Below are 71,290 nucleotides of genomic sequence, written 5' to 3'. Positions count from 1 at the left end.
TTTGCAACTTAAAGATTCATTTTTGAACTTTATGTGAGTGTTTGTTTGTTCTTGAGAATTTCATGAAGTTAATTTCGATGTTGATGAGGATCTGATGTGCTAAATTTCTGAATTTCAGGATATTAATTTTGTATCGATCGATCTTTGTCATCGAATATGAATTCGAAATCATTAAAAATGAGCAGATCGTCTCTGTCGTCAACTTCTGATGTATCTGAAGCAAACAAGCCTCCTTTACCTCCAACTGTAACATTTGGCCGAAGAACTTCCTCGGGTCGATACACTAGTTACTCCAGAGATGATCTTGACAGTGAGCTAGGAAGTCACGATTTCATGAATTATACGGTGCATTTACCACCAACTCCTGATAATCAACCTATGGATCCGACAAAGATCTCACAGAAAGTTGAGGAGCAGTATGTGTCGAGTTCTCTCTTCACGGGAGGATTCAACAGTATTACTCGAGCTCATCTAATGGATAAAGTCACCGAATCTGAAGTGAACCATCCACAGATGGCTGGCGCAAAAGGGTCTTCTTGCGGCGTTCCTGGTTGTGATTCTAAGGTGATGAGTGATGAACGTGGCGTGGATATTCTTCCTTGTGAGTGTGATTATAAGATATGTAGAGATTGCTATATAGATGCAGTGAAAGCAGGAGAGGGAATGTGCCCGGGATGCAAAGAACCGTATAAGAACACAGAACTCGATGAAGTGGCTGTGGATGATGGAATGCCACTTCCACTTCCTCCTCCAGTTGGTGGGTCTAAAATGGAGAGGAGATTGTCCTTAATGAAGTCGACAAAATCTGCGCTAATGAGAAGTCAAACTGGAGATTTTGATCACAATCGGTGGCTCTTTGAAACAAAGGGTACCTATGGTTATGGCAATGCTATCTGGCCAAAGGAAGGAGATTTTGGAAATGGAAAAGATGATGTTTCTGAGCCAACCGAGTTGATGAGCAGACCATGGAGGCCACTCACCCGGAAATTGAAGATACCCGCTGCTGTTCTCAGCCCATATCGGTAAAAATCCTTCATTTTTTTTTCCGCGTAAGATGTCTTTGTTTTTGTTTTTTAATATTGATAGATGCATTTTATGTTTCAATATTTTTTCTAGTGATTATAATTATTTGCATTTTACTCTAATGATTCATATTTGGCTTCACTATAACTGACCTATTTGAATGCAATCTGGTTTTACAGTCTCATCATTTTTATTCGTATGGCGGCTCTTGTACTGTTTCTGCATTGGAGGATCACACACAAAAATACTGATGCAGTCTGGTTATGGGGCATGTCTATAGTTTGTGAAATATGGTTTGCTTTCTCTTGGCTTCTTGATCAATTGCCCAAGCTATGCCCAGTAAATCGTTCTACAGATCTTAATGTTCTGAGGGAAAAATTTGAAGTAGTAAGTCCTGAGAATCCTACAGGAAAGTCTGATCTGCCAGGCATAGATGTCTTTGTCTCAACAGCTGATCCTGAGAAAGAACCGCCTCTTGTCACGGCAAACACCATCTTGTCTATTTTAGCTGCTGATTATCCCGTTGAGAAGCTTTCTTGCTATGTTTCTGATGATGGAGGCGCACTTTTAACTTTCGAGGCAATGGCTGAAGCTGCTAGCTTTGCTAATGTATGGGTTCCATTCTGCCGCAAGCATGATATAGAGCCTAGGAATCCGGAGTCATACTTCAGCTTAAAGAGAGATCCTTACAAAAACAAAGTGAAACCTGATTTTGTGAAGGATCGTAGAAGGCTAAAGCGTGAGTATGATGAGTTCAAGGTCAGAATCAATGGTTTGCCCGAGTCTATCCGTCGTAGGTCAGATGCTTTTCATGCAAGAGAGGAAATCAAGGCCATGAAAGTTCTGAGACAAAACAGGGGAGATGAACCTGTTGAGCCTATGAAGATTCCAAAAGCAACATGGATGGCTGATGGATCTCATTGGCCTGGGACTTGGTTAAGTACTTCATCTGAGCACTCAAAGGGTGACCATGCTGGCATAATTCAGGTATAATTTGCAAGCTTTTGAAATTGCTGCTGCAATATATTATAAATAATTGCCGTCAAATGCGGCTCATTCAATCCCTTGTGGCCACAGTCGCAGAGACATAAAAAACATTGATGTCGCAGCCCGGATTGCAATTGCAGTTTTTTTTATAAACCATGCTAAGTAGGTGCTAGAAGTTAAGTTTATTCTCTGCGAGATGAGAATGAATAATTAACGTTTGATAAATGATATTTGCAGGTGATGTTGAAACCTCCAAGTGATGAACCTCTTATTGGAAATGCTGATGATGCAAAGCTTATTGACCTGACTGATGTTGATATCCGTCTTCCCCTTCTTGTTTATGTTTCTAGAGAGAAACGCCCTGGTTATGATCACAACAAAAAAGCTGGAGCCATGAATGCATTGGTCAGAGCCTCGGCCGTCATGTCCAATGGTCCTTTTATACTCAATCTTGACTGTGATCACTATATCTACAACTCCAAGGCAATGAGGGAAGGTATGTGCTTTATGATGGATCGTGGTGGTGACCGCCTCTGCTATGTCCAGTTCCCTCAAAGGTTTGAGGGGATTGATCCCTCTGATAGATATGCTAATCACAACACCGTCTTCTTTGATGTTAATATGAGAGCCCTTGATGGACTTCAAGGGCCAGTGTATGTCGGAACTGGTTGTCTGTTTAGAAGGGTTGCTCTCTATGGTTTTGATCCTCCACGCGCCAAAGAAGACCATGCAACTTTCTGTAGTTGTTGCTTTGGGCGTAATAAGAAGAAGCATGCCAACACCTCGGAAGAGAACCGGGCGCTAAAGATGGGTGACTCTGATGATGAAGAGATGAATCTTTCATCCTTCCCTAAGAAATTTGGGAACTCAAGTTTCCTTATTGACTCAATTCCAGTGGCGGAGTTCCAAGGTAGGCCACTTGCTGATCACCCTGCTGTGAAAAATGGACGGCGTCCTGGTGCTCTCACAATACCGCGAGAGCTTCTCGATGCATCAACTGTGGCAGAAGCCATCAGTGTGATCTCATGTTGGTATGAGGACAAGACTGAATGGGGACAGCGTGTTGGATGGATCTATGGGTCGGTTACTGAGGATGTGGTCACTGGTTATAGGATGCATAACAGAGGATGGAAATCGGTTTACTGCGTGACCAAACGCGATGCCTTCCGCGGAACTGCTCCCATCAATCTCACTGATAGGCTGCATCAGGTTCTTAGATGGGCTACTGGCTCAGTTGAGATATTCTTCTCGAGAAACAATGCAATTATGGCCAGCACAAGAATGAAATTTCTTCAGAGGATTGCATACCTTAATGTCGGAATTTATCCATTCACCTCTTTTTTCCTTATTGTCTATTGCTTCCTTCCCGCACTCTCCCTCTTCTCAGGACAGTTCATCGTTCAAAATCTCAACGTCACTTTTCTTGCCTACCTCTTGGCTATCACTGTGACTCTCTGCATTCTCGCTGTGCTTGAGATTAAATGGTCAGGAATCGAGCTCGAAGAATGGTGGAGAAACGAGCAGTTTTGGTTAATCGGAGGAACCAGTGCCCATCTAGCAGCCGTTCTCCAAGGTTTACTCAAAGTTGTAGCAGGCATTGAAATCTCATTCACACTGACTTCAAAATCAGGCGGTGATGACGTGGACGACGAGTTCGCCGATCTTTATATCGTCAAATGGTCATCCCTTATGATACCACCAATAACAATCATGATGGTAAACTTAATAGCAATAGCTGTTGGAGTTAGCAGGACTATATACAGTACGATACCGCAGTGGAGCCGATTACTAGGCGGCGTTTTCTTCAGCTTTTGGGTATTGGCTCATCTCTACCCTTTCGCAAAAGGTTTGATGGGAAGAAGAGGGAAGACACCTACCATTGTTTTTGTATGGTCAGGTCTAATAGCAATCATAATATCACTCCTTTGGGTGGCTATCAATCCACCAGCCGGTACCGACCAAATCGGAGGGTCCTTCCAGTTTCCATGATCATAGCTCATTTTTTGTCACATTATTACAATTTTCCTTGAGAGTTTAAAATTCTTTTACTCTTGATTCTACAACTCAGTGATAACAGTGAATGGACTTGAATTACTATGTTTAGTTTGCTTGTGAATTTTATTCCAGAAAGTTGTTTTCAGGACACAAATGTTTTAGGATTTTTTTTTTTTTGAAAATATTTTATCATATGATTCTATTTATTCTACTAATTCTCTTAATCGAATGTATATTAGTCTCAATATTTTTCTTATGAATCGTAAATATAACAGCTTTTTTAAGTAAGCAACAAGCTTTCCTTATAAATGGCAAATCTTCCTTCAAATTCTATGAAATCACTTATGTAACATGTAATCCAATAATGAAAGGAATGATGTCAATCCACTTGCTTAATATTATGGGATCCAGGAGAGTGAGCGATCAAAAATTGTTATCGTAAGTTTGGAAATAGAAGAAGACATAAATCTATATTGAAGTAACCCAAATAAGGAGATTTTTACATGGCATCCTTACATTTAACCTGCCACCGCCACCCCACATGCTCTGCTTTTAATACATTACATTATCAATTAAGAATTCATTTTATTATTTATTTGGAACATTTTAGTTTTATACCGAATTTTTTTGTAAAAAAAAAGTAAAGTATTTTATTGGCATTTTTTAAATGTTTGTTACAAACTCGTGTTTTTCATACATTTTTACAGAAGTTTTTGAAAATTTCGATAATGATGCATGTGTTTTATCGAATATTTTAAAAAATTCAACGTAATTGCATGTATTTTTACAAGTTATTTTAAAAAATTTAATAAAAACGCATACAAGCATATCAAAATTTTTGAAAAAACTGATTGAAGAAAATTTTGACATGGTTAATCGAATATTTCGAAAAATCTTGGAAAACCATGTTGATTTTCGGATTTTAAAAAATAATCGATAGTTCATATTTCAACGTTTTTTTTACAATGAGGACCAAAGGACCAGGCGGGAAGATTGTAAAAAGGTGACTCCTCTAGCGTATACGAGGTCTACTGCTCCAACGGATACAAAGGTGCTTGCTATGGATGATATGAAGGTTACTCCTCCGGTTGATACGGAGGCGACTGCTCCGACTGATACAGAGTCGTCTGTACACAGTGATGTAAGGTTTTGTGGAGGGCCCAATGACTGTTCTATGCTAACCGAATTTGTTGATCACGTGACATTGAGATTATGACAGAGAGAGGTATATTTATGTTATGTTGAACTTGATTTCATTTATTATTGATAAATTGAAAATAACTTATGCTTTTTACTTTGTTGGTTACAGAACCGAATGCCGCTGAAGGTGGTCCCCCGCGGTACGAAGCTGAAGAAATTCTTAGATGCCTCAATGCCTCGGGATGTCAAGGAAATAGTCGATGATTACAGTCTCCTTTCATTGGTGGACTGTTCGCTGATTATGCTCGACGATGCACTATTGTCAATCTTTGTTGAGCGATGGCATAAGGCTATGTCCTTCTCTTATCTTTCATTTGGAGAGTTGATTATTACTTTGGATGATGTCTCCTCCTTGTTCCACCTCCCCTTGCCAGGTATTTTCTTCACCGCTCCTCTCATTAACCAGGAGCTTGCTTGTATTATGGCTATACAAGACTTAGGGGTTACTGGGGCGCATGTGAGATATGAGTTTAAGGCTAACAGGGGTGCCCATTTTCTTCTATCTTGGCTCTGGGATAGATATACGGATCTGGTGCAACAATCTATGTATGAGGCATCCGCTAGAGTATACAGTTACATTTTGTAGGATATATTGTCTTAGCGGATAAGTCTCATGTATATATCGATGCGAGGTACATGTGACTATTTAATATCCATGACCATGTTAGTTGGGCATGAGTGTGTGTTGCGTCGACCAGGAACTTTAACCAGGAATTTGGTGGTCAAACTTCTGTTGGGTAATTATATTGAATTTCTCCTTTGACATTTGAACATGTAGCGAACAATTCCATAAATCTAATTGCCTTGAAAATTTTGTGTTAGCTGCCACATAGGTACTACATCTTATTTTAGGGGCTGATGACAATTTTCCCTACTAGAAAGTAGCACATGGGTTACAAGGTGATGCACAACACAACAACTTGCTTTCATGAATTTCATCTTGAGAGGAAGTTTCTTTTCTTTCATTGGGTTGATAAGGAAACTTAAAATCACAACAACATGATCAAAATGGATAACATCGTCAGGAACATTAACATTGTAGGTTTTTCCATAAGCGGGTATCTTACACATAACCCCAAATCCCTCCATGGCAAAACTGATCTTGGTTTCGCTAATTCTTGATATAACAAACATGCTTTCATACTTGAGATTTCCATAAAAAAAATTGGACAAACCTTGGATATATTGAATTTAGTTTTTCAATGAAGAATTATATGAGCAACCCATGACAAATATTTTCATAAGGAGAAAAATCTTTGACAATTTTCTCATCCATGTAGAAGGACTTAAGCACATGGTGGTTGGAAAAATCTTTTTCTTCTTGAACATTTGATAAGGAAGCATTTGAAGGAAAGTCTTTTGAAAAAGAAAATTGATTTGGCCTTTAAGACATTTTATTTTCAAAAATTTCCAAAACAATCTCCCTAATCGATTAAGATCTTGGTTAATGATTATATCTTATGAAAATTTGATTTTTCAACATTTCTGAATTGGAGATGATATAATCTTTCGTCTAATTGTTCTCCTCTTAATTTATTAAATATTTGAGAGATAGAAAAGAATGAATTGATTAAGCCCTCAGGGATAATCAATTAGGTGGCCCGAATTTTGTATTTCTGTCGTGCCTTATTGAATAACTCATTAGAGTTTATCGATTATATAATCCTTTTTCATATTTCTTAGTCTTTTGGGTCTTGGATGATATTGGACTAGAATCCTTCTTCTTTCTGCACCCTTTCATTACAAAGATTGTACCTCTTTACTTAATTTCCCATTTTGGTTTGGCAACCATTCCTTAAACTCAAATTTATCTCAAACTAAAATGTTAGTGACAATGAAATAAATTAACTAATCACATATAAGACCATGTGCTAGAGGTTTTAATTAGTGTTTTTCGATTTAATCTCTATCAAGTATTTTACCTAAAAATGTCTCAAGATATCTTGAGAATTTTTCCCATTAAAGGGAACAACATCAAACTGTTGAATCATGACAGTTTGCTTAAACTTCTCAAAGCTGATAAGACCATTAAAATAATCTTTCACCCTTAAATTTCAAAAAATTCCAGGATCATCAAAGCCACTAGAGATATTATCTTGATCAAATACCATGAAGACCACCAAGCACCATCTTGATCAAAAATCATTAATTTCGTCTTTCTTTGGTATACTAATCCTTTTCATAACTTCTTTACATTTACAATCACGCTACTACGTAAAATTCATTTCACAATGGTTGGAGAATGGATACCACAACACCTGACCAACCGTTGTGAGGTTATGGGTGGTTGTATGTATGATGCTTTCTACCACGGTCGTGCGATCGTGATTATAAGTTAAGTAGCACGCTACCTATCACAATGGTTATCTTAAATAACTGTTGTGATATATATTTAGGTCATGGTTTCGACACCTAGTGACAACAATTTATCATGAATAAAATTAGCATTTCACCACTATTACAAAAGATAATCGTTGCGGTATGTATACTAAGTTTATTATATAATATGCAGATTGCTTGTTTTTCCTACACCACACTAAACATATACAACCATTAAAATTGACGTAGAAGATAATAATTAAAAAATTAAATTATTCTTGGAAAACAACTTAAATGAATCTTTGTTTTTTGAATTGCACGCATCTCACAATTCATATCTTGCTATTCAACACATAGAATTTGGTTCAATGCCCCTAGTTCTTCAAAGCAACGGTTCATTCTCTTCTAGTTTATTTTGCAAAGTATCAATATGTTGACTAATTCAGAATCATCGTCATCGGTATCATCATTATTTTAATCGATGATGATGATTATTATTATGATGAGTTGATGACAACGATGAAGATGATTCGGATTTTTCAACAAATTTGATGCTTTAGAAAATAAACTAGTAGAGAATGAACTGTTGCTTTGAAGAATTTGGGGCATTGAGTCAAGTTATACGTGTTAAAGAGCGATAGATGAATTACGGGATGCAAGAAATTCGAAAAACATTGAATGATCTAAGTTAATCTTCAAATATAACTTAATTTTTAAATTTTTATTTTCTAAATAAATTTAAATGAATGCATGTTGAGTGAAGGGTTGGTGAAACAAGCAATCTGCATATGATATAATAAACTTAATTAGATGTTCTGAGAAACATTTATCAATAACAATAACATGCATCAACATTTATCAACAAACAATAACAACATACCTTTTTATTGAAAAGATTCGTTGAATGATTTGAAGTTGATATACTTTGTGTTACTATGAAGAAAAAATACAGGGCGGATGAAGCTTGTAAAATAACTTCATGCTTCTTGTATTGTTTCTCCATAGCAACACAAACCATTTATGAACCACACCCACAATATGCACTTTTTGAGTTAATTTGTTTCATTCACTTTCCTATAAGTCAAAAAATATCATGCCAAATGTAGACAGGTTTGAAAACATAAACTCAGTCAGATTTGGAAACATAAACCATTGAACCTGATTTCGAAATATAAAAAGCTTTAAGAATGATAACCTGGTTTGAAAAAAATAACTAGCATTAACGATATTTTAACATAAACGAAAATATAACCCAAAAAAGAAGTAAATTATGCCAAATGAAAAACCCTTTTTAAGAAGAACTAGTTTCATACATGGAACATATATAGAAAATGGAAGAAAGCTAATGGAGAAGAAATAAAAAGATTACCTTTTTGTTTGAATAAGGTTATCAAGACGAGTTCGTTGCGTTGGAAGAAATAGATGTTAGGGTTTTGTTTTGAGAAAAAAGAAAGAAAACATATGAATAACATGGAAGAAAGCTTATGAAGAAGAAGACGAAAGAGAACGCGAATGAACTTGATTATCTTTAAGTTTGAAGATGCTTATGAGGACGAGTTCGCTGCATGTGAAAGAGAGCGTTGTTAGGTATTTAATATTTGGCTAAATTACCTTCAGGGTTTTTTAAATTATTTAATCGTAACAAGTTAGTCCTTTATGTTTTTTTTGCTACGTGTGGGTCCTTTATGTTAACTAATGCCTGCACCGTTGATCTTTTTCCCAAATCCTTTCCAAAAACGATGAACTAACACTAATGGTAATGATATGTCACTTAACATATGTCAGAGACCATCATAGGATCATATAATAAAATTTTCAAAATTTTTTAGTGCATAAAAGTATTTTTAAACTAATTAAAATGCACGCAAAAGAAGAAATTAAAGAAAAATAGTAAAACAGAAAATAAAATTCTCATAAAATTACACGAAGTGTAAAATGAGAAGAAACATTTTTAGGAATTTTTTCATAATTTTTGGACAAAAATCGGATTCAATATGAATTTTAGAAGTTAAAATAAAATTAGTAGAACAAAATAAAGCATAAAAAATGTCAACAGTGCAGACGTTAGTTAACATAAAAGACCCACATGTAGCGAAAAAATATAAAGGACTAACTTGTTACAATTAAAATAACTTAAAGGACCCAAGAGGTAATTTAGCCTTAATATTTTAATATATTTTTAAGAGTATAATGACAACCCCTTTTAGTAACGAAAAGAATAAAAAATTGTTGATGTTGGGAATCGAAGCAAGTAACCTTTAATATATCACAAGATTGTGTTTAAGGACCGTGATAAAATGTATTTTAATAAAATATTAGAAAATTTAGGCGAGTAAAAAATCATCTATTACTACGGTTATTTAGATGGCCGTAGTAATATGGTGTTACCAAAAATATATTTTATAGTAGTCTAATCCCCTTTAAAGCTGCACAGCATTCAGGCAAATCAGATTAATTTTTCACCTTCGGTACCCAAATCTTTTTGGGTCCTAACGCGTTAGTGACTTTAAGAGGTCTAGAGTTATTTTCTTTCAAGCATCTTAATTCATTTAATTTTTCATGACAATAAGGTTTCAAATGAGAGAACTTATTTAAAAAGTTACATTTGAAAACAAGATACCTAACTTTCTTCCTAGCAAGAAAGATATTACTAAATGATCTATTAGGTTCATAATCTAAACCCTTTTTATTGAATGAATCTTTTTGACTAGATAGGATCAATTCTAAGTTTTATTTACCCTTAGTAAAATTTTTTTAGGGTTTCATACAAACTGATTACTTATTTTTTTTACAGATTCAAAGGTTTCACATTTATTTGATTTTAAAAATTGATTTTTTTTTTTTTGGTAAAAAAAATTGTTTTCTAATATAGGTTATTTCTCTCCCTATAATTTTGTCATTATTTTCAAGAAATTCAATATATCCTAAGTCTTTAATGTCATTTTCTAGTTTTTTATTCTCTTTACTAAGATTAATGCTCAACTTAAATATTTGATCATACGTTAGAGATGTTACCTCAATGTTATCATTTTCATTGATGACTTTGAAGCAGCCATATTTTTCCTTTGTTGTATTTTTGGAAGACTCTTTATGCGAATTTTAGGATGAACAATCAGAGATATTATTGAGGATGTTTTTGTATGAGTCTTTCAAGGTTATATTTTCTTCATATGATGATGAATCTCCAAATTTTCTTTTTGAGGTTGACATTTCAAAGATCCTTCTGGAAGAAGTTTCTTCAAATATTCTAAGTAGAAATAAATAGACCATTAATTACAATGTCCCACAATTCAAAGTTATTAGCTTTCATGAATATTTTTATTTTCCTTGTTCATATATTAAACCTTTCGCCATGAAAAGATAGATATGTATTTAAGTAAGTCTTTAAATTAAAATAATTGTTTGAATTAATCATTCTATCATTTGAGACGATTAGTCTTATAACAAAAGTTAGACTCTGATGTCATTTGTTGGACAAGTGACTCCAAACACAAAAGAATGGTGCATTATGGAGTTTTGAAAAGCAATTTCAAATTAAAAATTCTTTGATTATTGAAAGCATTTAAAACAATTTTGTAAAATAAACAAATAATATGTAGCAGAATAAATAAATAAACAAAAATTAGAGTAAATTTTTTAAATATATAAATAGATAAGGGTTAAGATAATTGGACTTGGATTTATACAGGTATAATTTAACCACTTGTCCTACTAGTGTCCTCAAGAATTTCATCTTGAGAGTTTCCATTATATCATAATTTAGCTTTTCACTAATTATGCTCATGAACTTTCTTACAATCAAATATGAGTTTACAATGGTTATTCTCTAAAATAAACACAAGATTTTACATCATGAAAATTCTGGAATCAAATAGAGTTTTTACACCGGGCTGAGCTCAAGAACCAAACATAGATTTTAATGAACAATCTTTCAAAACAAACAAGAGTTTTTACACCAGACTAAACTCATAAACCAAACAGAGATTTTGATTGACTGATCTCTTAAACCAAACATAAGTTTTTAACAGTTTAACTCAAGAATAAAAAAACTTCTTACAAGAGATATTACACAAGAAACAAAATTTTCTTGACTAAATTACAAGAATATGCCCAACACCGTAACAAACAAAAATCTTACTGATATTTTTACTCTCAAAGCAGTAAGACAATTTAGTGATAAATAAATGAATGAAAAGGAGAGAGTAGAAAGTGAGAATGTAAGTCGAAATATGTTTTTTGGTATGTTTTGAAAGTGAGGAGAACCTCTCTATTTATTGGAGAAAATTTTGGCTCCAAAAAGAAAAAGATCCATGGATCCTTTAAGTGAGATAATAGATTAAACAGTAGGGTTAATTTTCAAAATGTGGAAACCCTAATTCCCAAAAAGGAAATCTGACAAGAGCTACATATCTTAATCAATCAGGAGTGTTATTAATGGATTATAAAGATTTATGACTTGCTCTAATTGATTGGTTAAGGTCCCTTAACGATTAGGCAATGTATACAAGCTTCTTAAATGATTAGGAGCATCTTTGGATGATTCCACAAGCATATTGATAGTTGCTCTAGAGGTTTTAAGGTGTTTTAGCAATTTTAAAGAGGTTTAAATCAATTTATAGGTGATTGTGTGCATTGCCTTAGTAATTTAATAATTACTCTAATAGCTTCACAATATTCAATGTCATGTCCGAGACGATTTTCTTTTCTTCTGGCATAACGCGACATGCAATTGAATGCCCGACTAACTTGTCACACATGTCATGGTTACGTAAACCACAAATCACATTAAATCTCCATTTGTTATTTGACAAAAGATAACCATGCAACTTAAATCACATTTAATCTGGCACTTTCTTGAACCAGTGTTATCTCATTTGAATTTCCGAGAGGAGTTATATTCTTCCCTCTTCTTCCGTATCTCATTGTGACAAATGCAACTCTTCTATCTAAACCATTATCAGACCTTCCGATTACAACACCAACCCCTAATTTGAATACCTCCGCGCGAATCCATTGAAGCATATGATCACGAAACTCAAACTCTTATCCCTTTATAAATTGGCTGTCAATATCTACCTCCTTCACACCAACACACTTGACATTCGTAGGCACAATAGGTTTGGGAAAAACATCAGTGTGCACCATATCTAATGCAAAGAATAACACAAAATATTCAAAAACATATTGAAATGAACACAATGAATCCGGAGAAGCATCTCCTAAAGAATACATTTAGAATCCGAAAATGCATTTTTCAGACACAACACAACTTTTTCACCTTGAAAACAAGATTAATATGAGCAATGAGGAATGAAATAATTTATCTTTACCTTGAATTTAGTCTTCTTTTGATGTAATAAAACACAAGATTGAAATTTTGGAGTGCAAATCGTTATTGAGAATGAAAGGGTTTTTTTATGGGTTTTGAGAAAAAATAGTGATGATGTTTGATCATGCATGGTGTTGTTTTATTAAAAATCACGTTTGATAGTTTGGGAAATGCACTTAGTTAAATTAGGAATAGATTGAGAGGGTGAATATGGAGATGCATCTCCAGATTAAATTTTTTGAAAAATATGAGGCTAGACTTAATTGAGGCGGGTTTCATTGAGATGCAAGGCGCGTCTGAAGATGTATTTTTGAAATCAGATGGACATTTTCGAATTTTCATGAAGTGTTTTTCCACCACAGGATTAGCAATTCCTTAAAAATAAACCCAAGAACATAAGCCAAGAAAACACTACATTTTAGTTCCCAATAAATTCAATATTGAATCTATATAACCACTTTGAACAAAGAAATAAATCTTGTCCTTCAATCACATATCCAAATTCTTCTCAAAATTTCAATCACATAACCAAATTCTTCTCAAAATTTGTTAACAAATGACTGCTTCTGGTTGACACATACATGTGCTGATATAGAATTAATCCATTATAGTATGTCCTTTTGATTACATTAGAATGCTTCTTAAACAATGGCGACATATATTACTTGAAAGGTCAATTACCTGTCCTATGTGGAGGCAAGCTTGTGCTTAGAAGGATCGCTTACTATAAGTGTTTTTTGGACTTCTAGTTTCTGGGTTATTCATAAGTTAATAAAAAATGTGCAGACTAGAGTTTTTTGGTAACTTAATATTAAGACAAAAATGTTTTTCATTCCCTTAAAGTTTAGAAGTCGACCAATGCCTGAGATCTTTTCGAAGGATCTTTCCAGTCGGAGACCTAGGTATCTTGTCGGTGAAGAACACTTTCCGAACCTTCTTGTATGGAGAAACCTGCCATAAAAAATAGGTTAAATGTGAAAAGCATTTCAATAATAATATAGACACTATGACATTGATTCAAGTAGCAATATCAATTCAAATATCATAAAACTTATGTCTGTTCTATCAGAAGAAGAACCTGCTCGGCGACGTAATCGATAACATGCTTTGGTGAAAGTACACTTCCGACCTTCTTGACCACAAATGCTACTGGAATCTCCCCAGCTTCTTCATCTTTGGCACTGATATGGAAAAATGATGCAACAGTTGAGGTTATATTTAAAAATGTCCAACGAGGCACTTTAGAAGACTACGGATGGCTGCATTTTCAATAGTTTGCATAAAGGAAGACATGAATGAAGTGTTCATACTTCGTATACTTACGCAGTAACAGCAACATCAACTATTTCAGGATGCGAAAGTAACACTGTTTCTAAGTCCGCCGGAGCGATCTGTAACAGATCATGTGTCATAATACATAAGAACAATTCGTTGAAGTAGAATAAAATTAAATCGTATTATAATAACACCTAGTAAATGAAGATCATGCAATAAAAATGAAAATTAGATACCTGAAACCCTTTGTATTTGATAATGTCTTTCAAGCGGTCAGACAAATGTAAATATCCATCCTGATCAAAATAAACAATATCTCCGGTACGTAGCCAACCATCTTTATCAATTGTTGACATTGTAGCTTCCTTGTTGTTCAAGTATCCTGAGAAATAAAGGAAAGAGTTTGATTAATAAATTTCAATTGGAATAGCAATACGACAGGCGAAAAATGTACAAGTAAGCTGAGGAGTAAGATAGACACAAAAGTTATAGCGAACAGATTCAAGGCACTGAATCAATCTCATCATTCTCATGTAAAAGTAAGGTAAGATTGCCTAAAATAGACAAGATCTTTACATATATATGATTGTGTGTTCCCTTTTTGATATTGTATCTATATCTATTCGGAAAAATACAGAGTTTTTACCTCTCATAATCGAAGGCCCTCTCAACCAAAGCTCGCCGCTGCTGCCTGGGGGCAATAAGGCACCATTATTCCAGTCTACAACTTTTGCCTCCATGTTTGGAGCTAACAACCCTATTGAAGAATACTCGTGAGATTTTTCAGTATTGAAGCCACGTGTTCCTACTGCGGTCGACTCGGTCATTCCATACCCCTAACAAAGAAACAGTCTTACAGCTACAGATTCTTACAAAATCTAGGAAAGTAACACCATTATCATAAACAAATAAAGTTCCACATTGATGGTCAAGAATATGTTGTGGGTGTAAACATTAATGGCACAAAAAGAGTATCTATTAGCATGGTTGTCTTTGAGGGCGTGCAAGGCGAGCTACCACACAGGGTCCAAAATTTTTCACGGTTAATCGGTGGTTTAATAGGGCCTCTGATTATTTTATCATGATTGAATCGTGACTAACCTACACATGGCCTCCAAAAACTTAAGATGACTCTGTCTATCAATCGCTATTAAATTTTCAAAGCTCGCATGTTCGCTCATAAGTAAATGTAATCAGCATTTAACTACTAACATTAATAACAAAGAAAACTAACTCAAGCAATCATATAAATCATGGAGCATTACTTCAAAGAAAAATAAACTCAAGCAATCATATAAATGATGGAGCATTACTTGCATTCTGTAATTAAGACAATTCTATTCCAAGGTTCTTTACCTGTATTAAATCAATGTTAGGGAAAGCACGGACAAAACCACTACTAACTTCTGTGCTCAAAGGCGCTGCACCACAGGAAACCTGTCTCAAACTCTGCAACTTACTTCCATTAACACCCTTTGCTTTCATTGTCAACGCGGACAACATCGGTGGAACAACAGGATAGTGTGTAACATTATACTTGTCAATCAGTCTAATAACCTCGTCAATATCAAATTTCCTCATTACAACAATTGTAGAACCCAACGACAACAATCCAACAGCAAACAGCGATAAACCATATATATGGAACATTGGCAAAACAGCTAGATACACATTCTTGGAACTAGAGGATTCATATTGAGAAGCTTCAAATCTCACAAAATGCTCAACCATAGAAATTAGATTTCTATGAGTTAAAACAACTCCTTTGCTCACACCTGTGGTCCCAGAAGAATACAATACACCAGCAGTATCTTCTTGCTTAATAATTGGCCTTTGAGTCAAATCAAAGTTACCATAAATAAGACTAAAAAAACTAGAGAAACAATCATTCTTCACATCCTTGTCATTTTCTGGTACAGCAATAACGGGAAAAGCTAATAGCTCTAGTTTTTTGATATTTTCAGGAACAGTAAAAACAAAACTAACACCACACTCATTAACCTGCTTGTGAATTTCAGAAACACTACTAAGAGGATTCAATGGTGTAAAAACAGCACCTAAATAAAGAACAGCCAATAGTATAACAGGATAGTAAATTGAATTTGGAAGTAAAAGCAAAACAACATCACCTTGTTTAACACCCATTTTGCTTAAACCAGAAGCCATAGTTTTAACTAAAGGTAACAACTTTGAATAAGAAACAGAAGACCCAGATGAGGAATCAATAAGGGCCAAAACCCCATCATGAGAATGAGAAAAAATGAATGAAACAATGTCAACAAAAGGGTCAGCTGGAAGGTTTATAGGAGAGTGAATACTATTGTAAATACCAGTTTTTGATGAATACCAATGAGGGTAAGTCATGTCAACAAGACAGTTGAAATTTGCAGGCATTTTTAGAGAAAAGAAAACGGTGATGTGTTGCAAAATGGTGAATGAAACAGGAAAATGGTATCTTAGTTTGGTTTTAGGATTGAGATTGTGTGATTGAAAAGAAGAATGGTGGCTTGAGAGTGAAGGTTTTGTGTTTGTGGAAATGTGAATATGAGAATTAGGAACGTAACAGCTACGTCTAGGGACAATAATAATTCATCATGTTACTACTACTATCTCTAAATAAGGTTCACTTGAAATTGTTTAATATACTTATAATAGTGCTAGTATTTATTGTTTCTTAAAATTAGAAAAAGTCAAAACTAACTAATAAATGTTAGTGGTCTAGATTTGTGCGATACTTCATAAATAAAATAGTTAATTGGTCCACACTTGATATAGAGTATTAAGGCTATGTTTGGATATCATAAAATCAACGGAGCGGAATGGAGCGGAGCGGAGTGGAACGGAGCGGAGTGGAACGGAGCGGAACGAAGATACCATTCCATTGTTTGGAAATTTTAGGACGGAACAAGATAAGTTGTCCATTCCGCCCAAATCGGAGGGTAAGAAAAATGATGGTAAGTGATGGAATGGAATGGAATCCATACCACTCTATTCCGCTCCGTTCCATCCGTTTTTAAATTATCCAAACAATGGAATATCATTTTATTCCATCCCATTCCGCTCCGCTCCATCCGGTTCCATTAATCCAAACAAAGCCTAAGGTTTGATCCTGTAATTGCTACGATTTAGAAGAAGTTGAAACACTTAATACAAGAATTAATTTCGAATCAGATTAGACAGTCAAGTGGATGGGTTGGTATTGAGAAAAAAATATGATTATATGATTTAATTTAGAGATTGAAACTACTGAATGAAAGAATTGACTCCAAACAAAATTAGACGGTCTAATAAATCCGATACTGCTGTTGAGAAGAGATGTATGATTTATTTGTATTGCTAAATGATTTATAATAAATGTTAAAGAAATATACAAATAAATATCTATACTTAGTATTTATTGTGATTATATAAAAAACAAAAGAAGAGTGGGGGTAATTGGTGTAGGTTAAAGATCCTATGAATAGGGTTGAAATTTTATGCACGCATTGGGCTCTCAAGTTGAGTCAGAAGCTTTTATGCTCAATGAAGGAGAGAAAAGTTACACAAAACAAGATATATTAATTATTTAATTTATTTAGAACACAGGATGTAAGGTCTACATATATGAATTATTTAATTTATTTAGAAAATGATTATTTTCATAATAAAAATCAAATAGAGTAAATATTTACTAATTGGACCGTGTGATCTCCCGAATATAATTATCTTAATCAATAATTATTAGTATAAAATTAAAATAGAATATAAATAATTAATAATATTTTTAAATAAATTTAGATATAATATATTAGTCCTTAATCTAAAGGGTTAAATACAGTTTTGGCCCCCAGATTTCTCAATTGCTTAATTTTGGTTCCCTATATCTTAATTGTTTGATTTTGGTTCCCTAAATTTTATAATTGCTTGATTTTGGTCCTCAAGTTCCAATTGTTTGATTTTGGTCCTCAAATTTATCCCATTTTGTATTTGATAGTCCTCTAATGACATGTAGTTTTTTTTTTTTTGCCTTTTCTCTTTTTTTTTTTTTAATTTTCTTCTCTGCAATCTTATTTTTCTTCTCTTTTTAATAGTTAAACTTTAAATGTAACATTTAAAAAATCTTAAATATTTCATTCAACTTATGCATAATGACAATTTATTTTAACAAAATAAAATAAACCACTACCTAATTAAAATAACAAACTCATTGGCCAATAACTCCCTGATAGTTGATAGTTAAGCATAAAGTCCCAAAGTCTAGCCATCCTATTAGTCATAAAGATTTCAATTTTTTATAAGGGATATTGCGTGTTTGTCTTTATATTCTAAGTGGAATGAAATATATAAGATTTTCAAAATATTACAGTCAAAGCTTAACTATTATAAAAGAAGAAAAATAGAATTATAAAGAAGAAAAAAAACAACAAAAAAGGAGAAGTTTAGTCTACATGTCATTAGGGAACTATCAAATGCAAAAGGGGACAAACTTGAGGGAACAAAATCAAGCAATTGAAACTTAGGGGGTCAAAATTAAGCAATTAAAAAACTTGGGGAACCAAAATCAAGCAATTGAAACATGGGGAGCCAAAATCAAACAATTGAGAAATTTAGGGGATCAAAACTGCAGTTAAGCCCAATCTAAAATAAAATAAAATTTATATTAAATTTAATTAGAATTAGAACTTAATCTAATTCATCTCTACAAATTTGATTTGATACTAGGGAATGCTAAAGGGTTTAGCAGCGAAATTAGGGTTTGCAGGTTTTCTTCTGAAAAAACGTTTGCATGGGGCATGCACCGTGGGTTTTTGACTCAGGTAAGGATGCTAGAGGACGGGAGGAAGTAGGGGGAGTGAACATCACTCGAAGAGGAAGAACGATGGGAATACAACTTTTTCTATAGGGTCATTGCTACCTTTGACGTATGACTCTATTGGAAATGAACATCATATGGCGGATACTTTGCTTGGAGTGGATATGGAAGAAGGGAGTAAGACTAAGGCGAATGTGGCCCCTAGTTTGCACGATCCAAAGCTGCAAGGTGTGATAGGAATGAAGTCCTATCGTGACCCATGGACTTTGCGCGAGCTAGCATCAACAACAAACAAAGTCAGAAATCTGGTGTACGACATAGGCATCAAAGCATCGTTAATGTGAAAATAAATCACATTCGACGTGTGGTGTGTGTCAGAAACATCCACACAATCAAACAATACACCTACAAGGAATCACAAGTCCAAAAAAATATGCAAGCAATAATATGTACATCTCATAGAACGAGAATTAAGTAAGTCGCAATCGGAAATGAACTCAGATCCCACAAATAAAGTGGAATACGAAGCGCTCAAATCAACACCGTAAGCTTCTTTGAGAATCCTTGCACAAGCTACAAACTCATTAGAAATAACAAGGAATCGTAACTGGAGTTACATATTCGAATCACATGACAAATCAAAGGCGAATCATGAAAGGACAAGTGGTAAACATGCATCGGAACCACGAAATCAAATACGGGACAACATTGACACCATACAAGAACGTGCATAAAAAGTTGTCCTAAAACGAGCAAAACTCGGTACCATTGCCAAAAAAATGTGTCAACAAGATCAAAGAACCGATTATCATGAATTAAATCACAACTTAGCATGCATTCCCACAACGAGACAACAATTATTCAACATATTGAAGCATACAAAAAGTCGCATAAAAATCGAGCAACACGACACCGATAGTCCACAATTAAGCAATTAAGTGTACACATGCATCAAACGAGTTTCGGATCACAAAATACATGTTAGATCCGGACAGCATTGCATCGATTCACGTAAACGCATGGAAAATCACATCGGAAGCAGAATTTCACAACGTAAACCATCATAAAACGCACAAGCAAGCATAAGAAAGCATCAACCGAATTTCGGAAAGCGAATTACCACATATTTACATTTTCCGGGCAGCAACATGAAGATGAATTAAAATCAACCGAAATCGACTCAAAACTTACACATTAATGCTCAAAAACAAATATCGACTCAAATTATATTGTCACAAAAACGCAAACATGTCGTAAACCAAAAATTCACATTAAAAGTGGTGTTCTCAAGCACAAACAACATAATTCAAGAATTTATTTAGTTAAATTCGAATCGGAATTTCGGTATCGGAAACAAATTATTCAATCCATGGATTCAAATCAAAATTGCATCAATTCATGAATTCAAATATCCATTCTCAACACAACTTCCACATTCAAAAATTAATTAAATTCCACAATTAAAGCTCAACTCACAATAATCAAGAATCAAAGTAATTCAATAATTCAATCAACACGTTAATCTAAATTCTAAACAATATCAACTCATGCATTCAAATAAGCACTTAAACTGCAAAATCGATTATGCAATTTAAACAATTAAATCAAGCAAGTCTCAAGAATTGTTACCAGAAGATGCGAAGAGGAGATTGGAGACGAAATCGGAGGGAAGAGCAGCGTCGGAAAATCGTAAACGGTAGAGGAGGAGCGCGTCGCGTGATTGGCGACATAGGGAATGTGTCCGCGCGGTTGCGACGTAGAGGGGGAGGCTTGCGACAGAGCGGTGCGGCGGTCGGTCAGCTGCTGTCGGCGGTCCGGTCAGTCCCTAAGGTGGCTCCGCCGAAAGCAGATCGGAGGAGAGAAGAGAGATCGAAGCTTGATTAAGTTTTTAGTGATTTTGAGTTCTTGATGTTCTTAAGATCCTTGATGAATATTGTTCTGTTCTTCGTGAAAAAAGTTTGAGAAAAGTGAGTCTGATCTTTGAGAGAAGAGAGAGAGAGAGAGAAATGAGAAAGTGTTTGTGGGAATGAGAGTGTATGAGAGAAAAATCTGAAAAGTAAAATATATAGTGCTCCCAATTTCAAATTTCAAAAATTGCGCCAAAACGCCTTTTCGAACCCTGATAACAAGGAAACGTGTTTTGGTGTGAAATTCCGACTCGATACCAACGAAAAAATCAAAGATGAAAAAATTTGTGAACCATTGCCGCCAGAACGGGCTCAATCTAATAAACGGTGAAGAAGGTATGCGCATTTGAATGGCGAGAATTATCTAGTCATCCGAGGCGGAAAACTTGCGAATGCAGAATTTTCATTCGCACCTCCCAAAGAATGCGATGAAACTTGATCTTACGATCAGAATTCGAACTTAGGATCTGAAGAGAACTCGTAGACAACAAAATTTGTGAAATTCTCGCACCAGAATCGTCCCGATCCAATAAAAATTGAGGAAGTTATGAGTTTTTGAATATTGTAGCACAGTGTCCAAAACTCCATTTCGGCAATTAATTCTCAATGCTTTTGCAATATTTTGGAAATGTTTGGTGAGGAATTGGCCTTTGGTCCAAACATACGAAATGTCGGGGACATCGAGACGGAATTTGTATCCAAAATTCAGCCAGAGACCGTAAACGGTGCAGAAGTTGTGAATTTTTTATCGTTTGAGAAACAACGATTCAACACACCTTTTCACTGTATAACTTCAAGTAAATTCGCAATTTCGGGAATCTTCTTCAAGGAATCTATTATCGACCCGAACACATGAAATATAGTAGACCTCAAGACAAGTCTTTTGGTATATGGATTGCTTCAAAACGATGTTCCGGTCAGGAGTTATGAATTTTTGAACATCCGAAAAACAGTTAAACAGTAAATCCAAATCTCAAGTAATTTGCACATTTGGGCATCTTCCTCTAAGAATTGGCTTCCGACCTAAAAACGAAAGATGTACATGATGTCAAAACAGACCCAATTTCGCGAGAACCACGCCAAGCCGACCTTCTAGTCGGAAGTTACGAATTTTGCACTCGCACCGTAAAAGCAAACTTTTGACCTGAACTGTCTTGAAACAGCAGAGACTCTTTAATTATTTTCTTTTGATTTTTGAACGACGAAATAAATGTTAGCCATAACCTGTACCAAAGATAAGAGCGCAATTTTTAGGATGCAACAGCAGCCATATAAACAAAGTTTGATTATGAACTATCCAAGATTCATAATTTTCAAAAACTATATTAGCAACTCTATCATTTTCAATTTTGAATATATTAAAAATTTGTGGATTTACTACCATTTTGTGGAGTTTGTGTGAGGTAATGACACCTTCAACTTGTTGATTCCACGATAAAAAATTGTTTTCTTGTAGCTTGATTGACAGTTTTGGCGCAAAAGTATTTGCAGAACCTAAGAAAGCAAGTTGTGTTGATATTGCTAGACATGTTTGAGCTCCATGTTGTGAATCTCGTGGTGAACTTTCTAGATCTTCATTGAAGTTTTTATAAAACTAGATGCAAAACACGATTGGTAGATTGGTAGAATATGCAGCTTCTTTGAAGCTTGAATCTTTAACGAAGACGATGAAGATGTTGATGATGCTGTAGAAATTAGTCTTTCTTAGACGCATGATACCATATTGAGAGATTAAGCAAAATCTTCTAGTTTTTAATATTTTGTTCATTACATTTTGAGAAGCTTCTCTTTTATACAAACTAAGTCAATCATATTAGTTACACATTCTAACTTAAAGTTAATTACACATTCTAACTACCCTAAGTAATTCATCAACTACTTAACAACCTTTCTAAAGCTAAAAAAACATATCTTTGTTAATATATTCTCCAATAAATATTTTACATTTTTTTAAGATTTACTATATTTCTACAAATTAATTATAATAATTAAATGAACTATTAATGTAAATAAAATAATACAAATTGGTGGAGTGAAATATAAGTTTAGTTAGTATTAGCATAAATAATATAAAAAATATATTAGCACAAACATTACAACACTACCTGCTGAGCCGGTCATTTAGCATCATTTCACAAATCCACCCTAGAACCCACTAAAACCCTTGCCTGAGCGACCACTAAACCTCAAGCCAACAAAAACCTCATCAAATTGCAATGACCAAACCATATGCCGTTGGTTTATTGTCGGCCATAGCTGCCGCATCAGGTTTATCTCGCAATCACGCTTTTTCCGATGCCGCTTCATCTTCTTCTCCAACCGATGATCCTCCATCCCCTCCGCCGCCTCCCAAATTTCGAAACAACAATCCAAGAACCACATCTGCTGGGTTTGATCCAGAGCCTCTCGAGAAAGGAGCCGAAATTGTCAACAATGTCGCCACTAAACCTCACGGCAAAAATGTTATATCTTTGTTCCATTCTCATTTTCTCATTCATGCCCTTTTGCTTCGATTTGTTTACGTTTTAACTTTTATTGTTTTCTCTTTTTAGGTTTTTGAGAATATTAAAAAGAGAGAGGATGCTAAGCAAGCTGAGTTTGCTGCAAAGACTGTTGAGTCTAATCATATCAAAGCACAGCATGAGGCTGTAAGTTTGTTCTAATGAAACCATTTGTTATCAGTTTTTTTATTTTATTGGGTTGTTAGTTTTATAGTGTGTTTGGTTATACGGTAGCACACCGCTACCTCGTGTTTAAACGCTATTCCACCGCAATTTTTGGAAGCTACTAGTTGTAGCTTTTGTGAAACGTGCGGTGTTACCGCGGTTTCTCCCTAAAGCCAAACATAGGCTTAGTATGTCTTAGGTTTTGCGGTGACTAAAATTGATTTTGATTGAATTGAACATATGTTTGGTTCTGCGGTGAAGAAAATTGATTGAGTTTATTGATTATATAAAGTTGATTATGAATAGTTGAAGATATTGTGTATGTTTGGTTTAGCTTATGGAAGAGGCAAACACAATTCTAGAGGTGTAGAGTTGATTTTGAAATGATAATGAGGTGCTTAGTTCTTCTAAAGTAGAATTGATTCTGATTTCTGCCTCCAGAAATGATTCTACTTGAAGCTAGAATATGTAGCTTCTGAGTTTAAAGTGTTCAACTCACCTTTACAATAATTTATCCAAACATAAATCACTTTACAACCAACTCACGTTTAATCAGAATCAATTTTACAAAATTAATTTAATCAGAATCAATTCTCGTCACTGCAGAACCAAACACACACAGCGTGGTTTATGTTTGGATAAGTTCCTCCTGAAGTGGGTTGAACAATATATTGCAAGTATGCTTCAGAGTCAAGCAATTGAATATTAGTTTGAAAACTTTTGCTTCCATTTGTGTGTGTATCTTGTGTTTTTCTTTCCTGTGTTTCAGCTGTGTTGTCTTGCAGGAAAGGCAAAGGATTACATATGATGAAAAGAAAAAGCTTGCCCAGCTTCAGGATCAAATAAAATCCCAGCTGGCTAAGTATAAGGATGAGTTGGCAAGAAAGAGGATGCAGGTATTGAATCTTTTGAAAGTTAGAATTTGATTTTTTTTGTAGTTTAAAGAATCTTTCTCATTCTTGAATTATTATTGTAAGGCAGAAAATGAACAAAAGAGAGCAAGGAACCAAGAGCTAGTGAAAATGCAAGAAGAATCTTCAATCAGATTGGAGCAAGCTCGGCGTTCAATAGAAGAACAGATTCAGGCACATCGGAGACAGACTGAAAGAGAGATGGCTGAGATTGAACGTGAAACAATCCGAGTAAGGGCTATGGCAGAAGCAGAAGCGAGAGCGCATGAATCAAAGTTAGCGGAAGATGTTAATAGGAGAATGCTAATTGATCGTGCTAATAAGGAGCGAGAAAAATGGGTTGCTGCAATAAATGCTACGTTTGACCATATTGGAGGTACGTTTCTATTAGATGCATACTATGCAATGTGCGAAATGTTACATTAACAACCTAAGAAGACAACAATCATCTATACATCTATGATCTATGCATTTGTGAAGTTGAATACATGGACCAAATCATTGATTATGTTGGTTTGATTAACTCCATCAGTATATTTGCTTGACTAGGTTAGTTAAACAAACTGCACACCAATCCCCGTGTTTGAAAACTCGATCTATCTTTTGTAGGGGGCATTAGAGCGATTCTAACAGATCAAAATAAGTTGGTTGTAGCAGTTGGTGGAGTGACTGCTCTGGCAGCTGGAATCTACACTACAAGGTATAAATTATTCACTGTTTGGAACGAGTTATTTAAAATGAGAAAGGTTGTTCCTTTTTGGAAATATTCAACTCGAAATCCCCACTTCTCTATTCGTATATTTTGTACAAATAAAAGAATTCCATTTTATTGTCATTTGCATGGTATGCTTAGTTTATATTCACATTGGACTTAATGTAGGGAAGGTGCGCGGGTTATTTGGGGATATGTTGATAGAATATTGGGACAACCATCATTGATCCGAGAGTCCTCCAGAGGAAAATACCCCTGGTCTGGCATGTTGTCTCGTACCATGAGCTCCCTATCCCGACGTACCAATCCAGAATCTGCTTCAAAAGTTGGAAATGGTTTTGGTGATGTAATTTTGCATCCTTCTCTTAACAAAAGAATTGAGCAGCTAGCATCTGCAACTGCACATACAAAAGCACATAATGCACCATTCAGGAACATGCTTTTTTATGGTCCTCCAGGAACAGGAAAGACAATGGCTGCCAGAGAGTTGGCTCGTAAATCTGTATGATTCCGTACTTGTCTATTGACATTGTTCCAGTTTTCATACTATGCTACGGATTTGTTATTTTGTCTGATTTTGTTTTAACTCAATGCAGGGATTAGATTATGCATTGATGACTGGGGGAGATGTTGCTCCGCTCGGGTCGCAGGCTGTCACAAAGATACACCAGTTGTTTGATTGGTCCAAGAAGTCTAAAAGGGGTTTATTGCTTTTCATTGACGAAGCTGATGCATTTCTGTGCGAGTAAGCAACGCCTTTTTCATGATTCTTCATTTATTCTCCTTGCCTGTGGCAACACATGATTAGGATATGCTATTTGCAGCTCAGGACTCGATATAATCATATTTGTTTATTTTCTATAAAAAAAAGTTCCAAAAAAGTTGCACGTTAACAATGTGCAGCACGGTATGAAGCCCAACATTCTTTGCACAAATATTGTCCAAGCCAATTGATAAAATTGAATAAATTTTACAGGCGTAACAAAACTTACATGAGTGAAGCTCAAAGAAGTGCACTCAATGCTCTCCTCTTTCGTACCGGTGACCAGTCAAAAGACATAGTCCTTGCGCTTGCCACAAACCGTCCTGGTGATCTCGATTCAGCTGTGTCGGACCGTATTGATGAGGTCCTGGAATTTCCCTTACCAGGAGAAGACGAGCGCTATAAACTTCTTAAGCTCTATCTGGACAAGTACATTGCCCAAGCTGGAGCAAGAAAACCTGGTTTAGTTCAAAAATTGTTGAAGGGAACCCCACCAAAGATCGAGATTAAGGGATTGACTGATGATATCATTAAGGAAGCCGCGGCTAAAACCGAAGGATTTTCCGGAAGAGAAATAGCCAAACTGATGGCTAGTGTCCAAGCTGCTGTATACGGAAGCAAGAATTGTGTTCTTGACGAAAGCTTGTTCCGGGAAGTGATAGATTATAAAGTGTCTGAGCATCAACAGAGAAGAAAATTGGCAGGTGCTGATAAGGCTAATGCATGAGGATTTTATCCAAATTTTTTCAGCAATCTTTCTAATAGAGATTTTCTCTAGCTTATTCATTGATTGTCACTGATAGAAGGGAGATTTTGGAGTTTAAGTATAGTGAAGTTTTGTTGAGTATTTTTGGCTTATAATCAGTATTCAATATTTATGACTATTTGCATCAGCTGACTAACTATTTGTGATTGAGGAGAGGTGTAAGTTATTTTCATCGTGCTTAAATAATAACATTATTTCTGTGTTTTATTAGTGTTATAAGTGATGTTGGGTGTGCAAAATCTCATCTTCATCACCTCTGATCCTATCATAGACATTGCCTCTATCAAATAACATTGATAGTTAGTTAATTTTTTTTGCTTAATCAACAAATTTAAGTTATAACTTTGTTTTTCATTGGCTCATTCATCTATTTACTATCTCTATAGAAGTGTAAACTAATTGATAAGCGAATTGTTAAATTAACAAAGTCATATTTATTTATCGTACTAAATGGGGGAGAGTATAATTTCAACTGACAGCCCTTAAACTATCTTCATTTCATCAACTTAATCCTTGAATTATTATTCTGTTCTTTTGAAAGCAATCGAGGGATTAATGATAGTTTCAAAATTATTTATTATATTCATATAGTTTGGAGACCAAATTGGATAGATTCAGTTTGCAAACTTTGAAATACTAATATAAAAATATAGCTCAATGATTAGCCAAATTACAGGCTCTCCATACACAACAATGTAAGACCCCCCATCAATAGTATCAGAAGGTAACACAACAATTTTGTAATATTCTTATTTAGCAAATTGTAACAGACAAGTACATTTGTTACAATCACATATGATTTAGTCAGAACATTGTAACCAAAAACAAATAAATGATGTTCAGCAGCAATTCATACACAACAATGACTTGTAGACAGCATGCCCTAATGGTGGTGATCCTGAACATATCGTAGGCCGCAATATTTGCATACAGCTGGCTTGGCCAAGTCAAGGCATATATATTCAATTGGGTGTCCAAGGGCGGGGTCAGTATCTGAAAACAGGCACCAATATCCAAATTAATATACAATCCTATCTAATCAACAAAATCTAAACTGTTAAGGTCTTTCTCTCCATCACTTGTGCAAGGTAGAAGAGAGAATAGAAATTGCAAAATTTGTACCTCCTTCACAAGCAACTATCCTGCCTTCGACCTTAATAGGTGGTACTTCATTGATCAGCTCCATTGGGGATTTCTTGCTTGTATCCTATTGCAGAAGAAACAAATGTAAGTGTCACAAAACAAATGTAAGTATGACAATTTTTTGAGCCACAATTCAGTAAGAAGAAACGACTTCAAATTCCAGTAGAGGAGTCAACTCTTAAGAGCTAAGTGCGTGTTTTGATGCACGGCCAACAGCTGATGTGAAAATGATCTTTATCAGTGTAAACGTGCTGGCATTTTTGGGTTATTTCAAACAAGCACTATTTTTGTCTCCAAATCTCAGTTGGATCAGAATTGATAAAAGTACAACAGCGAGAGAAAAAAGAGGTGATAAAAGTAGTTTATGCATTCAAAATCACTTTGGCAAACGCCCGCCTAAACATTCATTAAGCTTGCTAAAAAATCAAGCCACACAGGAAGTTGGAGCCAGTAAGAAGGAAATACAGGCATTAACTGACAAAAAAGTATTTCAATTTGTCCTTAGTACAAATGAGGAAGAAAGCTCAAATCATTAAAATATTACGAAACAATTTCAGAAACAGTGCAAGGAAAAGCAGCCCTTGAAGCATCAGCCAACACTAAGGGATACATCTATTCACCAACAGAAATCCTGTGCCAATGGCTAGTTGATAATCCAGTTAGAACTGTCGCGGATTCCTTCCTATAGAAAGTTCAAATTTTATTTCTCAAAATGTTTCTTTAAAGTTTCCATCCTCAAAATGCAGATTTCTGACACTCAAGTAACCTAGAAAACCTCAAAGCAGAAAATTGTCAACATATTTTTTTTGTTACATTCACTCCCCTAGCACATACACTTATGCTCAATCAATGTTGTGTGATTGAGCTGTCCCCAATTTTTTTTTTATAACCTTTTTCCCCTCAATTAACTACAAGAGGTAAGATATAAATTATAGTAATTGAATAACATTCAAAAGGGACTGAGTTAGGTATTAGAAGATGAATTCCATGAGACACGGCCTGATGGCTATTTCAAGTAAAACAAACTATATATGTATATAACAAGATTCTCATGTTCTTGCAAAGGCGGTTTTATCAGATTCTAAAAATGAATGATCTAGAAAATTAAGTAACAACTAGATTATAACTAAACTATCCGCATCAAATACAAAAGGTGCAGTAGAACACCTTCCCAAACAAGCTTAACCTTCCACTTCATTAAATCACTATGCCAATAAGGATCAAAACCTTTCTGCACCAAAACAAATGTGTTCCATAACAGAAACCATACGACAATGCCCAGTCGATAATCCCGTCAGAACTGTTGTTGATTCCGGGTTTTTTTATCACATTAATTAAAAAGTATATTTCTTCCAAATAAAGTAGCTTAGAAAACCTCACAGGTCGATTTTGTGCCACATTTTTTTGGTCACATTCTCTCTCCTGGTGCATACACTAATGCTCAACTCATTCAATGTTGTGAGATTGGGCGGTCTCCCAATGCATAGAAGAATTCCTTGAGGCATAACTTAATATTTACTTCAAGGAAAATGTAGATATCTATGTTAAGAGTCTCACCTCAGACAATATATGGCATAAACATATGCTTATAAGTGGGGACAATCCTCACCCTACAAGCCGGTTTTACAAGGATGAGTTACGCCAAACCACATTTCTTAACAATCAACAATATTTTCACTACTGCAAAAGGCAGTTTTACCAGATTCTAAAAATGAATGATCCGGAACAATAAGCAACAACTAGGTTATAACTAAAACACATCAAAACAAGGTGCAGTAGAACAGCTTCCTAAATAAGCTAAACTTTCTACTTCATTAAATCACAATGCCAAGTTTCCCACAAGGATTAAACCCTTTCTCTTATCATTTCAGGATCCTTTATCGTGCAACATTGATTTTCACCACAATCATCCCCACATTTATGAAATAATCATAATCATCATCATAATAATAATAGACTCTTGTTTTATATTAATAACTTCAGAAATCAAATAAATAAAAATTCCAATTGAGAAGGGAATTAGAAACCTACTCACATTTCGCCTTCATTTCAAAAAAATCAATTAAACCATGAAATGAATAATGGACTAATTTCCAACAAATAAAGACGAATTATGAACCTAATTCGAATCCAAATCATGTTAAATCAAACGCTATCTATTTCGTTTTGCTTGTAATATAAAAAATATGAGGTGATTCGCAAGGGTACCTGCATCCACTTGGCCGTGTGGTTGCTGATTTGAGTGGTTACGAGGCTGAAACTTCTGGTGGCGGTGGTGGTTGCCGTCGATGATGAAAATTTAACGAGGTTCTTCAAAATACTGGAAGCCATCTCACAAACCCTAAATTCACTCACAAATCAAGAAACAATTTTGATTAAGATCAATGAAAGAATCAAACGGGAACTTGATTGAAACTCACCTTCGGGATACAAAACGACGATAGATTGGGAGGTTATGGTCTTATTCCCACTATTTAAATAATGGGTCCGCCCATGCTTTGGTCCATTTTCTAAATTTCTATTTGGACTTCTATATTTTCTAGTACACCCATCATTGTGTAGAAATGGAGAAAAACTTTAGAAACATATAACTTTTTCCTTAGGTATAAGTAAAACAGTGTATATAGTGCAAGTTTAGTAAAAATAACATACTGTCAAAAAAAAAATGGATGAGAAATGAAATGAATTATAGAATTTAAGTTGGATGGTTATATATATATATATATATATATATATATATATATATATATATATATATATATATATATATATATATATATATATATATATATATATATATATATATATATGTGTGTGTGTGTGTGTGTGTGTGTGTGTGTGTGTGTGTGTGTGTATGCGCGCGCGCGTGTGTGTGCGCGTGTGTGTGTGTGTGAAATGAGAGAGATTTTCATGAAATTATGGTTGAAAACATGTTTTGAATGATTATTATTGATGAATGATATTAGCTGGTATTGTTATATGCTTCTAATTGTTGTTTGAGAAGGGTTTGCTGTGGTGGAAGTGGGATTACGCAGGTCTGTTCGCTCTGTTATTTTTCTGCATAATCGTGCGTCCGCTAAGCAGAGCTGCGAAAACTTAAAGTTACTGATTTTAGTCTGCACAAGCCCGCTTCAAGCTGGCTTGTTGAAAATTGAACTACATTAAGCGCGTTGGCGGGTCGCTAAGCGGACCTTGCTGTGTAAAACTTTTTGTAACTTTAAATTAATGTATCTTTTGATCCGTAACTCCTTTTTAAGTGCCATTTGAACCTATGACAAGCTAAAATAGATTCCAATCTTATAAGAATTGATTGAGAAACATTAGAAGAATTATTTAATATGATTTATACTTTTGTATGTGTTGATATGCATAAATTGATAATGATGTTGTATAGGGGTGTTCGCGGTGCGGTTTTGGCGGTTTTGACGAAAGAATCAGCCGAATCGCAAGAGAATAAATCGTGCGGTTTAGTTTGGTTCGGTTGGCTTTTAAAAAATATCTGAACCAAACCAAACCAAACTAATGCAGTTTGGTTCAGTTTGGTTGGTTCGATTTTTTACAAATATTTTATTGAGTCATACATACACATATAGATGACAACATAATTTTGTATTTAGACATCCATACACTATCAAATAACAACAAAACTCGTCATATTTTGACAACAGTTTTCCATATAATATGTAAAAATTAAATCAGACAAAAGTGGAATATTAAACATAAACTAATGGCATAAAACAATATTAAAATTATTATAATGTAAAAAATATATAAGAGATAAGAGACCAGTGAAGGTGAAAAAGAAAAAAAACGTTAGAGATTAGAGAAGAAGATGTGCGATAAAAACGAAACTGAAATACTGAACATTTACATAAAAATGAGAAGGTGAAAAAGAAAGAATATAAGAGAGTAGAGATTATAGAAGAAGAAGGAAGATGTATGTGGCAAAGAAGGTACAATAATGTTATTAGAGATTTGAGAAGATCATGACTGAAATTATATATGTAAGGATGGGAAAATTGTTGGTAATCATAAGGTTAAGGTATATAGGTTTAAGTTTGGGTTGGATGTGAGTTAAGTAAAATTTAGGTTGTAAGATAATGGGGTTTGATTCGGTTTACAAAATACAAACCGCTAACCGAACCAAACCATGCGGTTTTGTTAAAAGATGACCCAAACTAATCCGAACCAAATGCGGTTTTTTACGGTTTCAGTTTGGTCTGGTTTGGTTTGCGGTTTTCTATTGGGTCGATTTGGTTTTGAACACCCCTAATGTTGTATGCTATATGCAAGTATTTGTACGTCTTGATAGGTATGTGTTAATAATGTTGTCTTGCAATGAATTAACAATAAATATGTTTTCATTAGGAAGTTAAAATACCGTGTTATGATGTTACTTGATTTGTGTAATGTGATGTTACTGTTAATATGACGAATTTTTTGTTGTTATTGCGGAATATGATGAATGTGTTTATGTTGTTGTTAATTAGATGAATTGTTGATGTTTGTTGTTAATGTGATGAATGTGTTGATGTTTGATGTTAATATGACGATGCTTGTTGATGTTGTTGTTATAAGACAAATTATTGATGTTTTGCTGTTAACATGATGAATTAGTTGATGTTGTTATTAATATGACGAAATTGTGGTCGTTGTTGCTAGTATGTGGAATTTGTTGTTGTTGTTGTTGTAGACCCTATGGTCAATATTGATAAATTGTTGTTATGAAGTGCAGTATTGTTGTATAATGATACAACGTAGCGACGTGATAGCGAAGAGACGTATTACCATGATTGGTGGTGATGTTGTTGTTGTCGTTGAATTTCGACATTTAAGTGATGATGTTTGATTGTTGATGAGATGTGTTATATATGTTGTTTTGTGTGGATGTCACATTCATTGAGTCACATTCATTGCATAAAGTGACAGTGGCGTTAATGGAAAATGCGACGGTGGTCTTAATGGCAAATACGACGATGTGTCCAATGGCAAATTTTGAGATGATAGGAGTTTTACTCCAAATGGTACCACATGCATTTGCATAAGTCGAGTCGCATTTGAATTGCATTTGAATTGTTGAGATGTTGTTGTGACGTGATGATGAGATGTTTGTCGTGATGTATTTGATATCATATTTGTGAATTTGAATATGTTGTCATAATTGATTAATGACATTATTGCCGTTTTGGAAGTTGTATTATATTGATAAGTTGTGAAGTTGTAATAATAGTTGTATGAAGTGGTGATATTATGTATGATATATATCTCCTATATTATTTATCATGCATTCCTTTATACTGTAAGATATCTCGCCCTTTTGCTTATATTTCCCCTACCATGGAAAATGCGCAGGTACTCAAGATTAGTCGTGGATGTTCGAGGTTATTTATGTGAAGTCTTAATGGAAAATGCGACGGTGGTCTTAATGGCAAATACGACGATGTGTCCAATGGCAAATTTTGAGATGATAGGAGTTTTACTCCAAATGGTACCACATGCATTTGCATAAGTCGAGTCGCATTTAAATTGCATTTGAATTGTTGAGATGTTGTTGTGACGTGATGATGAGATGTTTGTCGTGATGTATTTGATATCATATTTGTGAATTTGAATATGTTGTCATAATTGATTAATGACATTATTGCCGTTTTGGAAGTTGTATTATATTGATAAGTTGTGAAGTTGTAATAATAGTTGTATGAAGTGGTGATATTATGTATGATATATATCTCCTATATTATTTATCATGCATTCCTTTATACTGTAAGATATCTCGCCCTTTTGCTTATATTTCCCCTACCATGGAAAATGCGCAGGTACTCAAGATTAGTCGTGGATGTTCGAGGTTATTTATGTGAAGTCTTAATGGAAAATGCGACGGTGGTCTTAATGGCAAATACGACGATGTGTCCAATGGCAAATTTTGAGATGATAGGAGTTTTACTCCAAATGGTACCACATGCATTTGCATAAGTAGAGTCGCATTTGAATTGCATTTGAATTGTTGAGATGTTGTTGTGACGTGATGATGAGATGTTTGTCGTGATGTATTTGATATCATATTTGTGAATTTGAATATGTTGTCATAATTGATTAATGACATTATTGCCGTTTTGGAAGTTGTATTATATTGATAAGTTGTGAAGTTGTAATAATAGTTGTATGAAGTGGTGATATTATGTATGATATATATCTCCTATATTATTTATCATGCATTCCTTTATACTGTAAGATATCTCGCCCTTTTGCTTATATTTCCCCTACCATGGAAAATGCGCAGGTACTCAAGATTAGTCGTGGATGTTCGAGGTTATTTATGTGAAGTCTTTATGTTGCTATTTGATAAGTCAAGAGGGTCTGCCTCTGATACGTAGCACTCGGGAGGATAGTCGTTATTATTTAAGTTGTTGTATTCCGTGTTGACATTTATTTCAGTTGAATGAAAGATGTTTCTAAGTTGATTCTAAATGTTAAGTTGAAGTTGGATTCCATTGAATAAAGTTGTGTTTCCGAATGCTATGTATCTATGTTAAATGAAGTACAAGTTGTTTGTTGTTCTAAGTTGAAATGTGGCATCCCATTGTATGTTGAAGATTTTTAAATGCATTATGATTTTTGCTTATAATTACCGGGTAGAATTGGGGTGTTACATAACCGAGCTCTAGTCTGGTAATGATAACATATTGTAGAGCACCTACAATGCTCCTATAAAGTGCTGGATCTTCAAAGAAATCAGTACCAGCTTTAGAGAGTTGAACTGCAACTGGGAGAGGTGTAGTAATACTTTTGCAACCATCCATCTATGCTCTCTGCAGGAGATCTCTCACATATTTTCCTTGAGCCAACAGTAAATTACCATTGAAAGTGCGCTTAACCTCAATTCCAAGAAAATAGTCTAGATCACCCAGTTGTTTGAGAGAGAAAACACTATCTAGTTTGGTAATGAGTTATTGAATCATAATAGGTGAGGAACCAGTTAGGATAATATCATCGACATAGATAAACATGTAGATACAACAACCCTTGTTGTTGAATATGAGTAAAGAAGGATCACACTTGCATTGTTGAAAACCAAAATTAATTAATGTTTTTGTGAGTCGATCATACCATGCCCTTAGGGCTTGTTTTAATCCATAAATTGCTTTGTTAAGTTTACAAACTAGAGAGGCATCACTGGAGACAAAACTAGGAGGTTGAGTCATGTATACATCCTCATCAAGATAGCCATTAAGAAAAGCATTGTTTACATCAACTTGCTTGAGAGGCCAACTGTTTGTGAGGATAATGGTTAGAATAATTCTAACAGTGACGGGCTTGACAACTGGATAGAAGGTTTCTTTGTAGCCACACCCATACTTTTGAAGGTAACCCTTAGCTACAAGTCTTTCCTTGTATTTGTTCACAGAGCCATCATGGTTCTCTTTGACACGAAAAACCCATTTACTTCCGACATCAGTCTTTCTAGTGGGTAGAGAAGTTAGAGTCCAAGTGTTGTTTGTCATAAGAGCATTATACTCAGTTTCCATTGCTTGAGTCCATTGAGGTGAGGTAAGGGCTTGTTTCCTAGTGGTAGGTTCTACGGTGGTTAAAAGTAGGGTAGGAAACTGACGGGGTCTAGGATTTCCAGTTTTGGAGCGGGTCATCATATGATGGTGATTAATGGTAGCGGGTGGTGAAGGGCTTAGGGTAGGGGAATTGGGATCAATTGTGCTAGAGGCTGTAGATGGTAGAGAGGTGGAGTTGTGACTAGAAGTGATGTGAATAGGGCTCTGGAGAGATGGAACAGGGGAGTATAGTTGAGGTGTGGTAGCTGGGGTAGGGGAATTGGGATCAATGGTGCTGGAGTCTGTAGATGGTAGAGAAGTGGAGTTGTGGCTATTAGTGAGGTGAACAGGGCTCTGATGGGATGAAACAGGTGAGTATATTTGAGGCGTGGTAGCTGGGATTGTGTTTGGGCTAGTGGGTGGGATAAATGATATAGGAACAGGAGACACGACTCCAGTAGGAGAGGTGGAGGAGGGTACAGGGTTGGACGGTGAAGGTAGTTTAAGATAGTTAAAGGGAAATACATACTCATTGAATAACACGTCTTTAGAGATGAATCACCTTCCAGATGCATCAAGACATTTGTAACCTTTATGCGATGGTGAATAGCCAAGAAAAGTACGCTCTAAGGACCTGAAATGCAGTTTATTATTGTTGTAGGGTCTAAGTAATGGAAAACAAGCACAACCAAATACTTTGAGGAAAGCGTAGTTTGGCGGTGTTTTAAACAAAACTTGGACAAGGATCAGATTAGTGTGTGAGGCAAGCAATCTGTTAATTAGATAAATTGCAATATGGAATGCATGATCCCAAAAATGATAGGGAAGAGAAGCTTGAGACAACAAGGACAAACCTTTCTCAACAATATCTCTATGTTTTCTTTCAACAACCCCATTCTGATGGTGAGTGTGAGGGTAAATAAGTCGGTGGATAGTGCCTAGATCAGCTAGGAACTGTTTGAAAGGTCTAAACTCACCCCCTAATCTGTTTGTATGGCCTTTAGCTTAGTGTTTAATTGAAGCTCAACCAGATTCTTAAATTCCTTAAATTTAGACAATGTTTCATCCTTTGTTTTTAGAAAGTATATCCATGTATGACGACTGAAGGCATCAATAAAGGACACATCATACTTATACCCCATAGAATACACCATTGGTGTTGGACCCCACAAATCACAATATACAAGTTGAAGAGGCTCAGTATAAACAGTTTTAGAAGGTTGGAAGGTAATGTAACTCGGTTTTTTGCGAACTGACTCCTTGCTCTTTTTTTCTTTATTATTTTATATTTTTTTTATTTTTTTGCAAGAGTCGCCACCGACTTTTATTTTATCCAAATAGGAAAGGCATAAAAGAACAGGAAAGACCTTTTGACAAATTTTGGGTTCGGGGGGTTGGTTATACAAAGGGAAGGTTTTAAGCACCCTTTGTATCCATGGTTATCCATGGGCTCTTAATTGCTTAGCTCACTTTTTTAAATGCTTTGTTGATTTGAAAATAGAAGAAGTGAAGATGGACAATAGGTCACATAGGTCTCTGAAGAGTTTCACTGGGAATAATGCCCTTCAAATACCAGATAAAAGTTTTGAAAATAGATGAGAAGTTTTGAAAATACGTTGTTTGAAAATGAAAGTGTTTGAGCAAGCAATTAGGAGTTATCTACTCTCAATTTATAAGACATTTCCTATACATTTAATACTTTTCTTAAATGATGGTATGATTAAAAAAAATAAGAGGGAAAACCATAGAGGTGCAAGTGTGCAAAGTGTTTTTTTTTTTTTTTAAGTTTTATCTTGATTATTAATGTTTTAGCTTAAAGGTAAAAATATGGTCCAAGTGGACAAAAGGAAGATGACGGAAACATAAACAATGCGTCCAAATGGACAAAGAAAAAATAGCGGAAGCATAAATAATATGTCCAAATGGACAAAGAGAAAATAGCGGAAACATAAATAATATGTCCAGATGGACAAAGAGAAAATAGTGGAAACATAAATAATATGTCCAAATGGAAAAAGAAAAATAGCGGAAACATAAATAATATGTCCAAATGGACAAAGAAAAAATAGCAGAAATATAAATAATATGTCCAAATGGACAAAGAAAAAATAGCAGAAATATAAATAATATGTCCAAATGGACAAAGAAAAAATAGCAGAAATATAAATAATATGTCCAAATGGACAAAGAAAAAAAATGATAGAAACATAAATAATATGTCCAAATGGACAAAGAAAAAATAACAGAAACATAAATAATATGTCCAAATGGACAAAGAAAAAATAACAGAAACATAAATAATATGTCCAAATGGACAAAGAAAAAAAATAACATAAACATAAATAATATGTCCAAATGGACAAAGAAAAAATGACAGAAACATAAATAATATGTCCAAATGGACAAAGAGAAAATAACAGAAACATAAATAATATGAATGATAAAATAAAGTATAAAGCAAGAAATATAAAGAACAATATAATATAATGCGGAATTTAAAGTTAATTGTTAGTATGTTAGCACGCGAATCATCTTGAAGCTAGTCAAGTATATCCACGATGTTAGTAAAGATCGATGGTGAGTGAATGATGATCTCGGATTTAAAGTTAATGAAAATTTATCAGAAGCTTGATAGAATCATAGCGACTACACGATAAATTTCCAAAAGTCTTAAATCAACTGCATACAATCTCTGCCATATTTGATCTTTTATTCCAACTAGTGTCTTACCCGTGCGTTCGCACGGGTACCCGTCTGTCTCGCGCATTGGGTTTTAGGGCACTTTAATAAAATAGGGAAAATGAATATATATGTGTAAGTTCATATAATAAGGTAAAATATTTTAAATAGGTTAAAAATACATGTTGGACCTTATAGTTGGTTAATATATCTAAGTTAATAGGACATTAAAGTTTATTGGGCCTTAGAATTCTAGCCTTGGTGCAGAAAACCTATTTTTATTGTTAGACCTAATTTGTTAATAGGCCCACAAAAGAATCCTATTATTGGTATTGTTACATAACGATGGCATTTAAAATGAAAGTAACGTTGGATTCATAACTCTTCAACGTGTTGGCAATCAAAGAGTCTGTCTTTGGCATTGTTGGTGTAAGAAACGCAGGGTTGGGTGATAAGTGTGAAGAACAAAATGTCGCAGCCAAGAAGGTATGTGCATGTGTTACTGTTTATGTTGTTTGCAGAGTTTATCATAAGATATTCATCCATTTAGAGGTCGCAATGTTGTTTTGATTCCAGTTCACCCGATCGGTTGGAGTTGCAAACTCCATGGAAGCGGCTCACAGTTGAGAGGATACTGAGTGGGTCACATGAGAATGATGATGTTATGGAGGAATGGAAGAAACAACATGAAAGATTGAATCGTGTCGACGATGCCGGTAAAGTTTCTGTAGAGGCTGCCAGGATTGTTGAAAATAAAGGGTAATCTTATAGTTTAATTTTGTTTTTTTGTATTGAATTCCATTTAACCTCCACAAAATTGAATGTGTTTCCGGAATAATGAGTTACAACTTAGTTTACTAAATAGTTTGTATGTTATTGTGTTGAAGGGATGATGGAGATGGGAATGAATACATAATGATATCTTCTGATAGTGAGAGGTAAAGTTTATTTATAAGTGATAGGGAATATATTATAGTTATAAGTATATTGATGCTGTTGTGTTTGCATTGTGCTGTAAATGTGGTCTTAATTTCAGGGAAATGAGTCCTATACAGGAAGAGTTCGAAGAAGCGTACTGGACTCGTGAAGTTCATGATGTAAAGAAGTTTTGCTCAAATGTTATGGTAAGCAGTGTTCAAAGTCTATAGTTGTTGGCACACTGGTGTTATACAGAGAAGTAATGTAACTGATATTGTATGTCAATGAGTGCAGCATATTCCTGCAGAAATAGTAGAGAAATGTGGGCTTGCTGGAATGTCAAAGATTACCCTCAATGATGTGGACAACGGGTACCCATATGAGTGCAATGTGAAGAAGAGGCCAAAAAAAAATGAAACATATTTGTATGGAGAATGGTTTGACTATGTAAGGGCAGCGGAATTGAAAGAAGGTGATAAAGTGCACTTTGTGATTTATTACCCGCCAGTGTTAGATATTATGGTAACAGTGGAGCGCAGTGGTGATCGTTGATAGAGCTGTTGGTTAGGCAATGTTTGTGGTGGATGTATAGGGCCGTTTTTTAGCAGTTTGGTTTGTATGGGATTTATGGTTTTGTTGTTTTTTGTAATGGTGGATGTGAACCAAGATTAACAATTATGGCACTATGTATGGTTTTAAATTAAATATTATCAATTTTGGTTGTAAGTTTCATGGAATGAGCCAAATCTGCCATGGTTTTTATGCAAAATTGATTACCATTCTGTTTTAAAATTAAGTATTGTTTATTATAAATATTGAACAGGATATCTATCAAACTTGATCAGAATAGGGTACCTAATTTCATTATTGTTGGTATAAGTTGGGGTATGGCTCCTGTAAATGGTAGGCTATTAAATCTAATTGGTAAACACACAACAATGGACATATGAATAGTTGAAAATTCAATTTAATAGTATATGTTAAAGAGTAGTACGATAATATTAAATGGTTATAAAATAGTTGTAATGTGTTATATTATATTGGGATGTGAAAGATCAATTGGGTTATGGGCAGTTAATGTTTTTCGTGAGGAATATAAATAAAACGAAAACTGTTTTGAAGTGATGTAAATGCAAAGAAGACTAATTGAACAATTGCATTGAATTCTATTGGACGGTGGAAAAGTTGCAGGTATGTGAAGAGTCCATTTAGAGTGTTATATAAGTAATGTGTAGGATGTTTGAAAGCACTAAAAACTGAAGCATTCATCATTACTCTGGAACCAACAGTGTAAGCTGCAAATTTCTGAAAAGATGGAAGGAAGAGTTGATCAAGCAATGAGAGGTAAAGGTAAACATATCATTTGAAAGTTTGCTCTGTTACATTTTGAATTTAAAAGTTATATATGGTTGCATGCAGGTGAAGAAAACTCGGTGAACCAAATGGCTGTGGGGAAAGCTGTCACTTCTGATAACTCTGTGTATGTTTGAATTAGCTTATGTTGAGTATACGTTTTATGCTTGAATTTAGAATGTTTGATAACACATTTATTTATTGACCATGCTGTTTGTTTGTATAATGTTCCAGATGCCATGAACCGGCTGTTGAGGATTTTAGTTGCCATGTAGAACAGCCTGCTAAGTTACAATATTGTATCTGGAAGCAAGATGTGGCCAACGGGAAGATGGCTCAGTCATGTCTTCTTGTAAGTTATTATTCGTTTTAAGCTTATCGTCTTTCCCTATCAGTTAATGGGATTATCTAATGTTGTTTTATATCAATATTGCAGGAAATTCCTGAGCATATTGTGGCAAGTCGCTGGCTCCATGGAGCAAGGTTTGTAGATTTGGTTGACTGGGAAAGGGAAGTCAGGTATGAATGTGAAGTTCATCATACCGAAAAGGGTCAGATGTTCTTAGGACGTGGTTGGTACAAATTTGCCAAGGAAAGGTGCCTGCTTGATGGAGACTCTATGGGCTTCAGCGTTAAGGATCCCATCAGCAAGGAGATACTTGTAACAATGTTGAAAAATTGAAAATGATGTAAAAGTTTGTTATAAGTATCTAACTCTTTAACTTTTTGTAATTTTCTGGTGGACTTAGGTCCACCTTTATATTAATATATAAGATTTTGGTATTTAGATGTTATGCTATATATATATATATATATATTATTTCTGTTACTTGCATTGCTAATATGCTGTTAGTAATATATATTACTGCTGTTACTTGCAATACTAATATGCTGTTAGTAATATAGATTACCGCTGTTACAGATTTACTCTGATCAATTTTAAAAACTTAGACATTGTTAAAAACTTCCTTATACACAACATTTGTAGTTTTCTCCCTGAATTTCTTTTCTTCATCATGTATCAGTATTTTGATTCCCTTTTTTGTTGTTACTCTTGACAATGCGACATAAATCTGGCCATGTGTGAATACATCTTTCAGTAAGTACAAACCAACGTTATCCAATGACTGTCCCTGTGATTTGTTAATTGTCATAGAATAGGAAACTATAATAGGGAACTGTCTCCTATTCAGTTTGAATGGCCATGGTGATTGGGATGGTGACATATCCATTCGAGGTATGTAAACCAAATTTCCCAAACCTTTACCACCCATTATTGAAGCCTCCAGTACATGGGCTGCCATCTTTGTTATACACAACCTTGTGCCGTTACACAAACCTTCAGCTTGATCTATATTTCTCATGAGCATTATAGGTGTCCCAACCTTTAGTTTTAAGTGATGGTTTGGCAATCCTGATGTTCGGAGGGAACTTAGAAATTATAGTGTGAGGATATCAACTACTGCTGGGTCATGAATCTCAGACTTGTCAACTGAATTTGCGCTGTAGTAGTCACGAATCTCTCCTGCATTGTTGACTGAACAAAATTAGTAAAAGCAAAAATTAGATTAATATAATCCATTAAATTATATATTTTTGTTGCTTAACCTGGCATCAAGTTAAGTATATGGTCATTGATCTGATCAACAATCTCCAGTGTAGAGGCAAGTATCGCTCGACTTTTAAGGTAATCAACACATTGGAAATTATTTATGAAATCAGGGTATGTGGTATTGACAATGGCCACAATTGGATCATCGAATTCTGTTATCAGAATATCAGGTGGTATGTTGATTTCGGCGGTGCCGTCATTAGGCTCAGATATTCGGCCCTCTCCTATTCTTAAAAGCCAATCTGAAAACTGTGCTATCTCATTTTTGTCAGTCTGTGTTGATCCTGTTCGTAGCCGCATGTTTCTTGTCAATGTTAATACCTCAACTGAATGACATATGTAAGATGCATTTATGGCACAGTGTACAATATCGGAACGACTGCCTCTGGGGACGACAGGTAAAATCTGTCTGAAATCGCCCCCGAAAACAACAACCTTTCCACCGAATACATCAGTTGAATTTTTGTCTGCACTCATAACATCTTTCAAAGTTTTGTCAAGCGATTCTATTGCATACTTATGCGCCATTGGTGCCTCATCCCATATTATAAGCTTTGTCTGTCGTAACATGTCTGCAACATCATCGTTGAATTCAACCTTGCAAGTAGAATTGTCCATAGTTGGTACCGGTATCCTGAACTTTGAATGTGCAGTTCTACCTCCTGGAAGTAACAATGATGCTATACCGCTAGTTGCAACAGTTAAACATATATCGTGTTTTGATCTTAAAGCAGCTGCGAGTGTTCTCCACATATATGTTTTTCCAGTACCACCATAACCATGAAGGAAGAAAACCGCAGGTTTTTGAGACTCCACAGCGTGGATGATTTTTTCATAAATACTTCTTTGCTCATCTTAGGAACATAATATTGATTGTAGAACGGTGTTAGAATAATTGATTCATAAAATGAATTTAATTGACGCAATAGTTACCTGTAAGAGCAGCAAACAGATTTTCAAATTCTGAGTTCATTGATGCTGTATCATAATTACGCTCATCATATATGAGCCTGTTTCCCAACTGTTCAAGAACATAAGCATCCGGATATGGAATAGGACTAAAATCCTTTAGTGTCCTTCTATTTGCCTAAAGCAGTTTCTCAATTTCTATTAAAGTCAAATTTTGTAACTCTTCTTGTGTGAGGACCAATTCTGCATTGATATGAGAAATTGAGTTATAATACTGTTGGTAAGTCATCTGTAGGTTGTTATTAACAAATTGTTTTGTTTGCTATTTTATTATGTCTAACAAACCTGGATTAGCAGCCAATGCTCTTTGTGTATGTAAGACACCATCAGATAATAGGAGCCAAGTTTGTTCCCAAACATGTGCAGGGCGATTAACAGCACCAGACAAAAGCATGATAACAAACAGTTTTCGAAGAAAATGACCAGTCCCCCAATGACTTGCCTCCTTTATAGCAGCTATGTATTCTTTGTCGTCTTCAAGAAATCCCATTGCAAAGCATGCATCTCTGAATGTATCATACTGAATGTTATCCACGGTCCTGATTTCCTCATATGTTGTTGGTCCTTTTGCCACCGTCAACATCATGCGCAGGTAAAACAGTTCACTAGTTGTTGGCGGAACCCATATGAGACGTCCAATGGTGAAGCCTTTTTTCCGCGGTTTCCATTCTCTCTGTTTTTTGTGATAAACAAACTTTGAGACAAATTGACCATAAGTTAATGTTTGTGCCTCTTCATATTTAGCATTTGCTACCAGCCATGCATTAAACATTGATTCAGTCACACTTGCAGTTTCCAGCACATTTTCCATGCGTGCATAATCTGTATAGTATATAGGTTTCTCCCCAACCAAATGATAGAACATACGTTCCACAGCTGGTTTTCTGCCATGAATATTGTAAGAGTAAATGCGCCAGCATGCTTCACTGGGAGAGACATACCTGCAGTCGAGATATTGTTGGATCTCATCAACAGGTTGATTGCTATTTGTTGAAACTGCTGCTGTTATTCTGTCATAGCCTTTATTGATATATTTGAAAAGATATTTTATGGAAGTACTCTGATTACACCATTCCATGTTTATATGTGCCTGGTATTTCATAAGAAATCTGGTATTATATGGAACCACATGTCTGTTGTCCAAGGTGATACCATTTTTTTCAATAGTGAAGGTTTTTGATCTTCTCCTATACAGCGGATATCCCTCTGCATCAACAATAGTGTGTTCAATAAACTTTTTGGGATAGTATTTAGAACATCGTCCATTCTTCATACATTGTGAGGTCACGCGAGCAAGGCTACAGGGTCCATGCATCATATGTGCCTTAACCAATTTGTATAAATTGGGATGAACAGTCGGGTCGGGAATTTCAGCAGAAATGATCTTGTCTATGTCAGATGGTGTTGGGTATTTGCTCTGAGGGTGTAGGAATATCAAGATGTGAGCATGTGGCAATCCGCGCTTTTGGAATTCAATGGTGTACATATCTATTAAATTGAAAGTTAGTTTGATGTAATATTTTGGTACTACACAGACACATGATTGAAAAGTAGTATAATTAAATGAAACAACTTACATGCAATCACTTTTCCAACGACATGGTGTTTTGTAATATCATCCATGAGGGTATCAAACTTTATTTTGAAAACTTTTGAAATGATATCTGGCCTATCATGGGGTTGTAGACCTGTTCCTGACAATGCTCTTTTAATTTCAGGCCAATTTGGGTTGCAGGTAAAAGTAACAAATAAATCAGGGAATCCCAATCGACTTGAAATGGCCATACCGTCAAAATATAGTTGATCCATATATCTCTTGCTACCAACAAATGTTGATGGCAGAACAACTCGTTTTCCTTGCTTTTGGTGTTCATTTCTTGTATCGCCATCAGTTTGAGCGGCCAAATTATTATATTTGCCCACTCTTAATTTCGATTGATTATCTCTCAACCAATTCAGTCGTTCGGATTCCATCATAGCATAGCCGTCGACTAAGAATTGTTGAAATAGGCGTCTTGAGTAAAGTAGTGTTTTTGGCTCTTTGCGACGTTGTTGTAACCGGTAAGAAAACCAATCCTTAATGCTTTGACAGTTTCTCCTAGTGACCTCAGTTTCATGGCGATATCTGTGCATTATATTTTTCCTGTAACCATCTTCCCCATAAGGAAATATAAGAGGATACTGATAAGCCAAATATGCTGGGTGAAACTCATTTATTCGTTGCAAACCACCATTGCGGCGCTGAATTAAGATGTCCCTTTTATCAGCAGAATCAATGTCTCCCACAATGAGTGCAGCCACTTCTGAGACAGTAGGTTTGTTGTAAACACGGCCATCTTCGGATCTATAAGAAATAAGCCTGAGTTTTAAATCTGTGAAAGAATTTGTCCTTAAAACATCCCTTGCCATTCTAAAAGCTTTGGCATGAACATTGTGCTGATCTAACATCATCTTGAGCTTTTTGACAACCGGTCGCTCGATGCCTTTGTTGTCCCTGTTTATTTTTCGCAGCCATGAATAAATAGTTTAACAAAATATTTTTATAAAACAATTGTGTAATTATGTCTGAGCATGCTTACTTGAAACATTTTATTCTGTGTTCAACTTTATTGTCCGTGTCATAGATGTATAATTGAGCATATTGCGGAGGTTGCCCTGTTTCTGGCAGCAGTGTACCAATTCGATGACAGGTCTGACCCTGCAGTCTCAAAGTAGGGGGTCCACCTCTTTTAGAGTATGTTGTGTCGAACTTCATTCCAGGGGAAGTGAATGAGAACATTGCGTTGTATGTTCGTATGTTAGCCTGGTAGTTTTTACTATCTGAATATGTTTTATTAAATAGAAGATCTTGCAACACCTGTGGAGGTTGTTCAAGGAACGGAAGAACAATTTTTCCTCCACGGCAACAACGATAAAAGCGAGGAGTTGCTGTAATTTTGTGTCTATTCACTTTTTCTTGGTACCACATACATGCTTGGCAGTGTGCGCATTCATAACTTTGGTCGCCAATATCGTAATATTCTGAAAGAAGAAACCACAATACTGAATATGTCTATTAACAGAAGAAGTGTACATCATTTGGTTATCAGTGTATGATATGGAAATACCTTGAAGATGAGCCTCCTGTAATTGTGCCGGGTCTGAATCTTCGTCAGAGCCGGAACTATTAGAAGAATTTAAATTATTGTCAGAGTTGGAGTCATCATTGTCTTCATAATGAGATTCAACAAACATATTATGATTTGAGGTAGATGGATGATCCATGGACTGACTTGACATATTATAATTTGAAGTAGATGCATGATCCATGTTCTGACTTCAGTATTGAACAAATTTCTCAATCTTTTTCTGTTATCCAAGATTATTTTCCTTCTCTTTCTAGCCATAGTCGTTTCAATAGTGGTTTCATATGTTACAGAAGATGTAAAATTATGATTTAAATGGGAAGTGAGGTTGCTTGATCTGACACGGTTTCGATAATCCCTCTTTGCTTTAAGAATAAGCTTTCTCCTCTTTCTTGCAATGGATGTTTGAGGAGCAGTGTTTTTAACAACATCTGTTTCCATCACAAACACAAAAGTAGGATGAATAATAATACTACAAATAAGATTGATTTGTATAGATTTATGCACACAATATGAGATGTATAGCATGCTACTTCATGGTTTTGAATACTAAAAGTTTACAGTTTCTAATTGAAGGGGAATTGGTGGGTTCAAATGTCATGAATGAAGTATTGATTTTAATTTTTCTTTCATACTTGAATATATATGAAGTTGGAACTGAATATGAATAGAATGATGGTTATAGATTTAAATTACCCCTTATCCCTCCCTTATAACTGTTGTGTGTGTTAAATGTATTTAATTTAATCTATACAGGTTATTTATAATATTTTATTTGATGGATGTGTTACTCTTTTAAAAAGACTTTAAGTCAAAACTAATATTATAAGTAAATAGAAACTGAACAGTTAACCCACTTTCTGCATGTACCAAGTACTTGTTTCCTATTGCACTGAATAGAAGTTTAGCATTGCAACTGCCTGCGGTTAGGGTTCCGACAATGGCATCTTCACACGGTGGTCCTTCTGTGCAGATTCCCTCTGATGATGAAAATGATTTCAGGTATGAGTAGATAATTTTATTTCACCTTTGCTTTGCCGTACAAAATAGGGTATACTGGTATACAAAATATGGTAGTGTGGTAATAACAGTTAACAGCATTTAGTGATGGGTGTAGTATCAATATAGCTCAATGTTGTATTATGTGTGGTATTTGTCAAGAAACCAAATGTGACTGAATGACTATTGTTGGTTTTTATTGTTGGATTGTATATCCCGTCGTTGCTCGGCATATGACTATTGCTTAGTAAAGAATGCTTCATATGCGGTTTGTTTTTAATCCATATTTGATGTTGGAACAGCGATGATCAGGCAATGGAAATCATAGAAGATTTGGTAAAGGAAACAGGGTACGATCCTAAGGTGGAAAGAAAACGCAGGAATAAACAGCGCAATGTCACCCCTGGTCATGTTGTGTCGAATGTTGATGTTGTCGCACAAAATAGCGCAAGGGTTAAAAGCAATCCCAATGCAGGACCTATAAAGATAAAAGAGGAATCAACAGACATTGACACAAATGAAATCAAAGTTTCTGAAGTTGGTGAACCAAATGGATCAAAAGAGGGTAAGAAACAAAAGGGTAAAGTGGTGAAAAAAGCAAAGGTGGGTACAGACATTACTGTAGACAGTTCTACAGGGGCTCAAAATTTTTTCTGGAACACCCATGTTACAAATGCTAAATCTACACAGCAGAATGTAATGGTAAGGAGATATTTGAATATGAGCATCATGTTATTGAAAATGTAAATAGTATATATTGTTAATAGTTACCTTATTTCTTGTATGCAGCATTTCCCTAAGGAAATCGCCAAAAGATGCCTCCGTCGCTTTCAAGATGAAATCAACCTGCTGGATGTGAGGACGAAGAACATTGTTACCTGTCAGGTTCACAAAGCTAACAGAAAAGGAATACCCCAGCCATATGAAAAGTACATGGCCTTGGGATGGTACGAATTCGCCAAATCTCTTAACCTGCGTAATGGGGATACAATAGCGTGGAGTATGCTGCGATTCTCTCCGTATATCTATGTGAAGGTTGAAAGACAATGAAGAAACTGCTGCTATTTGCAAACCGTGTACTATACCTGAATTTTAATGGTTATATTATATGTTGGGAATGTTATTTTGGTACATTGTGTTATATATATTCTGCTACATGTTATTTTGTAAGCACTTTATCCAAAATGGGAACACAGTAATATTGTGACCATTGGAAGATCTAATATATAATCGTTTTCGGGACAAACTTTTTAAGTTCTCCTATTATATTCTATTAATCCGCTCTGATATGCTTTTAGTTAAAATGAAATCTGTCCCATAATATTGTATCAACATTATACTAAGATCAGACATAAAATTATTTATTGATAGTTAACATAGTCAAATGTTAAAAGTTCTGGTGTTTGTTTGTGAGGCACAATCCATGTTTTAGTTTACAATGTAATGACAGAAAGCTTAGAGAGTGCTAATCCAAACAAACCGTTCTTTGCGACATCATTATTGTAACTAACATTAAAAATAATAAAAAAGCAGCACCCCGTTATAAGAGGTATAGTTAAAATGGAATGTTTGATATATGATCAAAAAGAATCAAAATAATTAATAATAGTATATATAATATGTAGTTGAATTTGAATCATTTGAATATAATAAGCCACACAAACCATTGATAATTCTTAAATCAAATTGAACATAACAGAAGCACATAGCCAGTATTCATGCACTAATTATTACAGAAAATGAAATCACACACATGATTAAAAGCAAAGGAAACTAACATTCAGTTTTTATAACAAACACCTAAGCAAAACACACACAAAATAAAAATAGATCTAATCAATCTTCTCCATTTTAATTATCTTCTTCAGCTTGTTTGATGACAGTTCCCCATCATGTAATCCGTCCAAATCAATGGATTCACTTGATGCAGCAGGAAGATGCCTCTTACCACCAGGTGTGACAGCATCAGGCTTGTGCTCAGATGTAATTTCCAGGTCCTGCAATGCCACGATGAAGACTATTAGTTAGGAATATTGATATAAATGTAAGTCGGTAAGTGTTAGTAATATTGATATAAATGTAAGTAGGTAAGTGTGTTGCAGTGAGACTTACTGTAACCAATTCACAGTCTTCATTGCCATCTGTTTTAGCCTCATCAACACTCTCTTTAATCTATATATTGTTAAACACAGTTTTCAATATAACATAATCACAGGAAAAGCAAAAAAATGCATACACAGTTTAAAATTTCTACCTCCAGAGTCTCAGGTACGACAGTTTGGATTGGAATAGGTTCCTTGAGAATTTACCAAAGAAAAACAAAATCAGGCAAAAAATTGTTATAATATGAAGTCCTCTTTTATAAAACAAATGTCAGTTTATTAGAGCTGACCTCATCTGTTCCCCATTTTTCCTTAAGTTGCTGGATAATAGGATCATTTTTTATAATCATAACGACGGAACAGTTCTTCCAGCGTGGATGCCACTTAACCTTCATAGCCATTTCCAACTTCAACAACTGATCAAGTGCTAACGGAAAGTCCAATGGATCAGTAATTCCAGCCTATTTAAACAACTGGCCATATTAGTGTACACAGAGTATTGGAAAGTACATTCTAATTCGTCTGCACAATATAAATATAACCTGAATCATAGTGTTACGAAGTTGCGATGCAGAAAAACCCAACAACATTTCACATTCTCTGTTCCAGAAGACAAAATTGCAGCTTTGGCCCCCGTGAGTAACCTCAATTTCAATCTTATACCTGAACATCATAAGAAGTCATTCCGTTAAAAAAGCCGACAACATAGAAACATCAAAAACATGACAGAAACAACATCTATTAGGTGAGAACAACTAAAACCTAAGGACTTCAGCCATGGTTTCATGACCAGCTTCACACTCAAAGGGGGGGCTGTCCCCACGCGCTATAGATTGACACATATGACAGGCACGATAGTACCATCCAAACGGAGATGCTACTAATAATTTTGTTGTAGCGACAATAGCACAAAATGTAACCTGGACAAATAGCCGCCAAAATCAGAAACATGTGACACACTAAACAATGAGGTTATAATTATGATAATATAGGAAAATAGAAAGACATACATCCGTAAGTTGAATAATCTCAGCAATAGGCAAAACAACAGCCTTTGAGAACAATTTTTGCACAGGAGTGAGCTGTTGATTTTCAGAACTTTGGGAGGAATATTGGGAATTCCCTCCAAGTTGTTCAGACAGGGTTACCCTGCTCTCCTCAGGCATTCTGCAGAGCATGGATCATTATCAAATTCATACATGAAAAAAATAACTGCACAAAATGGATGACACTATCAACATACCTATCAATAAAGTCTTTCATGACCGGAAAATCAGCATCAACACATAAAAGGGTCACATTGTAGGTGTTTGTCACAGACAGAGGATACTTTCCTGCAAATTCAAATTATACCTTGTCAATATATTTATCACAGATTTTGTAGTTTTAGTATTAATTTAAAAAATAAGTCATGGAATAACCTTCTTCCTTCACTTTAGCATACTGAAGCAACACAACTGTAGGGAGTGATGCAGCAACCCTAACTTTGTTAAACTTGATGAACTGATCCGCGTATGATTCCCACAGAGTACAGTTCAACATGTTGTTGCTAAACCATGATCACAACACATTAAGATATATAACATGATTCATATATCAGGCAGTCTAATGTATAAAAAAAACAAACCTGTGATCACGCAACATCATGCTAATTTGCTGCTTCTTTGCACCTGACTCAATCTGTGCATAACCAATACTATCCACCATTCCAACGACATCTGTCAGGCAAATTTATTAATTTCACACGGCTAAAATGCATCAAAACATGAGATAATAAAAAAGCCAAAAACCATACTCACGAATCAGAACATGTTTGTCAAACCTCCCTGTTATGATGTCGGAAAAACTTGTAAATAAAATCGATTTCGGGGGTATCTCATGTTTGTCTTCATCAAGAACAGACGTTCCAGCAGTAAACTTTATCATATATTTGTGTCCTGATGCCCTGAAGGCCAGAACATAAGGCACCACCTTAAAATTAGATACAGTATAAGTATGCCCTAATAAGCATTTTTCGGTGAACACCGACACATGCGGTGCTGGAACAACAGCATGAATATCATCTCCCTGCAGCAGAAACCAAAAAATGATTCAAACTATACAAACATAGGTAAATGATAAACATACTGAAACATAAACAGGGTAATCACCAATTTGTCAACAAAGATCATTTCAAAATGTTCCTTGTTGTTGGAGACAACTTTCCATCTGTGGTGAATCCTAACCACAATCTTCCAAAGCTCTTTTCCATCATTGATCTCTGCTATTCTCTCAACAGGCCTTGACATGATAATGCAAATTCACACTGCACTGAATGATAACCGCAGAAGTTAGCAAGCATGGAAAGAGAAGAATGAAATCACTGATAAATAGGCAAGCCATTTAAACACATAATTACTGCAATTGTGCAGTTTGGAACGTGGACAGGCACAGAATAATGGACCTTACATAACTGCAGCAACATGAGAAGCTGTGAGGGTGAAACTTCCACAGCAATAACTGCCGCAGCCCACCAGGCAGTTGAAGGATCAAAAATTCTGTAGTAACCACCAAAGCTGATGTGGATCAACCATAGAAGAGTTGCTGATGTGGATAGCCTAAGAAAGTCTCAAATGGTAGACTTTTCTTATATGATAGATTCGGGACAAAGAAAAAGATAAGAAATAATATCAAATAATATACAAAAATAAATATAAAACAAATTAAACTTAATTCATTCTTTTTGTGATTTTCTGGAATTGATTTTAAGTTAATTAACAAGCTAATTAAACAAATAATTATACAAATAATTAAACTTAACAAGAAAAATATTATTTTATATGTCAAAAATTAGATTATAAAAAATATAAACCTAAATCTAAAAGGAAAATATTTTTGGAGTTTTTTTTATTGGTTGAAAATAATTAAAAAAAGCAATATTTACATAATTACTAATTAATTAAGCAAAATAAATTAATTATGAAAATAAATAAAATATTTTTATGTTAAAAATTAAATAAACATTTTATCAACTTAAAACTAAAATTAAAACATTTTTTGAGAAATTGAAAATATGCATAAATATGGAGTTTTTAATTCATGAACTCCTAACACTACTACATATTAAAAATTACATTGTACTTACTCTATGATGTCCCAAGAGTGGAATAGAGTGATTGAAATTGATTGAAAGTGGCTATTTGAATGAGCCTTGATTTTTACAAGTTTCTTGAAACTTTTGCAAATATATAAACTTAAGCTATGACTTTGTGGTGATTGTTGTTGTTCTTTGTGTTCCTCCCCCTTTTTTTCCTCTTCTTGAATGAAGAAAATGAAGTTATATTTATAGGCAAATGATTTGATATGGAAGCCTTGCAAGTTGGAATTGTCATGATTAATTTTGTGGAAAAAGAATGGAATATTCTTTCAATGAGTGCATTTCTTTAACCATGGTTAAAACACTCAAGTGTTATTCTCTTCAATCTTGCAATAATATCTTTAAGCATCTTGAATTGGTCTTGATTGGCAACCATAAGCATCTTTGATAATATCTTTGAATTATCTCACTTTAATTAAACTTTAAATGAATAAAATTTAATTAAAATGAAATAAAAATGTCATGAATCATGGATAGGTCGTGGATGCCCTTTAGTCATATGGGAATCAAGATTGAATCACAAAAGAATTGGCCTTTTTGAAAAAAAAATCAAATTTTGGTCATTACTTGTTTTATGCATTTTCCCAAAAAAGGTCAACTTCATCAAGGCATATATCCCTCAATTTTGATCCTATGAAAGTGTTCTTGTACTTTTTGGAAAGCCCAAGATGTCCTCTACAAGCCACTTTGGAAGTGTTTTTGCATTTGGAGAAGTTAACTTCATGATATGGGCTTTGACAAAAAACTGCTTTTTGTTGACTTTGAAAATGACCTGTAATGTTTTGGCTTATATCTCTTAGGCGGAAGCATTTCTTGACCTTGGTCCCAACATCAAAGTTGTAGAGAATTGAATTTCCTTGAGAATGAGCTTTGGTTGGAATTTTTCTGATAAATTATGAGAGAGTTATGGTCGGTCAAAGTTCAGTTGACTTTTAGGTAAAAAACTCTAATTTTGCAATTTTGAGTTTTGTTGATTTCTGAACTTTTCTTGATGAATTATGATCAACCATTGATCACATGATGAATCTTTTGACAAAATATGGATGTTGCCAAAAAATTGCATTTTTTACTGTCTGTTGACTTTTTGGTCAAACTGGTCGTCTGTTGACTGTTTGAGTTGTTGACTGTGCGTCCGAGCGAATCGAAGTTTGAAAATTTGTCTGGTGGTACTTTGAGACATATGGAGATCCATGAAATCCATTTGAGGTCTCAGAAACTCGTTCTCCTGAAAAAAACAAAAACCCTAGTTAGGGACTGTTTGTGTAGGAGACAGTTAGGCGTACCTGATTTTTGTGCAGTGTTGAGTCTCTGTTGATCCCGTGATTATCAGAAGACTTCTAAAACAAAATCTTGGAAATTTGAAGTGCGGAAAATTGATTTGACTGATGGTACAAACACGGAGAATTGCGCTGATAGCGGGTTTGACTGGTAACTAGCAGTATAATCTGAAACCCGGACTCCGCGCCTGCAAATTTTAATTCTGCACCAACTGCGTCAGCATTATTTATCTGAAAATAAATCTCAAATAAACAGTGTATGAAGTGATAAACAGTATTTGGCGTTTATGTAAGAATAAATTTAACAGCGAACCAAAATACTGTATAAAAAATTCTAAAAATTGAGTATATATAAAATCAGGATATTTATGAAATAAAAATCCAAGATTGTATAAAACTCCAAATTTTTAGACAGAAGTCTTTTGACTTCTCTTTGAAAAAAAAGACGCGGGCAAATTTTGGGGTATAACAATAATGACCATAACACTTAGAAAATGATGGGATCTCAGAGGTCAAAAATTGGGGTGCAACAGATGCCCCTATTTAAGTTTCTTCTATCCGGAGGTGTGAAGATTGGAAATCTTCGTTTCGACGTGATTGAAGAGACTTAAATATATATAAAAACACAATTTTTGAACCTGAGATGCAATGTAATGCTTATGATTATGAATGCATATGATTTCCACGAGATGGAAACAGGACACCACAGGGGAGAAATAAACAGACTCCGTTGGGGAAAAGGTATAAGTCATCCAGGAATAGAATCGGACTTCACAAAAGAAAGAAACAGTCGACAGAAGCTTTCAAGAGTAAAACGTGAAAGGAACTTTGGACAGGAAATCAACAGAGACGTTCAGAAAGAAAAATCTCTGGAACCCACATCAGAAATAATTCAAGAGTAAAACATGAATGAATTTGGAAAGGAGTATAAATTGACAGAGGCATTCAAGAGTAAAACATGATTGAACATCATCACAGGAAATCAAGACTAAAACATGATTGAATAGTATCAAAAGCAATCAAGAGTAAACCATGATTGGATAACATCATAGGCAATCAAGACTAAAACATGATTGAATAGTATCAAAAGCAATCAAGAGTAAACCATGATTGGATAACATCATAGGCAATCAAGACTAAAACATGATTGAACATCATCAAAGACAATCAAGAGTAAAACATGATTGGACAATATCAAAGGTCATCAAGAGTAAAACATGATTGAACAACATCAAGGGTAAAACATGATTGAGACACCAACCGAGAGTAAAGCACGATCAAACAACATCAAGAGTAAAACATGATTGAATATAAATAAAGATCAATCAAGAGTAAAGCGTGATTGAATAATATTAAAGGTCAATGCCAAGTAAGTTGGACTTTGATCTCAAGGTAAGATGTTGATAACAACAAGACTTGGAAAAATATAAATGAGCATGAATTTGTTTCTATGCATGATGTTGAATTTTTTTCTGTGCATGATGAATGCTCAATGCAATGTAGTTATTTATGACAACTGGGATTGACTCTTTTGTGAGGCAAGATTGGAGCTTTGATTCCTCAACACGGAAATTCTACCAACTCTGCTTCGGAAGATGCTTGAATAAACTTCTTGTCACACTGATAATTGTATTAAACAAATGATCCTTTGAGAAGGACTGATAAACTATGCTTGAGGATTGCTGAAGAAGATTGCCCCTGATTGAATAATTGTTGCAAGTTAACTAATCATGGCTTCAATTGAACTATGTTAGGGATGAACTGATCACAAATTCAATTCTTAAAATGAATGTTGGGAAGACTTGCCATAGTATACATCTTGTAGAGGATATTCTGATCAACAAATCTTGATTAAACATCTGAACAACAGGATCTTGAAGGAATGTGCCCCTGACAGGATCACTGATCAAGTTTCTCAACTGTTTGAACTTCCTAGAAGATGAGTGCTTACTTGCAAATAAAATGTTCATTCAAGAATGTTAATTTTAATGCAATGCTCAAAACATATTTTTGAAATCAAAGTCACTTTTAGAATGATATTATATATATATATATATGTGTAAAGAAAATGGAATCACTGGTCAAAACATAAAGGTTTAAGACAATCAACGTGAAAGATAAAGCAAAGATATGGTATCAACATAAATGATTGGTAAATCTCTTGGGAGTCACCTTACGCAACCTTGTTGTAGTATGCTTTCAAAATAAACCTTGCTTTAATTAGGGCTTTTGAAGGTTGTAACGTGGTCAGGTTCACGGTTTAAAAAATAAAAGGTATAAGGCTCAAAATTTTCGTAACCCACCCCATCTTCGTGATGATCTTCAGTCCTAAACCCAGTTAATTCAAAATATGCATTCAGGTTCCAAGAGACTTCTGGAATTTTTTACCTGTTGTAATGATGAAAGTTCACAAGCCAAGAAAACTTAGAGATGACAGTCACTTTTTCCTTTTGATAGTCACAACATTTTCTGGTTCAAGAATTTATTGACTTATCTCTTCTTTTTTCCTTCTTTTGATATCCCTAACTTTTGCCTGAACTGTTTATTTTGAACTTACAGTCAGCGGGATGCCTTAATTTTTGCCTAAGTCATTTTTTGATTTTGCCTTAGCAGGCTTTTCTTTTATTTTCTTTTTTTGATACCTTTTTTTTTTTGAAAGATAGTGACTACCTTGCTTAATGATTATAACGAACCATCATCGAATTTTGCTTGGCGTTTCCAACATTTCTTTGATGTATGCGGAGGAAAGCTTGTGATTAAAACACTTGTTGAAAGGTGTATTGAATGATTCTCTTAAAATAGAATGCACAACCAAATTAACTGGGAACTACCCTGCCCCGGGTTAAAATGTGGGTTATTTCGTATAGAAAGAAACACCAACTTCTAGGCTCAAAGGGGTTGACGAGGGATTAACTTCCTTATTTCTCCAGTGTTTGGGAATTGAAACAATGCCTGTACATCGTCAGCAAAGTTTTATTTGAAAGCATACAGTTCAACAACCTGGGTATTTCGTTGTCATCATCCTCCCTCCAATCTTTGCATAAAACACAAGTTTGATAGAGAAAGCAGAATAGAATTTTTTTTTGTAAAAGAAGCATAAACATAGACATAGTAGATGAAAATGAATTCAAACATACGATGCTCATTTCATTAAAATTAACATTCTGGAATGAAAAAAGTTTAAAAGCAAACAATACAACTGAGGAAATGCAAACAGTAGGGAAACATCTTTCTAAATCATGGCCTGCTGCCCCTTGATGGAAAGGACAATGAAGATCAGACCTAAAACCTTATGGAAGAGGATTTCGAGGAGGAAGAATAAACTTGATGGTAGATAGATAACTCTAAAGATGGAGACAGACAAGGATAAGTTTCATGGATAACCTGAATGTATGTATGCAAATGATGCAATTGTTGTTTATATTTTTTTTTGAGTTTCAAAGAACTTAAGATATTAATTTGCAAACATTCAAGCATTGGATTAAAGCATTGATCAAGTTATCATCAAAATCAATCATCCATTTTGGTGGATTAGAGTTTTCACCCCATCAACACCCAAGATCCATTGAGTTTGATGAAACTTACGATGTTTACAAAAAAAGACCTCTGAGTTCATTGGAAATCATAGGAAAAGATTTTTATGAATGTATGAATGCATGAATGCCACATATACAGAAATGGTAACACAAACATGATGCACATAAGATAGGTTCAAAAGTTCAACGTCACAAGCATGAGGTCAAAGAACCAAACACGGGATAGTACTAGGGGTTAATCACCTGCACAACATGTTCTACTGATACGTCAGAGTCCACATTCTTCTTTCGGATATTACCGGCTTGCACAACTGAACTTGTGAGCCAATAATATTCTCAAGAAAAACTCGTCTGCGTGTGATTCTCCGCATGACAACTAATCCAAGTCTACACCTGAATAGTTTCTGCGCCACAACCTAATAAGGCCAGGATGGGTTATGGGTTCTACAGCCAACTCAGCTTCTACAGTTCAATGAAAGCAATAATCTCTTCGCTACGAAACATGCTAAACATATATTACCAACAAGGAACCTCCACTGAGCGGAAGGATTCTCATGCCAGCTTTTTAAGGACTGAACTCCTTGTATGCCATACATGACTATACCCTCCACCTAATTCTTATGTGTACTTAATCCGGGTTAGGATTTGTCCATAATGTATCTCAAGTGACAGAACCACACATATATCAAGAATAGCATGAAATAACAAGTATGTACAAAATAACCAAGTATAAGCAAATATTAAAGTGATCTAAAACCCTAAGGTAACCCCTCTTTAAAAAGATTTTTCATTCCCCAGCAGAGTCGCCAGTTCTGTAACTCGGTTTTTTGCGAACTGACTCCTTGCTCTTTTTTTCTTTATTATTTTTTATTTTTTTATTTTTTTGCAAGAGTCGCCACCGACTTTTATTTTATCCAAATAGGAAAGGCATAAAAGAACAGGAAAGACCTTTTGACAGATTTTGGGTTCGGGGGGTTGGTTATACAAAGGGAAGGTTTTAAGCACCCTTTGTATCCATGGTTATCCATGGGCTCTTAATTGCTTAGCTCACTTTTTTAAATGCTTTGTTGATTTGAAAATAGAAGAAGTGAAGATGGACAATAGGTCACATAGGTCTCTGAAGAGTTTCACTGGGAATAATGCCCTTCAAATACCAGATAAAAGTTTTGAAAATAGATGAGAAGTTTTGAAAATACGTTGTTTGAAAATGAAAGTGTTTGAGCAAGCAATTAGGAGTTATCTACTCTCAATTTATAAGACCTTTCCTATGCATTTAATACTTTTCTTAAATGATGGTATGATTAAAAAAAATAAGAGGGAAAACCATAGAGGTGCAAGTGTGCAAAGTGCTTTTTTTTTTTTAAAGTTTTATCTTGATTATTAATGTTTTAGCTTAAAGGTAAAAATATGGTCCAAGTGGATAAAAGGAAGATGACGGAAACATAAACAATGCGTCCAAATGGACAAAGAAAAAATAGCGGAAGCATAAATAATATGTCCAAATGGACAAAGAGAAAATAGTGGAAACATAAATAATATGTCCAAATGGACAAAGAAAAATAGCGGAAACATAAATAATATGTCCAAATGGACAAAGAAAAAATAGCAGAAATATAAATAATATGTCCAAATGGACAAAGAAAAAATAGCAGAAATATAAATAATATGTCCAAATGGACAAAGAAAAAATAGCAGAAATATAAATAATATGTCCAAATGGACAAAGGAAAAATAGCAGAAATATAAATAATATGTCCAAATGAACAAAGAAAAAATAGCAGAAATATAAATAATATGTCCAAATGGACAAAGAAAAAAAATGACAGAAACATAAATAATATGTCCAAATGGACAAAGAAAAAATAACAGAAACATAAATAATATGTCCAAATGGACAAAGAAAAAATAACAGAAACATAAATAATATGTCCAAATGGATAAAGAAAAAAAAATAACAGAAACATAAATAATATGTCCAAATGGACAAAGAAAAAATGACAGAAACATAAATAATATGTCCAAATGGACAAAGAGAAAATAACAGAAACATAAATAATATGAATGATAAAATAAAGTATAAAGCAAGAAATATAAAGAACAATATAATAAAATGCGGAATTTAAAGTTAATTGTTAGTATGTTAGCACGCGAATCATCTTGAAGCTAGTCAAGTATATCCACGATGTTAGTAAAGATCGATGGTGAGTGAATGATGATCTCGGATTTAAAGTTAATGAAAATTTATCAGAAGCTTGATAGAATCATAGCGACTACACGATAAATTTCCAAAATTCTTAAATCAACTGCATACAATCTCTGCCATATTTGATCTTTTATTCCAATTCGGGACAAAGAAAAGGATAAGAAATAATATCAAATAATATACAAAAATAAATATAAAACAAATTAAACTTAATTCATTCTTTTTGTGATTTTCTGGAATTGATTTTAAGTTAATTAACAAGCTAATTAAACAAATAATTATACAAATAATTAAACTTAACAAGAAAAATATTATTTTATATGTCAAAAATTAGATTATAAAAAATATAAACCTAAATCTAAAAGGAAAATATTTTTGGAGTTTTTTTTATTGGTTGAAAATAATTAAAAAAAGCAATATTTACATAATTACTAATTAATTAAGCAAAATAAATTAATTATGAAAAGAAATAAAATATTTTTATGTTAAAAATTAAATAAACATTTTATCAACTTAAAACTAAAATTAAAACATTTTTTGAGAAATTGAAAATATGCATAAATATGGAGTTTTTAATTCATGAACTCCTAACACTACTACATATTAAAAATTACATTGTACTTACTCTATGATGTCCCAAGAGTGGAATAGAGTGATTGAAATTGATTGAAAGTGGCTATTTGAATGAGCCTTGATTTTTACAAGTTTCTTGAAACTTTTGCAAATATATAAACTTAAGCTATGACTTTGTGGTGATTGTTGTTGTTCTTTGTGTTCCTCCCCCTTTTTTCCTCTTCTTGAATGAAGAAAATGAAGTTATATTTATAGGCAAATGATTTGATATGGAAGCCTTGCAAGTTGGAATTGTCATGATTAATTTTGTGGAAAAAGAATGGAATATTCTTTCAATGAGTGCATTTCTTTAACCATGGTTAAAACACTCAAGTGTTATTCTCTTCAATCTTGCAATAATATCTTTAAGCATCTTGAATTGGTCTTGATTGGCAACCATAAGCATCTTTGATAATATCTTTGAATTATCTCACTTTAATTAAACTTTAAATGAATAAAATTTAATTAAAATGAAATAAAAATGTCATGAATCATGGATAGGTCGTGGATGCCCTTTAGTCATATGGGAATCAAGATTGAATCACAAAAGAATTGGCCTTTTTGAAAAAAAATCAAATTTTGGTCATTACTTGTTTTATGCATTTTCCCAGAAAATGTCAACTTCATCAAGGCATATATCCCTCAATTTTGATCCTATGAAAGTGTTCTTGTACTTTTTGGAAAGCCCAAGATGTCCTCTACAAGCCACTTTGGAAGTGTTTTTGCATTTGGAGAAGTTAACTTGATGATATGGGCTTTGACAAAAAACTGCTTTTTGTTGACTTTGAAAATGACCTGTAATGTTTTGGCTTATATCTCTTAGGCGGAAGCATTTCTTGACCTTGGTCCCAACATCAAAGTTGTAGAGAATTGAATTTCCTTGAGAATGAGCTTTGGTTGGAATTTTTCTGATAAATTATGAGAGTTATGGTCGGTCAAAGTTCAGTTGACTTTTAGGTAAAAAACTCTAATTTTGCAATTTTGAGTTTTGTTGATTTCTGAACTTTTCTTGATGAATTATGATCAACCATTGATCACATGATGAATATTTTGACAAAATATGGATGTTGACAAAAAATTGCATTTTTTACTGTCTGTTGACTTTTTGGTCAAACTGGTCGTCTGTTGACTGTTTGAGTTGTTGACTGTGCGTCCGAGCGAATCGAAGTTTGAAAATTTGTGTGGTGGTACTTTGAGACATATGGAGATCCATAAAATCCATTTGAGGTCTCAGAAACTCGTTCTCCTGAAAAAAACAAAAACCCTAGTTAGGGACTGTTTGTGTAGGAGACAGTTAGGCGTACCTGATTTTTGTGCAGTGTTGAGTCTCTGTTGATCCCGTGATTATCAGAAGACTTCTAAAACAAAATCTTGGAAATTTGAAGTGCGGAAAATTGATTTGACTGATGGTACAAACACGGAGAATTGCGCTGATAGCGGGTTTGACTGGTAACTAGTAGTATAATCTGAAACCCGGACTCCGCGCCTGCAAATTTTAATTCTGCACCAACTGCGTCAGCATTATTTATCTGAAAATAAATCTCAAATAAACAGTGTATGAAGTGATAAACAGTATTTGGCGTTTATGTAAGAATAAATTTAACAGCGAACCAAAATACTGTATAAAAAATTCTAAAAATTGAGTATATATAAAATCAGGATATTTATGAAATAAAAATCTAAGATTGTATAAAACTCCAAATTTTTAGACAGAAGTCTTTTGACTTCTCTTTGAAAAAAAAGACGCGGGCAAATTTTGGGGTATAACAATAATGATCATAACACTTAGAAAATGATGGGATCTCAGAGGTCAAAAATTGGGGTGCAACAGGTAACCTATGAGACTTTCCCATGCAACAAGCAACACAAAAGTCAATATTATTTCGTGGAATAATAGTGAGATTACACATCTTCAAAACAGAATTTAGAGTAACATAACTAGGATGTCCTAGTCGATTATACCAAAGTGTGTGAGGTGATACAATGTAATTCACTTGGGAAGGGGAAACATTATTCAAAGATGAAACAGACTTGAAACTGGAATTATCTAGAGGATATAGGCCACTGGCAGCTACAGGACCTTTAAAGGGAGGAGCATTGTCAGCCTGTGATTTCACAACATAGTGAAATGGGTGAATTTTGAAATAACAATTATTATCATAAGCAAATTTGTGAACACTAATTAGGTCTTTAGTGATTGAAGGAACATGTAGAATATCTTTGAGATGCAGTTGAATTTTAGGATTAATAGGAGATGGAAAGGACTTAGAGCTAATGGAATGAACACGCAAACCTTGGCCATTTCCTAGAAAAACGTTTTCTAAGTGAGGAGGGGAGGCACTCCAGTATTGTTAGGTGCTGGCTAAGAACTCACATTGTTTGTGGCACCTGTATCAAAGAAAGGAATGGGCGCAGTAGGATTAGTAACATTGGTAAACATTGCCTGAGGAACCAAGGCAGGAGGACCTAAAGGCACAGACATGGTCAAAGCAGCTGGTTGTTGTAGTTGAGATGTAGCATTATTAGTTTAATTGACAACAGTAGTAGGTCTCATATTTCCATAGGAATTACCATAGTTACCATAAGCAGGAGCAGCGGGATACTGACCATAGTTACCATAAGCAGGAGCAGCGGGATATTGACCTTGTGGAGCGTATTGGGTATTGAAGCGATGGTAACAAATGGATGCATCATGACCATACCTGTAGCAGACTTGGCATTGAATATTCCCACGGCCAAAGCCACGACCACGACTGAAACGACCTCTGTTGTAACACCCCATAAAATTCTTTATTTAATTTAAATAATTTTTGGAATTAAATATTAGAATTATATGAGTTAATTGAGAAAAATGGAATAATGAGGCTAATGGGCCAGTGTCGCTTTTAGTAGAAGGGGGTGTCAGTTGTGAAGCCCATTGCTAATGATGAACTTATTTTCATAGGGGTTATGTTTAGGTTTTAGGATGTTAGGTTTTGGAAGAATTGTTGAATTGTTTGCATTGATTGTGTATGGTAGTCTTTGGGTGTTTGAAATGAGTTAGGAACATGCCAAATTGTGTTTGTTGATGCTGTTTGATGTTGCAATACATTATGGTACGTTCTGGTATGGTTTGGATTTGGTACAGGTGCTGTAAAAATGGTAATTTTGGGTTGCATACTCGAAGTAATCGGTTACCAAAGGGTGGGTAATCGATTAATCATAGTAAAAACAGCAGGGATGACATTTTGTGAGTCGGTAATCGGTTACCGAAAGGGCAGTAACCGATTACCCATACAAAAAACAGCGTGAGGGTCATTTTGAAAGTCAGTAACCGGTTACCCTGGTTTCGGTAACCGGTTACCACTGATGCTTTTTGAAAAAAATTATTTTATTTTCTAAAACCCATATCTTTCAAACCGTAAGTCGGATCTTGGTGCCGTTTCGAGTACGGCGAAGCTGATTAAATAATTTATACAATAAAATGGTGTTTTGAGTCGTGACTCAATTTTATTTTTAAAACACTCGATTTTATTTGGTTGTGACGGTTTATGCGTACAGGTACATTGGTGAATGATTTACTTGTTAAAATGTCGTGGTTGTGATTGATGATTAATATACATATATTGTTGATGTTAAATATATGTTTGTGATGGTTGAGAAATAGCATAACTATGCGTGGATATTATTTGTTGCATTGGTTGATGATTATGATATTCAGTCGATTGGTGTTGATGATTAGCATGATGTATGTGATGCATGCATTTCATAATCATATGTTGTGGGTTGTATCCCTTATGGTGGTGGGACAGCGGTAGCTAATTCCCATTGTGCGGAATTAGTGAGAGAAGTAGCTGAATCTTTATGGTGGTGGATCAGTGAGATGGGTTATCCCATGTTTGGTACCACATGCATATAGTTGCATTGCATTAGGCTACTTGTATTATTATAACATGAATGGAAGATTGTCCAATGTTATAATATGTGATGATTGTGTAATTGTTGTGATTAATTATGTTGTGGTGGATCTAATCATAACTGTAATTGGGTGAATAATATGTGATTGATATTTTATTATTTATATCTTATAACATTGGTTAAATGTGAATGAGACTCACCCTTACTGTTGTTATTTTTCAGATTGAGGAGTAGCTTTTGTACTTGGTGAGGATTAGCTCGTCAAGTAATTCGTTAGAGTCAATTGGGTCTGTGTCATGCTCTGATCGTGTAACACTGGGAACGTTATTTTATAGTTAACTGATGAACTCTCGTTTTTGTTTATGGTTTTATGGTTGAATTACGAGTCTCCGACTCCGGATGTTTAATTATTCAGATGTTAAGAATATTCCGCTGCGTTAACATGTTATCTGGATAATTTTGGTTTATCGTTCCTTTTATGGCATGACATGAATATTTGTTTATTTTATTGGAGTTGTAATACCCTTTTTCATGTTTTACTCTGATTAATGTTAATTTTCCGCGGGGTTTAGAAGGGTGTTACAGCTGCCACGACTACCACGACCACCATAAAAATTACGACTAGAATTGGCATTTTCAGATTTAGAGTTGTCATTTGACGGAGTGGCAACAGTGTAATTTGCTTGAGGAATGACATTATGGTTGCTTGAAGTTGCTACTTGAGTTACATTCAACGAAGCAACTTCTTCAACAATTTTTTGTTTGATGACTCGTTGTTCATGCGTAAGTAATAATGGTTTGATCTTATCAAAATCAAACCAATCAACCTTACTGTTAATGAGCGTAACTAAAGATTCATATTCTGAAGGTAGTCCTTCAAGAATAACATCCAATTGCTCAGTCGTAGAAACTGTTTCACCGATTGACATTAGAGAATCGGAGATTGCCTTGATTTTGTCAAGAAATTCAATAACAACGTTTGTACCTTTCTTGAGTATCCGCAACTCAGTTCTTAATTGTCGTGCTTGTGCCTTGACTTTAGAATGGAAATTCTTGTGAATCTGATCCCAAAGCTGCCACGTATGTCAGCAGCCAATGACGCTAGGGAGAAGCAAAGTGGAAAGTGACGATTGAAGCCACGAGAGGAGCAATTGATCTTGCACTTCTCACGCAGTGAATGCAGGATTCACGTTACCAGCAAGACGATCTGCTTCGGATTAGTACTGGTCAGGAATTCGCGGAGCAACACAATAATGATGAAGATGTTGCGCTCGGAGCACCGATTCAACCTGCTGCAGCCACACTAGATAGTTCTTATCATCTAGTTTTTATGTAAATTTGTAGTTGAAAGTAGCAAAAGGAATACTCGATGTCGTAGAAGAGAGTGTCGGTGATGACGGACTCGCCATTAGAGAAACACGACAAGTTTGTAGCGAAAGACGAAAATATAGGATCTATGAAGCCACGGTGGTGGCGAAAAAAGCTATGAATACCATAATAGATTCATAAATTTATATAATGTGAATCTATTTTTGATTGATTTGGAATGGAGCATGATGCTCTATTTAAGGATGACCATCCTTATTCTATTAGATTAAAGCCCAACCTCCACTAGTGGAAGTTTAATGCAAAACATGACTTTTCTTATTTAGTGAAATTAAAGCCTAACATCCACTAGTGGAAGTGTAGTGAAAATCAAGACTCATCATATTCTCTATTAAATAGAGACAAACAAGCAGTCACTGCAAGAAAGGCAGAGTACAAGAAAAAGATTCTAGACACGCTTATTTAAGTAACAACTAATTTAGTTATTGTGTTATTGATGTTCCAAAAGAAAATTGGGTAACAAAATTTCCATCGACATCAAATTGGAGTACGAAGAACTTCCAAAGGATCACAGCAAATGATAGTACAAGACAAGCAAGATGCATTGGTCCAAATACCAACTAATATATCCATATAAGCTGGAAAACTTTACAATTTACACTGTAAATCAGTGAACTCTGAAATCAATCTTATGTTCTTTGACCCATTCCACGATCTCTCTAACTAAAACTCCGGAAAAGTTACCGCAAAAAATATGGAGAAAAACTCTGCTAAGGTAGTAAATGGTGGATGATAGTAAAAGAATTTGCCAGTCAAACCTAAATAATAAAGAAGCAAGCAGACCAATCTGCTTCTCACCTACCAAATGACTTGTCTGTACTGATGACCAACAATTTCGAAGGTATATTAATTCGGTAAATTTCTTTACAAAATATACAGACATACTTAAAAGGCAAGACGACATCATAAACTTGCAGATCAATGTTCTTGCTTAACTCTTGCCTTTAATATTCCCGGGAGTGGAGGTGATGTGGGAGGCCTAGTCGACACGCTTGAAACTGAAGGAGGAACCTGTGACTGCATGCCGGACATGCTAGAACCTTCACCTGCATCTGTAACATTGTGCGTAACAGTATCACTCTGTGGTCTATCACCGAATTCCATTGCCTTTAGCACGTAATTGTCGTCATGCAACTCAAAGGGAGTACTGCAGAGAGATAAGAGAGTAAAATAAATAAGTTGCAGATACATCTCACAGCAAAGATACAAACGCAACGCACCACCATAACTGCCTCCCAAAACTTCTGTATTTGAAAATTCTTTTAGTGGCCTTTGTTTGGCCATAATAGGATACGCCAGTTCCAAATTCGTGACTTAACGACACTATTTAACAAGTCTTCACAATGAATAAGACAGCATAGAGACCTAGATAATTATGCCATAGCTCAGAAAGAATGGCAAAGGCAACTGAAGCTTTACCTATTAAAATCAAAATGAACAAGCTGCATGTCTTCTGATATTTCCACTTCAACAGTTGCATGAGGACGAGTCTACAGTTTTAAAAAGCCAGCAATATGAGATTAGTCAAACAATAATACCATAAGAGCCATATCACAGCGGCCAGCAGGACAAGTAAATTATTCATTAAAATTAAGTTGGAAACTTTCTTGTGGCCAAGAACTTCGCATATAGACTCATAACATAGCAGAGCAGATATAAAGGCTAACGGCAACCAGAGAAACTTTGACCACGTGAGCTGATAAAATATTTCTAGCTTATAGTGTTTAGCTGTTACACACATTCCATAGACAGATTCAATTAAGTTAAAATTCAAGTCAACTAATCCAGTACATTCTGTACAATGAATTTATGCCAATATAATATAAACATGGTATTGGATAGATACATTTAGATACGAATTGGATAGAACATTATGGCGGATTTTGATCCATGTAACCGACCCCACTTAGTGGGATATGTGGGTAAGTGGAATAATATAGTTATCATACAATTGAAGATCCGGGGGAAAATCAACAACATCTGCTACTGGATAAAATAACCAAAAGAGGCACCGTCGGGGGCTCGGTCTAGCAGAAGGGGCTAGTGTCCCATAACATGGCAAACCAAGGTTCACAGGTGTCTACATTTAGTATCCGACAAAGCCTCAAATAGGATTACCTCTGGTGGAGGGAGCCTATGGGAAACCAAAAGAAAAAAAAAAAGAGAGACTGGTGAGATGATGGTTTACCTGTACTAGAATAAAGGGTAAAGATACACCTCCGCTAGGAGAATTGCCGGAGCTATATAACTGTTCATTTCGTTGAATAAGGTTTTGAAGACCTACAAACTTGACACAGTAATACAAGCAGTTAGCAAACAGAAACTAAACACTACAAAAATAAAGTGAATATAACCAAGTGCAATTTCAAATGCAGCAAACCAGGTCCAGCATCTCATTCCCGTATTAAACCTATTACTGAGTAAAATGGACTTACTTGTTCCTCTAACTCCTGCAGATAGGATGATTTCCTTTCAATTCTAGTCCTAAGCCCAAGCCGCTCTGTCTGTTGAATCAAATGAAAAGTTAAAATAGTCCTCTAATGTATTTTAGGATTAGCTCGGAACATCATTGCAGGTGTAAAGCATAAGCCACATAGAGTCAAAAAGTTACAAATCAATCAATTTTTTTATTCAATCTTAAAATCAAGAATGTGGGCAAACCTTTAGCTCTTCAATATCATTCAGACTAGTACGAGGAAGACCTCTCCATTGTATTTCCTTTTTATCCTTAGAGATAATGTCCATTGCCATTAGAACATTCAGAGCATCATAGACCCTTCGTCGAATGTTTTTCTCGTCGTATTGTTGCTAGCAAATGTTCATTCCCCACAAAAAGTAAGTGCACAATACTAATATACCTTAAATATCATAGTAGCAGATAATATTGAAATTGCTTGTGAATGAAAGAATACCTTATCAGGGGACAAAACACTATTGATTGGATCAGCAAACTCAGCCACAAGTTCATCTGCCACCTACAGTATAAAAATAATTACATTAAACTCAAGAAATAAATGAGGAAAACAGGAATAAAAACAATTACGAAAGACATAGACAATATGGGCGATGAAATGTGAAGGTGGGCATCAAGTCCACATGTTCCCGAGACCAATAATTACCATAATCAACCTCATCCCCGAAAGCTATGATGATAATAATTGACAAAAGTATTTTAGAAAAAAAAGGGAAAAACACAGATTCGAAGCTGTTATGTACATTAAATCCTAAGTATACAATTCACCAAATGAAGCAAGAGATTGATTTCAACATAGCAAAAACTGACTTAGAGTAACCACCTAACCTCATTGTAAGTTGTTCTTCCCTTACTTTCCACCTTCTCACACACTGCAAAGAACCAATAATAAATCAGACGCAAAACCAGAAAGAAAATAGTCAGCATAACCTCAAAAATAAACACAAAAAAAATGTCAATTTTACAAAGCATAGGTATCTAAACACCAATTCTATAAATTCCACAATCAGCATCTCAATACTCTGCAAACTAAATGCAGAGTATCATCATCCTAAACACAAAATTGGTGAAACAAGAGAGATATAAAAACCTTTCATGCTAAATTGGCGAAGCCCTCTTCCACTTTTATCACCTCCAACAGCCCTCTGTTGCCCTCTCTTTTTCTTCTTGCTACTGCATACATATCGAGTGATTAAGAATCAATTCAAACAATTAGCATAAACAATGAAGAACATAATAGAATAGAACTTACGCAACTGCTCCCTGTGATCCAGCCTCATCATCCTGTATATCAAGATGGTTTAATTTGAGAGCAGCGTTGTCACCAGCAGCAGTCCCGGAAGACGGCAAACCGGCACTCCTGCTAGTGGAGCCTGATTGGCCGGAAACCGTAGTTCCACAACCTAGAAGGTCCTCGTCCTCTTCGTCTACAGACGATTGCTGAGGTCGAATTCCCATCATTTATGAATTGAGGTTATGAAGAAAACCCTAATTGAGAATGGAATTGAGTAAGATTTTGGTTTTGAGGTGAGAAGATTGAAGTGTGAGGAAGAATTTGGAGTCTAGGGTATGGAGAATGAAGGAATGGGAAATGGAATTGAAGAAGGGAAATGGGGGGAAAAGACGGTAAGGTACTATGTGGTTGGGGGTGGGAGTTACTGGGGAGGGGTAAAGTAGATCTGAGGTAGAGCGGGGTTTGTTACAGTAACAGCACAGAATATGAATGTTGTACTGTATCGTAATTTCTCCTATTACATTCCACGTCAAGTTATTTTTTTAATTTTTGGTCAAATCCCACCTCGAAGTGGTTATTTAGAATTGTTTGCATTAATATTTTGATGTGAAATATGGCCAATAGAAGCTTCTTTTACTTATTACGTCTATTAATGAAATATGTGTAAATATTAGTAGTAATTTTTTTATTATAAGTTGTTTTAGATTTTTAAAAAAATTATAGTTGTATGAAAATAAAAAATTATGAAGGTTTTTATATAATTTTTTTTTTAGTGACATGTAAAAGATAAATTTACATAATTAAAAAGAGATGGAATAATAAATATTTAAAGATATAATAATATCATTAATTATTTATTGGAATTATAAAGCGACTTATATTATGGTACAAATTTTTTTCAAAATGACTTATAATAAAAATCGGAGGTGATATACTATAGTTTTTGAAAGCGAACATAGTTTTTGAAAGATAAAGATTGAATTATGATATATATCTTATGTTGATGTAGATTACACAACTTCTAATACTTAATATTTGTAATGATATGATCAAACAAACTTGATAGACACAATAATAATGATACGGGATTCAATTTTGCTACACCCTTTACTCAGATCTGACAAAGACTTGTCTAAGCGATTGTTCTAACAACAAATGATTGGACAATTTTCAACTTTATTTTGTGGCAACTTTTATTCGGATCCACCAAAGTCTTCATTGAGTATTGAGAAATTCTTATCTCGCTTCATAAGCATCAATCAATAATTTAAACAAAGAAACTATCATTTCTCCTTATACAAGCAACAAAACTTCATAGAAAAATAATAGATTCCTTAATGTACCTTTAATTTACCGCTCACACTCAATCTTTAGAATTGAGCACCACAATAATAGATTTTTTGTATAAGGTTAAAGATGATGATAATGCATAAATGATATCACACAACTACAAACTTCTCACAAACTCAATATTCTAGGAAGTTTTTCACAAGGTTGAATCAAGGAGATAATGTGTTTGTAAATGAAGAAAACTTTCATGATTTCTCTCAAAGCTCTTGTCAAAAAATTATTGGTTTCTTGATGAATATCCAGGGTTCTTAACCAAAATGATTCAACAGCTTATCAAAAGAATTTCTCTTCATTTGAAATCACTTGATGTTAAATGATTTTTCATAATATCACTTATAAAAAGACAAGCAAAAAGGTTTAGATAGGTGATATAGACAAGGCACAAAATGTAGGAAAAATACAATATGATTCAAGTTAAATTATGAGTTTGTGATTTGAATCAAATAAATAATGATTTGAATCAAAGATAGTAACGTGAAGAGTTTGTTATTTTTTACTTAAACCGTGCTTGGGTATGTGATTCGAGTCAAACAAAGTGATTCGAATCATAGTTAATTTTGAAGAAAATTTGATTTCCATTATTTGAATCAACTTACATGTGATCCGAATCACATATTTCTCTGATTTGAATCAAAATGGCAGAGGCAGATTCTAAACTTCCAAACAAGTGTTTGATCTGAATCATAATCTGTTTGATTTGAATCAAGCCTCACAAAAACTTGGATTTAAGACTTCTAATTTGTGATTCAAGTTACACTCAATATTTTGACTTACATCAAATTGAAAAAGATAAAAAACACATTATCATTGGTCTAATTTCAATAGATTAAATGTAAAGGTGGCTCAAGGTACATGTCTACACAAACGAAGTGATAAAGTTACAATAAAATTACAAATGAGGACAGAACATCAAATAAGCGATATTGATCAAATAAGCGATAAATCAAATTACACACACACAGAGATCAAATAAGGACAGAACATCAAAATAAACGATATTGAATGCACTTTCTTTTTTATCACAAAATTAACATACAACCTTCTTAAATCAAACTTTAACTAAGGATCACCTTTATAACAATATCAATGTTACAAAA

The 71,290-nt window shown here is 34.6% G+C and overlaps 7 protein-coding genes across 10 annotated transcripts in view; 2 read left to right on the top strand and 5 right to left on the bottom strand.

The window, feature by feature from the left end:
- The window catches only part of LOC131623965 (cellulose synthase-like protein D3), a 5,110-nt gene extending 923 nt beyond the window's left edge, over nt 1-4,187 (top strand). For all 3 annotated transcript variants that reach the window (XM_058894973.1, XM_058894974.1, XM_058894972.1), the window contains exons 2-4: nt 119-1,022; nt 1,203-2,010; nt 2,248-4,187. In XM_058894973.1, the coding sequence (XP_058750956.1) occupies nt 157-1,022; nt 1,203-2,010; nt 2,248-3,999 (3,426 nt within the window). In that variant the 5' untranslated portion in view covers nt 119-156 and the 3' untranslated portion in view covers nt 4,000-4,187. The remainder of the gene's footprint in view (nt 1-118; nt 1,023-1,202; nt 2,011-2,247) is intronic.
- A 9,160-nt stretch (nt 4,188-13,347) lies between these two features.
- On the bottom strand, nt 13,348-16,743 carry LOC131623964 (4-coumarate--CoA ligase-like 6). Of its 2 annotated transcripts, none has more exons than XM_058894971.1 (6): nt 15,485-16,743; nt 14,775-14,964; nt 14,365-14,510; nt 14,177-14,244; nt 13,932-14,034; nt 13,348-13,804 (listed from the first exon to the last, which is right to left on the bottom strand). In XM_058894971.1, exons 1-6 carry the CDS (start codon nt 16,520-16,522, stop codon nt 13,691-13,693), a joined length of 1,659 nt encoding a protein of 552 aa, XP_058750954.1. In that variant the 5' UTR covers nt 16,523-16,743; the 3' UTR covers nt 13,348-13,690. The 2 variants fall into 2 exon arrangements, 1 of the variants encoding a protein (XP_058750954.1); XR_009290378.1 differs by having other exon boundaries at nt 13,768-13,804; nt 14,164-14,244.
- Nucleotides 16,744-22,934: 6,191 nt separating this feature from the next.
- On the top strand, nt 22,935-26,852 carry LOC131623961 (uncharacterized). The gene is made up of 8 exons (XM_058894969.1): nt 22,935-23,289; nt 23,380-23,475; nt 24,279-24,389; nt 24,471-24,780; nt 25,014-25,104; nt 25,285-25,618; nt 25,713-25,861; nt 26,093-26,852. The coding sequence occupies exons 1-8, from the start codon at nt 23,044-23,046 to the stop codon at nt 26,604-26,606; spliced, it is 1,851 nt and encodes a 616-aa protein (XP_058750952.1). The 5' UTR covers nt 22,935-23,043; the 3' UTR covers nt 26,607-26,852.
- A 379-nt stretch (nt 26,853-27,231) lies between these two features.
- Nucleotides 27,232-30,237, bottom strand: LOC131623963 (NADH dehydrogenase [ubiquinone] iron-sulfur protein 6, mitochondrial-like). The gene is made up of 3 exons (XM_058894970.1): nt 29,997-30,237; nt 27,768-27,852; nt 27,232-27,638 (listed from the first exon to the last, which is right to left on the bottom strand). The coding sequence occupies exons 1-3, from the start codon at nt 30,117-30,119 to the stop codon at nt 27,529-27,531; spliced, it is 318 nt and encodes a 105-aa protein (XP_058750953.1). The 5' UTR covers nt 30,120-30,237; the 3' UTR covers nt 27,232-27,528.
- Nucleotides 30,238-48,702: 18,465 nt separating this feature from the next.
- LOC131623886 (uncharacterized) lies at nt 48,703-49,623 on the bottom strand. Its single transcript, XM_058894883.1, has 4 exons — nt 49,380-49,623; nt 49,242-49,283; nt 49,100-49,159; nt 48,703-48,984 (listed from the first exon to the last, which is right to left on the bottom strand). Exons 1-4 carry the CDS (start codon nt 49,488-49,490, stop codon nt 48,820-48,822), a joined length of 378 nt encoding a protein of 125 aa, XP_058750866.1. The 5' UTR covers nt 49,491-49,623; the 3' UTR covers nt 48,703-48,819.
- On the bottom strand, nt 49,603-51,377 carry LOC131623918 (uncharacterized). Its single transcript, XM_058894913.1, has 9 exons — nt 51,240-51,377; nt 50,889-51,156; nt 50,717-50,807; nt 50,511-50,638; nt 50,333-50,423; nt 50,100-50,256; nt 49,951-50,009; nt 49,734-49,752; nt 49,603-49,611 (listed from the first exon to the last, which is right to left on the bottom strand). Exons 1-9 carry the CDS (start codon nt 51,375-51,377, stop codon nt 49,603-49,605), a joined length of 960 nt encoding a protein of 319 aa, XP_058750896.1.
- A 14,475-nt stretch (nt 51,378-65,852) lies between these two features.
- LOC131623960 (transcription factor-like protein DPB) lies at nt 65,853-69,304 on the bottom strand. The gene is made up of 9 exons (XM_058894968.1): nt 68,862-69,304; nt 68,700-68,782; nt 68,438-68,481; nt 68,049-68,111; nt 67,798-67,944; nt 67,572-67,640; nt 67,325-67,423; nt 66,556-66,626; nt 65,853-66,283 (listed from the first exon to the last, which is right to left on the bottom strand). Exons 1-9 carry the CDS (start codon nt 69,068-69,070, stop codon nt 66,055-66,057), a joined length of 1,014 nt encoding a protein of 337 aa, XP_058750951.1. The 5' UTR covers nt 69,071-69,304; the 3' UTR covers nt 65,853-66,054.
- Nucleotides 69,305-71,290: the final 1,986 nt, after the last annotated feature.

This window comes from Vicia villosa, unplaced genomic scaffold (genome assembly GCF_029867415.1).
Source record: "Vicia villosa cultivar HV-30 ecotype Madison, WI unplaced genomic scaffold, Vvil1.0 ctg.000089F_1_1, whole genome shotgun sequence".
Lineage (NCBI taxonomy): Eukaryota > Viridiplantae > Streptophyta > Magnoliopsida > Fabales > Fabaceae > Vicia > Vicia villosa.
This window is presented reverse-complemented; position numbering and strand designations above follow the sequence as displayed.

Excerpts from the sequence above, each read along its gene's own strand:
- LOC131623964 (XM_058894971.1), bottom strand. The coding sequence starts at position 16,522 with ATGCCTGCAAATTTCAACTGTCTTGTTGACATGACTTACCCTCATTGG. Across the intron at positions 14,511-14,774 it reads AGGGCCTTCGATTATGAGAG|GATACTTGAACAACAAGGAA; the intron begins GTAAAAACTCTG and ends TTTATTTCTCAG. Across the intron at positions 14,035-14,176 it reads GTTGATGTTGCTGTTACTGC|TGCCAAAGATGAAGAAGCTG; the intron begins GTAAGTATACGA and ends TTTCCATATCAG.
- LOC131623961 (XM_058894969.1), top strand. The coding sequence starts at position 23,044 with ATGACCAAACCATATGCCGTTGGTTTATTGTCGGCCATAGCTGCCGCA. Across the intron at positions 23,476-24,278 it reads TCAAAGCACAGCATGAGGCT|GAAAGGCAAAGGATTACATA; the intron begins GTAAGTTTGTTC and ends GTTGTCTTGCAG. Across the intron at positions 25,619-25,712 it reads GAGAGTTGGCTCGTAAATCT|GGATTAGATTATGCATTGAT; the intron begins GTATGATTCCGT and ends AACTCAATGCAG.
- LOC131623963 (XM_058894970.1), bottom strand. The coding sequence starts at position 30,119 with ATGGCTTCCAGTATTTTGAAGAACCTCGTTAAATTTTCATCATCGACG. Across the intron at positions 27,853-29,996 it reads ACACGGCCAAGTGGATGCAG|GATACAAGCAAGAAATCCCC; the intron begins GTACCCTTGCGA and ends CTTCTGCAATAG. Across the intron at positions 27,639-27,767 it reads GATAGTTGCTTGTGAAGGAG|ATACTGACCCCGCCCTTGGA; the intron begins GTACAAATTTTG and ends GCCTGTTTTCAG.
- LOC131623886 (XM_058894883.1), bottom strand. The coding sequence starts at position 49,490 with ATGGCTATGAAGGTTAAGTGGCATCCACGCTGGAAGAACTGTTCCGTC. Across the intron at positions 49,160-49,241 it reads TCGTACCTGAGACTCTGGAG|ATTAAAGAGAGTGTTGATGA; the intron begins GTAGAAATTTTA and ends AACAATATATAG. Across the intron at positions 48,985-49,099 it reads AAGACTGTGAATTGGTTACA|GACCTGGAAATTACATCTGA; the intron begins GTAAGTCTCACT and ends GTGGCATTGCAG.
- LOC131623918 (XM_058894913.1), bottom strand. The coding sequence starts at position 51,377 with ATGTCAAGGCCTGTTGAGAGAATAGCAGAGATCAATGATGGAAAAGAG. Across the intron at positions 51,157-51,239 it reads TGATCTTTGTTGACAAATTG|GGAGATGATATTCATGCTGT; the intron begins GTGATTACCCTG and ends TTTCTGCTGCAG. Across the intron at positions 50,639-50,716 it reads ATGATGTTGCGTGATCACAG|CAACAACATGTTGAACTGTA; the intron begins GTTTGTTTTTTT and ends ATCATGGTTTAG.
- LOC131623960 (XM_058894968.1), bottom strand. The coding sequence starts at position 69,070 with ATGATGGGAATTCGACCTCAGCAATCGTCTGTAGACGAAGAGGACGAG. Across the intron at positions 68,482-68,699 it reads TCGCCAATTTAGCATGAAAG|TGTGTGAGAAGGTGGAAAGT; the intron begins GTTTTTATATCT and ends GGTTCTTTGCAG. Across the intron at positions 67,424-67,571 it reads TGCAGGAGTTAGAGGAACAA|TTTGTAGGTCTTCAAAACCT; the intron begins GTAAGTCCATTT and ends TACTGTGTCAAG.